Raw genomic sequence first — 72,089 nt, 5'->3', positions numbered from 1 at the left:
CACTTTGTGAAAAAAAAATCAATAAAAATTTCAAAATGTCTCTCTGGTAACTTTTTTCCCTCCCAGATATATAATACAATAAAGTATTAGCACTTACCTCAAGCAAATTGCAAGTCGTATTGTATGGGGGCTTAATTAAAAAGAATAATGAATAAATGCAATAATTTTAGTAGCTGTGTGTCCGGTTGCGAAGTCTCGTAACCGGTTGGCCCTGACTAGTTTTAGCACGCAATCTGACTGCATAAAATAAAAATAAAGAATGACAAGAAATGTCCATTAACACAATTGATTAATTAAGTCCCCTGCAACTATAAAAGCTACGAAACAACAAAGCACAAGTGTAACTGTTCTGTGTGTGGTAGCGTCACTCAACATACATGTATCTGGCTCGGTTCTTCCTCAATACGACGAGATATTTTAAACACCATTTACAATGAACTAATTGAAAAACCAGAAATACTATAATTGCACATAGAAACCAGAATTACAAGTGTAATACATGAACACGAGCCAGATGCTTTGTTGACTGAACCTGTGACCAATAGGCATTGTCATTAAAGAAATCTGTAATCCTTTTTTTTACCTCAATATATATTATGAAAAATACAATGTGATCATTGCAACATCTTCCATCTTTACATTACACCAACCGAACAGCATCTACTCTCTCGCCTAACAGAACAACAACTGCACTCGACATCCCCTGAACTACTACTGCCCTCGACATCCTCTAAATTACTACTGCACCAGTGGAGGTGGCGGAATAATAATCTTTGGCGCCATCTCTGGCACTGTGATTCAGTGTAGCCATCTTAATCTCCGCCGGAATGCTTTCCCTGAGTTGAGTGGAGCGTTTTTCTATTATCGGACCAACCAAGCTCAGGAGATGGTAGAATTCAGTTTTTGTCATTCTGTAATACCACTTAAACCGCTCTTCATCTTATATTAGTTGAGGCATTAAATTTTGGAACTCCCTGATTTCGTCTCGCCCCATATTGATAGGATGCACCCATTCTCTAGACAAGCAAGTGGATGCAATACACAGAGCAGTCATTTCTTCTTCTAGCATGTAAAAAATACACAGTACATTCATGGCTGTAGGTTCAAAACAAACTGTCGGAAAATACAATGCAGACGAAGTAGTTGTTTCATGCTGCTATGCGTAAGGCCAATGTGAACACAGTTTCATGTCTGGCGTGGTCCCACGCTGCCTGACGTGGGAACACGTCACGTCAGAGTAGTCTGTGTTCACCTTTACAACCCTTTAACTATGGTATAGTTTTTTTTCCTTGGCTCTTGTCTTGCCACTTACCCCCCCCCCCCCCCCGATCACGGTCCTTCAAACCGCTACCCTTCGTTCAAATTTCGACCCAATCTATCTCCAGATGTGCGCGTATTAATGGATAGCCATAAACAGACGTACGCAAACATCGCAGTACCCACATCCTGCGACACCTCACATAGTGAAAACTAACAAATATCAGAGATGGCAATACAACATTTGTGTTGGCCATTATCCCAGTGTGGCCGTGGAGGGGCTACACCCTATTCTTTACATAGTACAACGCACAGAACATTCACAGAATCATGTGAAACCAGCGGGAAAATCCTTCTTTGGGATTTGGTTCACCTCGCGCAGTTTTGGCTTGAACGTTAAATACGTCGTCAGAGCTCCCATCCTTCTTATAAATTCCGGCACTTCGTCGTTTTCATGTAGTTTCGTACTGATAATATCAAATCTCATCGCCCGCGGTGAATTTTTTTCCGGAGATGAATTGTCCGCGTTTTGCATTCCATTCAAGTCGCGGCTAGCGTCCACACGTCACCTTTTTTGCTCGGGAGCCGTCATGTTTGGGACAAACACTGAACACACTTTTATCGTCTACTAAACCTCCTAAATAATCCTTGAACACTTGACTTAGAGACGTTTTGCTGCGTTGTGATTAGTGGAACAACAATGTTACCACACTACGGCCGCACGTCCACTGCTTAACACCGCTTGCAAACAACTTACTGGCCAACACACATTTGTTGACTACAGTTGTTACTTCAGGGTACCATCGTTGCTACTGTGCTAACGTCATTTGTGCGCCAGGAAAAGAACAATCTTGGAACTTTTTCTATGGAGGCTGCCTTGCAGGGGTTAAATGTAAACTGGATCAACTGTAAAGTTATATGAGATAGTTTCCAGAATGAGATTTTCGCTCTGCAGCGGAGTGTGCACTGATATGAAACTTCCTGGCAGATTAAAACTGCGTGCCAGAGCGAGACTTGAACTCGGGACCTTTGCCCGCGAAAGGCCAACGCCCCGAGTTCCAGTCTCGGTCTGGCACACAGTTTTAATCTGCCGGGAACTTTTATAAGAGGTAATTTAAACTATGTTTAATTTAAAAGCGACTACTGTAACTTTTTTTGAGTCATCATTCTTCTGACTGGTTTGATGCGGCCCGGCACAAATTCCTCTCTTCTGCTACCTCTTCATCTCCGAATAGCACTTGCAGCCTACGTCCTCAATTATTTGCAATCTCTGCCCTCCTCTACAGTTTTCGCCCTCCAAAGCTCCCTCTAGTACCATGGAAGTTACTCATTCATGTCTTAACACATGTCAAAACATTCTGTTCCTCCGTATTGTCAGTGTTTTCCATATATTTCTTTCTTCGCCCATTCTGCGGAGGATCTGTTTATTCCTTATCTTATCAGTCCAGCTAAATGCCAACTTTCTGACGTAGCACCACATCTCAGATGCTTCTACTCTCTTCTGTTCCGATGTTCCCACAGTACGCATCCCACTGTCGTAGGAAGCTGTATTCCAAACGTACACGCTTCGTAATTTCCAACTCAAATTAAGGCCTATGTTTGATATTATTTTATTTCTCTTGGGTAGGAATGCTGTATTTCGCACTGCTAGTCCTGTCTGCTCTTTCCGTCAAGGGTTATTTAGCAACATATGTGGCACAATTCCTTAAATACATCGACTTCGTGATTATCAATCCTGATGATAAGTTTCACACGGTTCTGACTTCTGCTACTTCTCATTATCGCCCATCATTGTCAATTAAACCATCTCACGTAAGATTAAAAAAACAGCAAAGAGCAATAAGCGTTTGTAGTATAACATTAGGTTGCAAGAGATTAAAAAGTACAACTTAAAAAATATTTTTTTTTTAAATTACTCATCACAAAATAAGACCTTGCAAGACAAGGATCAGTGTCAGTATTAGAAACCTATTCCTACTATGGGTGTCAAGTATCACAGGCCACAAGTTTTACAAAGATACGAGTCTGAACCACCATGCGACGCTAGTGTGGGAAACGTTACCTTAAAATTTTATTCGCTTTACTCTTTTCTTCTTTTTCTGTCCATCACATTTATAAACAGATTCAGATCTTTAGATCACAAACACTCTACGACAAATAACAAGGATAAAAAAGAATAAAGAACATGATTCATACGATTGTAGTTGCATCCATATAATACGAGGGGCGTTCAGAAAGTAAGCTCCGATCGGTCGCGAAATGGAAACGACTATGAAAATCCGATACAGCTTTGCACAGATGTGTTGGGTAGTGTCTCTAGTATAACCCCAGTTAGCATCACGTCGCTCTTCTCATTTCTGAGCTCGCAGTAAAGTGCGTAAAGATGTCTAGAAAATAGTGTCTGCCGCCAAGTACGAGGGCCTGGTGAGAAATTTCGCCTGAAGCTATGCAGCTAACATTACATAATTGTCGTGCTGTTTCTTCTTCAAGACAATTCTCAGCCGCATTCTGCAGGGGCAATGAAGATGCTCCTGCATCGTTTTCAAATGGAAAAGTGAGATTACCCACAATACAGTCCGCAATTGTCTCCCCCTGAGTTTCATCTCTGGTCACATGAACCGCTGTCTTTGAAGACAACATTTTGACACAGACAACGAGGTGTAGGCCAGCGTGGAGAATTGGCGGAAAGCACTGGCGGCTGCCATCTATGATGAGGCTATTGAAAAGTTGGTACAACGCTATGACAAAAGTCTAAGTCAGAACGGCGACTACGTAGAGAAGTAGCTGAAAGGTGTAGCTAATTGTTACAAGTAAAACATTTCTGATGTTCACTGTGGTTTCAATTTGGCAATCAATCGGAGCTTACTTTCTGAACAGGCCTCGTATTAGTCCTCTCAGATGACGGCAACTAATCCACGTAGATTTCATCTAAATTTGACAGTAAGTGCTCACTGAACCTATTACATAATAATATCTATTCTACCATATAATCTAATAGATTTAGTAAACAGTTATTGTTACGTTTAGATTCTCTTCGTGTGGATTAATTGCGCCATCTGACAGAGCCAATTTTGCAAGTATACAACTACACCCGTATGAAATACTTTATTTATTATTTCTTTTTTTATTATTTGACTCCTAATGTATGTGGTTTAAATAATGGTCATCTGCCTTATTATAAGTTTGAAGAGGAGAGTAAGAAGAAAAAAAAAAATTTGATGGTAACATTTCCCACAGTAGCGACTCTTTGCGGCTAAAACTTGTAGCTTTATAATACTTGTGAGCCATAATGTTAGTTTATGATCCTAGTACGTATAGGTTGGTAATACCGGCAATGACCTTTGTTTGCAAGTTCTCTATTTGCGGCGAGCGAGGTTTTATAAATATTTGTTATCTTTCCATTTCTACGCTTTTGTATATTGATGCTGTTATTATAAGCGTCTGTCACTCTATGTCCCTTTAATCTTAATTGCCGGTACCTGATGATTCCAGTAGCCGAAACGGCGTAATAAAGACATTTAGTAAACGACCAAGACGGTTTTATTCGTAAAATTATACGTCCAGTACTATTTACAGAGACAATAACATTCATCAGTTCGAATACAGATTTTTAAATCAACGGGCGCGCAATTTGACACGTGCATTCAGTAGCACAGTTACGGATAAGTAGGTGCACCCCGGAGGCACCACAAATCGATAGAGAGCGCTGAATTTGACATAGGGCGATCCTGCAGCTAATACAGGTAGCTGTGTACATGCGTGACTGCGACACTTCAGACATTAGTCGAGTCCATGCAACGTCGTATTGTGGCACTTCTGCATGCTCGGGGGCCCCTACACGATGTTAGGTAGGTGTACCACTTTCTTTGGCTCATCAGTGTATGTGATACCGTAATAAGTACTTACATCAGCGTGTTTGTTGCGCTTTCACTGCGTCGAACAGTCTTTTCAAAAACACGTCACAAACTTTGATTTTTATGTTTTCTGCACAGTTGCACTGCACCACTGACTATGCGTATCCGTACACACTAATTGTTTTGCATCAACGCGTCGAAACAATCACCTGACCTGCCACCCGTGGGAACATAAGCATCTCTGGAATGAGATTTTCACCCTGCAGTGGAGTGTGCGCTGATATGAAACTTCCTGGCAGATTAAAACTGTGTGCCCGACCGAGACTCGAACTCAGGACCTTTGCCTTTCGCGGGCAAGTGCTCAACCGTCTGAGCTACCGAAGCACGACTCACGCCCGGTCCTCACAGCTTTACCTCTGCCATTATCTAATCTCCTACCTTCCAAACTTTACAGAAGCTCTCCTGCGAACGTTGCAGATCTAGCATTCCGCAGTATCCTTTCTTTCAGAGGTACTAGTTCTGCAAGGTTCGCAGGAGAGCTTCTGTAAAGTTTGGAAGGTAGGAGACGAGATACTGGCAGAAGAAAAGCTGTGACGACCGGGCGTGAGTTGTGCTTTGGAAACTCAGACGGTAGAGCACTTGCCTGCGAAAGGCAAAGGTCCCGAGTTCGAGTCTCGGTCGGGCAAATAGTTTTAATCTGCCAGGAAGTTTCATGAGCATGTCTGCTTCACTTTCCAACATGTACTTGAAAGTAATAAATACCTTAAAAACATACGACTTGTAATGACTAGAATTATTAGTCTGCGAATGACGTAGATATGTAATGTTGTTCAGTACATTGTCCCCAGTCACCAGTACATATGTCTGCATTTGTACCCATTAAGACGTCTTAATTGAGTATCAACCTGATATTCCCTCCTTATTTTTCTGCGTAACTGGTAGACTATAAATACCAAGGTCTGCCGAAGCACCTTTTCTGTTACGTACAGTTTCATTCACCTTGTAGTGCGACCGCCACGACGTCAAGGGAATTCGGGACACTATGTTAAAATTACCATCCCGAAGGCACGCATCTGACAGTGCAGGCTACATGTTGCATATTACATCAACGTGTGTAAGGCTCTCATCATGAATGGTCAGTGGAGCAATGCCGAAAACAATGCTGCATTCTTTCCCCGCCAGGCACCAAAACAATGTCACCTAGGTGTAAACTCATGTGTAGCCTTCGAACTTGCAGGAAGAACTAGAGCCAGGGACCATAATCTGTGGCCGCTCTTCTGCTGGATCGCTATAGCATCCTCTGGACAGCCGTCGTCGTTATCAGCAGCCACTTGCGCGCCGAGATTCGTGACGCCACCCCTCCATCCTCCCACACCACATCATCCACCCCATACCACACACCCAACCCCCCAGCTGGCAATGCGCTGATGGCCAGCATGCCATCTCCAACCGGACTTCAGGCGCCTTGGATGCAGCTCCCGGTACTTGAATAGCACCGAGTCACCATGCAGCCGCTCTGCCCACGTAATGCGCTGCAACGTAGCATCACTCCGCCATGGGCTGCGAGCTCGACACCTATCGACGACCACATGGAAGAAGAAAGCCGTGAGTCGACGACGGGTCGTGTCACGTGACGAGAGAGTGCATTTGTAACAGATGATGGAGAAGTGAGGAGTTTACATGGGACGCTGTCTGTCCTGCTGCTGCCTCTATCACATCTGATAGACTCCGGTAGTCCTTGTCAACCCACTGATTCCACAATGCTCAGACGGTAGAGCCGTCGTCGTCTTGACCACAGCCCTTCTACTCGTCTATGACGGTCGCCCAGCCTGGGGCACACGCGATCGCCCATTTTTCCGCATCGCCATAACTTCTCTCACTGAATCCGCATAAGCGTAAGCGAAAATTGTTTAGGAGTCTATGAGAAGCTGTAAGTCCGTATAAATAGTTGGGTAGGTCAACTAAAGTACGGAGGGAAGGAAGTACGTTCGAACACGATGCAAACATACCATCCGGTTGAAGACAGCTGTACTTACTTAAAGTAAGGCTCCCATGTCGAAGATATCAAATCGCTCAAATGGCTCTGACCACTATGGGACTTAACTTCTGAGGTCATCAGTCCCCTAGAACTGAGAACTACTTAAACCTAACTAACCTAAGGGCATCACACACATCCATGCCCGAGGCAGGATTCGAACCGGCGCCCGTAGAGGTCGAAGATATCAGTTGCACCTGTACTAATTTCATCATTATCTTTACCCTCAAGAGGTATATTCTCCACTGAACTTTTACCTCCCTCTGTTTCCCAAGAATATACGACATTAGCTATATCTGTGTAGAAATTTTAAGTTTGAATCATAGCCACCCTCCTCTATATCTTTGGTTTCAATTAATGGCAAAATAGCATAATAATTCAACCAGCCTATGTCATATTTACGAGGACGTGTTTAAAACTAGTGTCTTCGAATTTTTTTTATGTGAAACCTCTTCAAGCGTTTTGAATAAAACATACGTTATTAACATTCTACATCTTTGTCCTTCATGTCTAGATATTTGCAGCCCTCTGTTGCTGGAGGGTTCCGAACTGTAGCGCGTAACATGGCGTTGTTTAATGTAACCACGAGACTGCATGGTGTAGTCGAGTTTCCAATTCAAAGAGGTTGTCCATACATGCGACACCCTCTCCTTCGGCATTCCAATTCCAGACCTCACACGAGCGCTGCGACAAGTGCAACAATCCGACTCCTTGTGTTCACTGTCATCCATCATCCTCGCTGGCCGGGGTGGCCGAGCGGTTCTAGGCGCTACAAAAAAATGGCTCTGAGCACTATGGGACTCAACATCTTAGGTCATAAGTCTCCTAGAACTTAGAACTACTTAAACCTAACTAACCTAAGGACATCACACACACCCCTGCCCGAGGCAGGATTCGAACCTGCGACCGTAGCAGTCCCGCGGTTCCGGACTGCAGCGCCAGAACCGCTAGACCACCGCAGCCGGCTCTAGGCGCTACAGTCTGGAACCGCGCCACCGTTACGGTCGCAGGTTCGACTCCTCAATCAATCATCCAGACTGTTGTCCCTGCAACTACTGAAAAGGCAGCTGCCCCTCTTCAGGAACCACACGTTTGTCTGCCCTCTCAACAGATACCCCTCCGTTGTGGTTGCACCTACGGTACGGCTATCTGTATCGCTGCGGCACGCGCCAGCCGGAGTGGCCGATCGGTTCTAGGCGCTACAGTTTGGACCCGCGCTACCGCTACGGTCCCAGGTTCGAATCCTGCCTCGGGCATGGATGTGTGTGATGTCCTTAGGTTTAAGTAGTTCTAAGTTCTTGGGGACTGATGACCTCAGCAGTTAAGTCCCATAGTGGTCAGAGCCATCATCCTGCACACAGTCCCGACTTTGCCCTGTCCGATTGTCATTTGTTCCCAAAACATAAACAACACCTTCGAAGACTTCACTTTGATAGTGGTGAAGCAGTACCAGCAGAGGCGTCGTCGTGGCTCCCTCAGCAAGTCAAATATTCTGCAGCGACGGTGTAGATCAACTGGTCTCTCCTTGGAGGAAATGTGTTCGTCGCCAGCGTGACTACGTTGACAAATAAATATATAGACGTGAAGATTAAATCTGTAGAATGTTAATGTATCTTGTTTTATTTTAAAAGTTGTAACAGTTTTCACATAAAAATTTGGAGGCTTTACTTCTCAAACGCCCTTATAAAGGCTGTTGATCTGCCCACATTCTTTCAAAACACTTTTGGTTTTTACATTATAGCCTTGCAGGAAGTGCCACTGACATGTGTCGGCTCGTATAGATTGTGGTCCAAGGATCGAACCTCTGGTCGCGGGGAGGTGCTATTGCGTTGCGCCTTCCGGTTTGAAATGATTGCGAGGCGGACGAGGTGGAACAGACAGTCGCTGGGAAGGAGGAAGGAAGGAAGTCGGTTGGAGGTAACCTGTGTTGACACGCACCGGTGGTCAGTGCCGTCAGTGATTCGCTCTGAAGGAACCGTTGCTACAGGAACGATTTTAATTTTGATTAGCTGATACCGATGCGGTGAAACGGGACCTCTTTCCTGTCGTCGAGCCGTGTTGTGTGATTTAGTGTTTTCGAGTTGGCAGGCTCTGTTGTTACTGCCCTGACCTACGTGATTTCTCCCGAGTTGTGAATTTGTGCATTATGGGAAGCTTATATCCACCTTTAGTCGGGTCTATAGCGCTTGAAGAAACAGTTTGACCCTGCCCACCTGAGTATCCTGCGTTGCTTTCCTGAAAACTAACTTACTTGTCAACCCCGGATGTGACGATTCGGGTTCCCGGGTTCGATTCACGGCGGGGTCAGGGATTTTGTCTGCCTCGTGATGGCTGGTTGTTGTGTGCTGTCCTTAGGTTAGTTAGGTTTAAGTAGTTCTAAGTTCTAGGGGACTGATGACCATAGATGTTAAGTCCCATAGTGCTCAAAGCCATTTTTTGAACCATGTGACGATTGTGCCGAAAGTTTTTTGCTGTTTCGTATTAAGTAAGATGCCTCCGGTAGAGGAGTTATTTTCCCCATGACAAACCTTCTCCCTTAATAGCGTTCCCCCTTGCCAAATTATTCCTAAAGCTGTTAGCGTCTGCGCAAGCCGTGGGAATGTGACAGCAGGCACAGGCGCTGCTGATGCTGACATGCATAGTTATATTAGCTGTTTTAATTAAGTTTTATATTCTCTATTAGTGAACAGGGTGCACTGCCAGATGGCTGTGCAATTTTCTATGTTGGTACCGTTGGGTACTGAAAGGCGAGATTGCTTACCTGTTTCTTGGAACCTGATTGGGTCTGCGGGCCTTCTTGTACTCAGATCTGCCCGTTATGTTATTTACCCATGATCACCGGGTAGCGTCTTTGATCCATAATCAAAACGTTATCGGTCCTGTGTTCGAATCCCGCCGATATTTGAATTTTGGTTAATAATCAGCATTGGCGGCCGAAGACTTCCGGCATAAGGTGTCACCCTCGTTAAGCCAACGGCCTTGTCAAAAAGGGCGGAGGAGCGGATAGAGGTTCAGGGCACTCTCTTGTCCTAGGGGTGGGAAATTGCCCCTAAAGGCGGGAGAATAAGCAATGATCAACAACATGAGTACGAAGAAGGCAATGGAAACCACTACATTACAGACACGTAACGTTTATCCACAGAACATGAGGGTTGTAATTGACGATGTGTCATAATGATCTGTCCTTTGGCCAAATATTCCGGAATAGTCCCCCATTAGGGTCTCCTGGACGGGACTGCCAAGAGGGAGCTTGACATGAGTAAAATATTTCGCTATCGTTGTTGAATTGGTTAAGCCAATGTGATCCTTTCAATTTAGAGCATTCCACTCACTGCTTTAGGAACTACTGATTTCTAAAGTATTATCTAATTGTATCTTCCTTTAATTTACGTCTATGGTCACAATCTTTTCTGTATAACAGATTACCGGTTTCGGTCTAATACGATCTTTATAAGATCTGTTTCATAAAAACAAAGTCCTAATGTACTGCAGCCATAGTGGCATCGTCAAATATTAAATGCGGAATCAGCACCAGCATCGTCAAATACATATAATACATTGACGATGCTGGTGTTGATTCCGCATTTAACATTGGACGATGCCACTATGACTGCAGTACATTAGGACTTTGTTTTTATGAAACAGATCTGATGTTGGCCGTTAAAGACCTAAACCGGTAATCTGTTATACAGAAAAGATTGTGACCATAGACGTAAATTAAACTTATTACATATACGGGTCACTGTGTTTTTTCACGACGATGTCGCAGCTTGTGTAATTGTATCTTACTATTTTAGTTATATTTCACGCTGTCGCAATATATGTCAATCATTTGGCAAATAATGAATGATGTCTTATCAAGGGGCCCAGCCCTCCCATGAATTCCCATTAACCTGACAATTCCCTACCCGGCCTGGAATGAAGCCTAGGCCACTTCGGTGAGCAATCCACCGCGTTGACGGCACTCTTACCAGGGTGGAAGTTTCAGACTACTGTCTCCCGAACGCTAAGGTCCACTCTCTCCTGCTGCGTGCCGTTATTTACTTCCTGTTCTTCGTCGCCGTCTCCACCCGAAGGAACGACTGAAGAACAGACAACTTGTCCACAAACCGAAAAGAGGGTCTGCGTGTTTGGAGGCTGTACTCACGTCTTTGTTCATGGGTGCTGAACGTAAGAGTTCCACCTCTACGTTGACTTCTGGGAGGATTCGGTGACAGCAATGTAGGTGGATGCGCTAATCTGAGCATAACAAATAGATTATAAATATTGAGCAATTTATAAATTTGAATCGAGCAGGGAGATCATTATTCATCAGGACAATACAGCTAATGACTACACTGCATCGGAGGTTGGGAAAGAGATAAATGTGAAGTACATAGTATTGAAGCATTTAAAATACGTAAGAGATATTACACCTTACGATGTCTACTTATTCCCATTGTTAAACAAGTTTTTGTTTGGTAATAATTTTGGGTTCAATGATGATGCAAATGCTGATACTTGATACCACCCAGGGGATTCGCAAACATGCCGCACAGTTCGTTTCCATTTGCCATAGAAGTGCTAGATAAATATCACTAGGCTAGAAGGGAACTACGTGTGTCAGATAATTAATGCTATTAATTCCTTTGACGCAACTGACCATTTATTTCTCAATTGTACGGACAGAGCCGTTGTTTCGATCTTATAAAAGTAACATACTTGAAATTGTTGTTTTACCCATTTACAACAGGGTGAAAATAGTGTTGCACATCTAACCATGATTACGACATCCGTTTACTTAAGTAGAATGTGAGGATGTAGAACTTCTCATCAAGATTAACAGCACTCCTTCACTCTTAAGACATACTTACATTTTACGCCGGCGGTTCTGGCGCTGCAGTCCGGAACCACGGGACTGATACGGGCGCAGGTTCGAATCCTGCCTCGGGCATGGGTGTGTGTTATGTCCTTAGGTTAGTTAGGTTTAAGTAGTTCTAAGTTCTAGGGGACTTATGACCTAAGATGTTGAGTCCCATAGTGCTCAGAGCCATTTTTACATTTTACTTTTCACAAAAAATTCAGACTAAAATCAAGTCTCTAATGAAAAAAAGAGGAAAGTAAGTCTGGAATTTTACGCAAAATTTTCTGCAACGTTTGCAAGTCGCGCACGCACTTGTACATTGAGGCCACCGAGTGGCTCTCTCCAAACAGACACACACGTCGGGCAGTGGACGCGCGGCTCGCCAGCGACGGAAATTAAATGTTCTGCGGGCCTAGATAATGAGCCCTGCGGAACCACACTCCACTGTCCGAGTCGCGACACTCGTCAGAGGAGGGGCAGAGACCCTCAGAACTGACGCAACGCTCCCATCCTGACACGAGATACGGCACAGCGGTCCGCGCAAAAAGGCCCACGGCTCACGCGTTTCATTACACTAACTTCGCTGTTGTGTGGCAGCGCGAAAATTGCACTCGTGCTTTTGTGTTGATCTCCATGAATGTATTTGCGTTTAATCACACTTCACACAGCCCTAACGCTAAATTAAACACTGCACCGAAAGGAGGGGTGTGGCATAAAATGGCAGATACTTTTTTCATGCCTTACTTCTTTGACTTATCAAATAAGTACAGTCCACAGCGGGTAAACAGAGAACTGTAATAAACTGTGACAGCTAGAGTGGATGTAATATTCTATTGTTGTTACCATCACGTGACCATTTTATCAGGCCTGGTACAGTATTAAATAGGCATACCCTGCATCGGTAGATACGTTGACATGGTGAAGCAGCACAGTTTGAAGCAATGCTACCAACGGCACGCTAAGCGTGGAACAGGGGAAGATGGTTTCCACTTCATATCAACTATTGCCCCCCCCTCCCCACCACACTGCCCAGTCCATCTTAGGGCCATTGCATTTTTCTTGTTTACATTAATGATCTCTCATCAGTTACACTGCCAGAAGCAGAGTTCGTTTTGTTTGCAGATGACACAAGTACTGCAATAAGTAGTATGTTGAGTGTAGTTCTAGAAAGATCTACTAATGATATTTTCATGGATATTAATAAATGGTTTAAAGCCAACTCACTGACATTCAACTTCGAAAAGACTCATTACATGCAATTCTGAACCTGTAAGAGGTTTCCACCCAGCATATGCATAAAGTATGAAGAAGAGCAGATAGAGGAGGTTGACAGTCTTAAATTCCTGGGATTACAACTTGATAATAAATTCAGTTGGGAGGAGCACACCACAGAACTGCAGAAACGCCTTAACAATTCTGTACTTGCAATTCGAGTGTTAGCAGACATAGGCGACATAAAAATGAAAAATCTTGCATACTTTCATTCCATAATGTCATATGGTATAATATTTTGGGGTAACTCTTCAAGTCAAACAAAAGTTTTCAGAGTCAAAAAGCGTGTAATACGTATTATTTCTGGAGTAAATTCACGGACGTCCTATAGAAACCTCTTCAAAGAACTGGGTATACTAACTACTGCCTCTCAGTATATTTACTCCTTAATGAAATTTGTCCTAAATAATATATCTCTTTTTCCAACAAACAGCTCAGTTCATACATACAATACCAGGAACAAAAATGATCTGCACAAGGACTTAAAAGCACTTACTTCAATTCAAAAACGGGTCCACTACTCAGGAACACTCATCTTCAATAATTTGCCAGCAAACTTTAAAAAATTTAGCTACAAATAAAGATCAGTTTAAAAGGGGCCTGAAAGACTTACTAGTGGCCAACTCCTTCTACTCCATTGACGAATTTTTTAATAGAAACAAATGATGTATTGCATGTATTCATACTATTAGTATTATTATTTCAGCTTAAAAAAAATTGACATGTTCCACATCCACGAGGACCTCCTCAGCACGGATCTATGGAACGAAAAACTAATCCAATCTAATGTGATCTAATCTGAGCTCTTCGGTTCAAATGGTTCAAATGGCTCTGAGCACTATGGGACTTAACTTCTCTGGTCATCAGTCACCTAGAACTTAGAACTACTTAAACCTAACTAACCTAAGGACATCACATACATCCAAGCCCGAGGCAGGATTCGAACCTGCGACCGTAGCGGCCGCGCGGTTCCAGACTGTAGCGCCTTTAACCGCTTGGCCACCCCGGCCGGCAGCTCTTCGGTTATCGAATCTTAGTCCTGCTGCGCCAGGCAGACAGATGTATCATCTTGAAGAAAACGAAATAATGTAATGGATGTGACAATGTCACAAGTGTATTCAGAGGCAGTCATCATTAACAGTTAAATTATCAAGTGCGTCTTCCTGCGATGGTTAAGATGCTGGGTACTGTTAGCTACCAACAGTCCTCCGAAAATTCCTGAAGCCATCGTTGTGGATCATCGTAATGCCCTGCGGACGAGTCGCGCATTATCCGGAAGGGTGAGAAGTGATTAGATGTATAAGTCACCCGATATCAAAGCGACTGGGAACGTAAAACAATCCATTTCCATTGTCAAGGTTATGTTCCACAAAACCAACAACACGAACAGAATAGTAATTTATTGTGAGCAAAACACATGTTATTGCTTCTACATCTGCGTCTACCAAACGGATACAAAGTGTGGGATACAACAGTCGATGCGCTCTCACACGTTTGGTTGGAGACTGGGTGTTGTGTCGCCGTCTAGTATGCACGCTGCCGTTAGCACATTAACACAAATAGCTGAGTTTGGAGTGATGTAGTAACCTACACTGTGAGCATGGAGTTCGGAAAAGTGTAACATCATTTTCAGTGTAACCTAGTATGTGAGTATGGTGCTACTGAGGGAAGAATGTACTTGTTGACAATGTATGGTAGAGTGTGTTATTCCTGGAGTGGGGACCTGTCAGGTTAGACTTCAGGTAATAGCAGTACATAAGGTAAGAGCCATCAAAGGAACAGAACCAGCTCTGTCATGCATATACTTGTGTGATGGTGTTCGTCATAGTCCGGGTCAAACTTTGTTGAAGCAGTCATCATTATTTCTGTCCAACAAACACCCTCTTGATTAATAATAATTCTATAATTATACTAATTATCATTTCAGACAGTACGAAAATCTGCATTCGTTACTTTGTGCTAATCACTCAGTAAGGCAGATATTTGTAGATGGAGCAAAGTGTTAATTAACCCGCTACACAGTTATTTCAGGTACGTTTATTATACCACAATTGGTTATACATACACAGTCCGTCCAAATGTTCCGAGACTGGTTTTATTCTTGGCGTACCAGCGACATCAGCACGGTAACATCGGTGGCAGCTTCAACTAACAGTTGTGAACAATGCACATGCATTCGCCAATCAGTTGCGAGCAGGTAGTATTAAGTAGTGGAAGTGAGGCCCTCATGTGTCAACGTTATCGCGTCACAAATCCAATGGAAAAACATCTCTAGGTCAAGCGTTCGTGTCATTCTCCAGAATGTTTTGAACATTAATTTAATATCAGTTTTCTTTATTTTTTACTAGCTTAGCGGCCGCTGCTTCGCTCTTGTACGCTATATGGCCTGCAGAGATATGTTTTTTTTATTTAATGGAATTTTTATGTTGTCAATAAATTGAAACATCTAATCTTTTCACGCTAAGGCCATTAACCATCGCCTTTTCAGAATGAATTTAGGATGAAAAAGCCATTCTGCTGCCTGAAGTCAAAAGTTATTGTTAATATTCCTTTTGCGTTCTTGTGGAGATATATCCATAGCAACTTTCATCGCCTAAACTATATTTTCTTATATTTAACGGTGAAACGAAGAACCAGTTTTCGCAAATGTAGCTTTAAAATTATTTAATGTAACTTAATAATTTCTTAAAAATTTCCATTCACTATTGTACTCCTTTAGAGGTTCAAATTCCAGAAACACTGAAATGCGTATTCTTTTATTTCTACCCGAGCAGTCAAATACCAGTTGTAGATGTACCTGTAGTAGTTCTTATTTTTTAAAAAAATTCACTCACTACTTTATCTCCTTTGTGGGCGAATTTCCTAAAATTCTGATACAAGTGCTTCTCATTTCCTGGCTGAGTAACCGAGCGAGGTGGCGCAATGGTCAGCACACTGGACTTGCATTCGGGAGGACGACGGTTCAATCCCGCGTCCGGCAATCCTGATTTAGGTTTTCCGTGATTTCCCTAAATCGCTCCAGGCAAATGCCGGGATGGTTCCTTTGAAAGGGAACGTCCTACTTCCTTCCTCATCCTTACCTAATCGGATGAGACCGATGACCTTCTTGTCTGGTCTCCTCCATTAAACAACCCAACCCAACACCTGACTGAGAAACTAAGTAGCAGTTTTCGTAGTTCTAGCTCCAAAACTACCTTAATAGCGACAATTTTCAAAAAGCTTTTCATCATCTATTTCATCCCTCAGGAGTGGTATTTCGGACAATCCCCTCTTAAACGAAGCGTACAGTATAAGGTCCACGCTTCAAGTTTTTATCCGTAGCGGTTTGGACTGGGCAGTGTTGAGTCAACGAATACGTCTGACCCTATTTCACCCGCTTAGGGGCTGAATTGCTACAAACTCTGAAACACTTAGTTTTTCATCCCCAACCGAGGAGCCGAACACAAGTTTTCAAAGATTTAGCTTCAAAAATACTTTCGCTGTGAAATATTTTCATGAAAATTTGCATCCCCTATTTCACCTCCTGACGGGATGAATATCCAAAGACGGTGGCATACGTATGTTTTATTTCTAGCAGGGGAGCCAAATGCTAATTTTCATGGATTTAGTTTCAAAACTGCTTGCACAATGAAATAATTCGGTAAAAACTTTCGACCACCATTTTACCCCCATAGGAGCTGAATTTCCAAAAACTGTGAAACACCTATCTTTTTATCTGTAACTGAAAAGCCAAATTTAGATTTTCATACATTTAGCTTCAAAAATGCTTTCATAGTAGAATATTTTTGTAAGAAATCTCATCCCCTATTTCACTCCCTTAGGGGTTCAATTTCCAAAAACGCTGAAACATATACTTTTTCATTTGTAAGTTAAATACCAATGTTCATAGATGTGGCTTAAAACATACTTTAGTAGGTGATGACATATTTAAAAAAAAAGTTTCACCCACTATTTCATCGCAATGGGGTCAAATTACAAAAATTGCTGAAAAACGTACTTCTTCTGACCGAGAAACCAAATACAAATTTTCATATGTCTAGCTTCGAAATTGCCTTAACAGCGACATTAAAACAAAAACAAAAAATGCTTCATCCTCTATTTCACCTCCTTAGGGTTAGAAATTCGAAAAGACCCTTATTAAACAACACCTCCACCTTGTCCTTATTTCAGGCTACTATCCGCAGCTGTTTAGGCTGGGGGCATGATGAGTCAGTAAGTCAGTTAGTGAGGACATTGCCTTTTAAATGGAGATTACTCCAGTCTCCTATTTTTCGGACTAGCGGGATTCTGCGCTTTCTGTCATCGCGTAGATACCGTAGATGTTTGTTATAGGTACACTGTAAGCTTGCTAGAGCTACGGCTGAAGCAAATTTGGGAGCTGGTTACTTATTCTTTGCTATTTGACTGTAACTGTCCACTTTAAAATGTTGTACAATGGTGATTGTGGAAGAAAATGGTCAGTACACTGGACTCGCGTCCGGGAGGACGACGGTTCAATCCCGCGTCCGGCAATCCTGATTTAGGTTTTCCGTGATTTCCCTAAATCGCTCCAGGCAAATGCCGGGATGGTTCCTTTGAAAGGGAACGTCCTACTTCCTTCCTCATCCTTCCCTAATCGGATGAATTTGTGTACATCGCAGAGAAAACTTCGAGTGGACCTCACTTTCTCGCGGCAGTTCAAATTATTTACAATTTTAATTTCTGTTGCCGTACCTGTGGCCTTACTCTTTTCTCTGAGAGGGTATCCATTTATTTTAGCATTCTCTCTCTACAGTTATCGGTAATACTAAGAAAAATTTAGCATCGGATTTGGATGAAAACTATGTAGATATACGAACCTGACCAAATGAACACTACTGAAACGTGTTCATGTTTGCTATTTATGTATTTCTCATGTTCGACGTCAATGGAAAACTACAGAGCTATGAGACACCGACCAAATAACCTCCATGAAACTCAAGGTGTCGCAAGGAACCTTCCACTGGTGTAAGTTAATTTTATTGCACAGTCACAGCCGATAGAATGCCTGTACGACACATTTTCATTCAAATAGGCAACTACCAACTGGCACTCTCGTAGTGCTGTACTAAGCAGCTGTTTCGATACTTGAATTCTTTTATGTCGCATAATTCTGTCAGCAACGTTAGTACACTGGTTCACAAATTTAACATTAAGAAAACAGGGCAGTGCTGTGAGAAGATGCAGCATATGCACAGGAATGATATTACACGTCGTCTGAGAATCGAACTTGTGGAAAGACATTACTGGAATAGTTTTAAGTAACAGAAGATGTCACGAAGTTTGAAATGTTGCAGGTGTTTTGTTGGAAAGTCTGCCTTTTAAAATGACTTGGAGTGAACATTTGGATGGGTTGTGAGTATGTAGTGGAATTCCAGCAAGAAATCTTATAAAGTGATGTTATCTCAGCTGCAAGGAGTGTAACACGCTGAGTTTCTTCAGTCGGGAAAGTCTTAGAAAGACGCACCTGCTGCTCTATGAATGGATCCAGGAACACCCAGTTACGTACAGTCACGGACAGCTGCCTCGTATAGTGAGCTGGGGCAGACACAACTTACCGGGGCACGGCTCAGGATTATCTGTACGGATTGCAAAAAATAGTTAATTTAAGATTCCAAGGTACCAACAGTGAGATGGAAATTCCGATCAGATAACACACGAAACACCCCAGAGTTAAAGATCTGTCCGCTTTCGTAGCGTAGCGGTAGTGTTACCGCTTACCACGCAGGGGGCGCGGGTTCGATTTCCAGCAGGGGACTGGGTGTTGTTTGTCCTTCATCATCATTTCCATCGTCATTAACTCATATGTTGCCGATGTGGCGTCACCTAAAAAGGACTTGCAATACGGCGGCCGAACTCCCCCGAATGGGACCTCCCGGCCAACAATGCCACACGACCATTTCATTTATTTCTTTACCTTTAACCCACATACCTTATGTAAAAGGAAGGTCTGCCCTGAATTCTTGCGCAAGTATCTAACTAGTTCTGAAATTAAGAAATGGTACAGAGGAAAATATGACCAATAGTATCTCGCATAGCACCTCAGTAATATGATAATCTGTACTTCCCAGCTACTTGACTTATCAGTTACGAAAAGACTGACTCTGCGATGACACAAACCAATAATTTAAAATGACGTTACAAAGATTTAAATCCTTGCATCTTCTATAACATCGTATTAAAGTGGTTTCATCACGCTATACAGGGTGGTCCATTGATAATGACCAGGCCAAATATCTCACGAAATAACCATCAAACGCAAAAACTACAAAGAAGGAAACTTGTCTAGCTTAAAGAGGGAAACCAGATGGCGCTATGGTTGGCCCACTAGACGGCGCTGCCATAGGTCAAATGGATATCAACTGCGTTTCATTAAAAAAGATCCCCCATTTTCATTACATATTCGTGTAGTACGTAAATAAATATGAATGTTTTAGTTGTGCCACTTTTTCCGCTTGGTGATAAATGGTGCTGTAATAGTCACAAACATAATATGGCTCACATTTTTAGACGAGCAGTTGGTAACAGGTAGGTTTTTTTTAAATTAAAATACAGAAAGTAGGTACGTTTGAACATTTTATTTCGGTTGTTCCAATGTGATACATGTACCTTTGTGAACTTATCATTTCTGAAAACGCATGCTGTTACAGCGTGATTACCTATAAATACCACATTAATGCAATATATACTCAAAATGATGTACATCATCCTCAACGCATTTGGCAATACGTGTAACGACATTCCTCTCAATAGCGAGCAGTTCGCCCTCCGTAATGTTCGCACATGCATTGACAATGCGCTGACGCATGTTGTCAGGCGCTGTCGGTGGATCATGATAGCCAATATCCTTCAACTTTCCCCACAGAAAGAAATCCGGATACGTCAGATCCGGTGAGCGTGCGGGCCATGGTATGGTGGTTCGACGACCAATACACCTGTCATGTAATATGCTATTCAATACCGCTTCAACCGCACGCGAGCTATGTGCCGGACATCCATCATGTTGGAAGTACATCGCCATTCTGTCATGCAGTGAAACATCTTGTCGTAACATCGGTAGAACATTACGTAGGAAATCAGCATACATTGCAATCAATCAAATGGGGGCCAAGTATCCTTCCCCCCATAATGCCGCACCATACATTAACCCGCCAAGGTCGGTGATGTTCCACTTGTCGCAGCCATCGTGGAGTTTCCGTTGCCCAAGAGTGCATATTATGCCGGTTTACGTTACCGCTGTTGGTGAATGACGCTTCGTCGCTAAATAGAACGCGTGCAAAAATACTGTCATCGTCCCGTAATTTCTCTTGTGCCAAGTGGCAGAACTGGTCACGACGGTCAAAGTCGTCGCCGTGCAATTCGTGGTGCATGTAAATATGGTACGGGTGCAGGCGACGTTCTCGCACAATTTGTCTGCTACTCATGTGCGGATTAGCCGCGACAGCAGCTAAAACAGCTACCTGGGCATCATCACTTGTTGCAGGTCGTGGTTGACGTTTCACATGTGGCTGAACACTTCCTGTTTCCTTAAATAACGTAACTATCCGGCGAATGGTCCGGACACTTGGATGATGTCGTCTAGGGTACCGAGCAGCATACATAGCACACGCCCGTCGGCCGTTTTGATCACAATAGCTATACATCAACATGATATCGACCTTTTCCGCATTGGTAAACGGCCCATTTTAACACGGGTAATGTATCACGAAGCAAATACCGTCCGCACTGGCGGAATGTTAAGTGATACCACGTACTTATACGTTTGTGACTATTACAGTGCCATCTAGGCCTATCACAATACGAAAAAAGTGGTCGAAGTAAAGCATTCATATTTCTTTACGTACTACACGAATATGTAATAAAAATGAGGGTTCCTATTTTTTAAAAAAAACGCAGTTGATATCCGTTTGACCTATGGCAGCGCCATCTAGCGGGCCAACAATAGCGCCATCTGCTTTCCCCATTCAAGCTAGACGAGTTTCGAAAGAAAATGGCTCTGAGCACTATGGGACTCAACTGCTGTGGTCATCAGCCCCTAGAACTTAGAACTACTTCAACCTAACTAACCTAAGGACATCACACACATCCATGCCCGAGGCAGGATTCGAACCTGCGACCGTAGCAGCAGTGCGGCTCCGGACTGGAGCGCCTAGAACCGCACGACCACCGTGGCCGGCTAGACGAGTTTCGTTCTTTGTAGTTTTTTTCATTTGATGCTTATTTCGTGAGATATTTGGCCCGGTCACTATCAAGGACCACATTGTACACTCCTGGAAATGGAAAAAAGAACACATTGACACCGGTGTGTCAGACCCACCATACTTGCTCCGGACACTGCGAGAGGGCTGTACAAGCAATGATCACACGCACGGCACAGCGGACACACCAGGAACCGCGGTGTTAGCCAGTGGTCGGCGGAAGGTGCACGTGCCCGTCGACCTGGGACCGGACCGCAGCGACGCACGGATGCACGCCAAGACCGTAGGATCCTACGCAGTGCCGTAGGGGACCGCACCGCCACTTCCCAGCAAATTAGGGACACTGTTGCTCCTGGGGTATCGGCGAGGACCATTCGCAACCGTCTCCATGAAGCTGGGCTACGGTCCCGCACACCGTTAGGCCGTCTTCCGCTCACGCCCCAACATCGTGCAGCCCGCCTCCAGTGGTGTCGCGACAGGCGTGAATGGAGGGACGAATGGAGACGTGTCGTCTTCAGCGATGAGAGTCGCTTCTGCCTTGGTGCCAATGACGGTCGTATGCGTGTTTGGCGCCGTGCAGGTGAGCGCCACAATCAGGACTGCATACGACCGAGGCCCACAGGGCCAACACCCGGCATCATGGTGTGGGGAGCGATCTCCTACACTGGCCGTACACCACTGGTGATCGTCGAGGGGACACTGAATAGTGCACGGTACATCCAAACCGTCATCGATCCCATCGTTCTACCATTCCTAGACCGGCAAGGGAACTTGCTGTTCCAACAGGACAATGCACGTCCGCATGTATCCCGTGCCACCCAACGTGCTCTAGAAGGTGTAAGTCAACTACCCTGGCCAGCAAGATCTCCGGATCTGTCCCCCATTGAGCATGTTTGGGACTGGATGAAGCGTCGTCTCACGCGGTCTGCACGTCCAGCACGAACGCTGGTCCAACTGAGGCGCCAGGTGGAAATGGCAATGCAAGCCGTTCCACAGGACTACATACAGCATCTCTACGATCGTCTCCATGGGAGAATAGCAGCCTGCATTGCTGCGAAAGGTGGATATACACTGTACTAGTGCCGACATTGTGCATGCTCTGTTGCCTGTGTCTATGTGCCTGTGGTTCTGTCAGTGTGATCATGTGATGTATCTGACCCCAGGAATGTGTCAATGAAGTTTCCCCTTCCTGGGACAATGAATTCACGGTGTTCTTATTTCAATTTCCAGGAGTGTATATACAAAATTATGACCACCTTCCTAATAGCCGGTAGGTCTACTCTTGGCAGGGATAGGAGCAGTGACACGTCGTGGCCTGGAAGGAACGCGGCCTTAGGTTGTTGGAGGGAATTGGCAACACACCTGCACACAAAAGTCACATAATTCCCGTAAATTCCGCAGAGAGGGCGATGAGTTTAGACGCCATCTTCAGTCACATCCAAGATGTGTTCGATCGGATTCAGATCTGGTGAGTTGGGGGGGGGGGGGGAGTCCGTACATCAGTTGAAACTCGCCACTGTGTTCCTCGAATCACTCCATCATACTCCTGGCTTTATGAAATAGCACATTATCTTGTTGATAAATGCCACATCCTTGAGGAAACATGATCGCCGTGGAAGGGTGTACATGGTCTGCATTCAGTGTACGATAGCCCTTGGCAGTCATGGTGCTTTTTACGAGCTCCACTGAACCCGCAGATGCCAACGTGAATGTTCCCCAGCGCATCAGGAGACGCCGGCAGCTTGTCTCCGTCCCGCGCCACACGTGTCAAGGAGCTGTTGCCCTGGAAGACGGTGGATTCGCGCCCTCCCATCAGCTTGATGAAGGAGGTATCGAAATTTATTAGCCCATTCAATGCTCTGTCCCTGCGCCAACGTTCAGTGCCGGTGGTCAAGTATTCAGCCGTAGTTACTGATGTTGTGGTGTTAACATTCGCACATGCATGGATCGTTGGCTGCGGAGGCCCATCTTTAGGAGTGTTCGGTGAGCCGTGTGTTCTGACACACTTGTACTATGTTCACCATTAAATACCGATGCTACTTCCAATACAGTCCGCCACTAACGACGTCCGACATCGGTAACGAGGGGTGGTCGCCCGATCCGACGACATCTGGACGTGGTTGCACCTTGGTTTCGCCACGTGTCGAAGGCACTCACCACAGGACCCCAGGAACACCCAATAAGTCATGCAGTTACCGAAATGCTCATGACCAGCCTCCGGGCCATTACAGTCTGCCATCGGTAAAACTCAGATAGATCGTTCGGCTTCCCCATTCGGACAGCACGCTCACTGTTACTGCATGCACCGTGCGGGTGTCTGACCAGCATTCATTCAATGCCGGGTGAAGCTGTTATCGCCTGGCCGTCTTTAAATCGATGGTAGGTTGGTGCTCGGTACATGATGTTATTTGGGTAAATTGCCCAACGGGCTCTAAAATTGTCATTAGGGGCAGAGCGGATGGAGAAAAGACAGTGAAAGTGACAGCCAGAAATTGATTAGGTAGTTGTGGTATTGAGGAGACACACAGGAAAGAAGGGTTCAACGAAAGTTATGGTTTGGGTGATGGGAAGACATACTTCATGCTAGTAGATGGTTGAGTGAAGACATAGTGTAGGGATACACTGCTGACAAGTTGGACGCCTTAGTTTTTGTGTTCTAAACAGCTGTACAGCGTAAAGCTTCAAATATTACTGTAGAATTCTGTGTAGGACTTACATAGTTTTGCAAAGCATTTTATGATCGAACGTTACGAATGAAATGATAGGCGCAGAAAATAAACCTTGTTCTTTATTCTGTGAAATATTAGACAACTACAAACTTCTTTTATTTGAAACTGTAAACTACTGTGTCGCCTAGTGTAATCAACCATATCGACTGCACCCGTTAGATTCATTTTTAGCTGTCGTTAACAATGTCTGGATATAAACTGTATGAATTATAATTTACAGAATGAAACTATTTTACATCGCTTCGCAGCTGCCACTAAGTCGTTATTTCTGGGCCAGAGATATCATATCAAATCCGAACCTGAGGTCCGGTTCTCCATCCAGGGTGTCAGGTCACAAATGAATGTATATAACAGACAGTGTTTAACTATAGATATACTAACGTGTATTCTAAATCGAATACTAGCAAAATAGGTGGTGGTGGGGGGCTTGGGGGGGGGGGAGGAGGCTTATTTATCTCCGCCACTAAGAAATAGAAAAAAAATGGCGTTAATTGCTGTTAACTTTTATGAACAACATGCTTTTTGAACAGGTGTTGATATGAATAAGTAGCGTCCAGAATCTGAAACATCACTTAGGACTACCTTAACAATAACAACATATTTTTTGTAATGTGCACACCGTGGGGAAGGGTACTATACGGCAAAAACTTCTAATTTCGTTAATTGTCGCTGAATTTTATTCGTAATATACTATTTAAATATATGCAGATCTGTAAGAAGCGTCCTGAAACTGAGAATATGAATATGGTATCTGTTTCGAAAAGTCACATTTTTTGAGTTACGTTTCACTAATCAGTTCAAAAGAATTACGGAATTTAGCATAAGAAATCATTGAAAACAATAAATACTTATGCAAATTTTAAAATGTGAAGCACATGACTAGATTAAAATATTTTGAAAAGGTGGACACGAAGCAGTCCCCCCTCCCCCACCCCCCGCCCCGCCCTGCCCACCACTGGTATTGCGAGGGATAAGGTTGCAACCTACTTCGATGGTGTGAGGGAATAACAACAATTTTGATGACGGAGAAAGTCTTTCACTTTGCATCTAGGTTATTCCTGTGTGTCTCTTGAATAAATCGTTTGTCCATGTGTTGTGCTAAAGTCTCTTCTGTCCTGCTCAGAGAGTAGAAATATCTCTGCAGTGAGCATTCAGATACGTAGAATTAATCTTGTGTTGTCATCATACAATGCCATCCTGGTCACCTGATCGCGGGACGGCCTACCTTTCTCCATAACGCGTCCTACGAATTTTGAATATTACTCTATTGCTAGTACAGACATATCTCCTTCGTAAGTGCTGTAGATTTCGTGTAGGTGTTTTATAGACACCGTAGCAATTAGCATTTGGTACCTGCAATAAAGTGGACCTCTAGTTGGGAACGGCAAAACGAACGGACATCACGTCACGGTACCGCCATGTCAGCGTGTATTTACACTGAACATAATGTCACGTCAATACGCTCAGCTCAGTACCGAACGACAAAAGTGATGTTACGAGTCACTATCCATGATACGAAAAGTCAGAGTATAATATCGAAATGGAGGAACTGACAAAGACAAAGTTTATTAACGGCCAAAGCAAAATTCTAACATTTTATGTTATTTATCAATTTTGTTTGATAAAGTGCTGGGCAGTGAAACATTTCAAAACATGTATCTGTAAAGGAATAAATGAGGCCGATTTACCTCATCCTTTACGTTCTTTTGCTTAACTAATAACTTCAGTTAAGCAAAACTAATAACTTCATCTTCCCCCATGAACCATGGACCTTGCCGTTGGTGGGGAGGCTTGCGTGCCTCAGCGATACAGATGGCCGTACCGTAGGTGCAACCACAACGGAGGGGTATCTGTAGAGAGGCCAGACAAACATGTGGTTCCTGAAGAGGGGCAGCAGCCTTTTCAGTAGTTGCAGGGGCAACAGTCTGGATGATTGACTGATCTGGCCTTGTAACATTAACCAAAACGGCCTTGCTGTGCTGGTACTGCGAACGGCTGAAAGCAAGGGGAAAATACAGCCGTAATTTTTCACGAGGACATGCAGCTTTACTGTCTGATTAAATGATGATGGCGTCCTCTTGGGTAAAATATTCCGGAGGTAAAATAGTCCCCCATTCGGATCTCCGGGCGGGGACTACTCGAGAGAACGTCGTTATCAGGAGAAAGAAAACTGGCATTCTACGGATCGGAGCGTGGAATGTCAGATCCCTTAATCGGGCAGGTAGGTTAGAAAATTTAAAAAGGGAAATGGATAGGTTAAAGTTAGATATAGTGGGAATTAGTGAAGTTCGGTGGCAGGAGGAAGAAGACTTTTGGTCAGGTGATTACAGGGTTATAAATACAAAATCAAATAGGGGTAATGCAGGAGTAGGTTTAATAATGAATAAAAAAATAGGAATGCGGGTTGGCTACTACAAACAGCATAGTGAACGCATTATTGTGGCCAAGATAGACACAGAGCCCATGCCTACTACAGTAGTACAAGTTTATATGCCAACTAGCTCTGCAGATGATGAAGAAATTGATGAAATGTATGACGAGATAAAAGAAATTATTCAGGTAGTGAAGGGAGACGAAAATTTAATAGTCATGGATGACTGGAATTCGTCAGTAGGAAAAGGGAGAGAAGGAAACATAGTAGGTGAATATGGATTGGGGGGAAGAAATGAAAGAGGAAGCCGCCTTGTAGAATTTTGCACAGAGCATAACTTAATCATAGCTAACACTTGGTTCAAGAATCATAAAAGAAGGTTGTATACCAGGAAGAATCCTGGAGATACTAATAGGTGTCAGATAGATTATATAATGGTAAGACAGAGATTTAGGAACCAGGTTTTAAATTGTAAGACATTTCCAGGGGCAGATGTGGATTCTGACCACAATCTATTGGTTATGAACTGCAGATTGAAACTGAAGAAACCGCAAAAAGGTGGGAATTTAAGGAGATGGGACCTGCATAAACTGAAAGAACCAGAGGTTGTAGAGAGTTTCAGGGAGAGCATAAGGGAACAATTGACAGGAATGGGGGAAAGAAATACAGTAGAAGAAGAAGAATGGGTAGCTCTGAGGGATGAAGTAGTGAAGGCAGCAGAAAATCAAGTAGGTAAAAAGACGAGGGCTAATAGAAATCCTTGGGTAACAGAAGAAATATTGAATTTAATTGATGAAAGGAGAAAATATAATAATGCAGTAAATGAAGCAGGGAAAAGGGAATACAAACATCTCAAAAATGAGATCGACAGGAAGTGCAAAATGGCTAAGCAGGGATGGCTAGAGGACAAATGTAAGGATGTAGAGGCTTGTCTCACTAGGGGTAAGATAGATACTGCCTACAGGAAAATTAAAGAGACCTTTGGAGAGAAGAGAACCACTTGTATGAATATCAAGAGCTCACATGGCAACCCAGTTCTAAGCAAAGAAGGGAAGGCAGAAAGGTGGAAGGAGTATATAGAGGGTTTATACAAGGGCGATGTACTTGAGGACAATGTTATGGAAATGGAAGAGGATGTAGATGAAGATGAAATGGGAGATAAGATACTGCGTGAAGAGTTTGACAGAACACTGAAAGACCTGAGTCGAAACAAGGCCCCAGGAGTAGACAACATTCCATTAGAACTACTGATGGCCTTGGGAGAGCCAGTCCTGACAAAACTCTACCATCTGGTGAGGAAAATGTATGAGACACGCGAAATACCCACAGACTTCAAGAAGAATATAATAATTCCAATACCAAAGTAAGCAGGTGTTGACAGATGTGAAAATTACCAGACTATCAGTTTAATAAGTCACAGCTGCAAAATACTAACGCGAATTCTTTACAGACGAATGGAAAAACCGGTAGAAGCGGACCTCGGGGAAGATCAGTTTGGATTCCGTAGAAATGTTGGAACACGTGAGGCAATACTAACCTTACGACTTATCTTAGAAGAAAGATTAAGAAAAGGCAAACCTACGTTTCTAGCATTTGTAGACTTTGAGAAAGCTTTTGACAACGTTAACTGGAATACTCTCTTTCAAATTCTGAAGGTGGCAGGGGTAAAATACAGGGAGCGAAAGGCTATTTACAATTTGTACAGAAACCAGATGGCAGTTATAAGAACCGAGGGGCATGAAAGGGAAGCAGAGGTTGGGAAAGGAGTGAGACAGGGTTGTAGGCTCTCCCCGATGCTATCCAATCTTTATATTGAGCAAGCAGTAAAGGAAACAAAACAAAAGTTCGGAGCAGGTATTAAAATCCACGGAGAAGAAAAAAAACTTTGAGGTTCGCCGATGACATTGTAATTCTGTCCGAGACAGCAAAGGACTTGGAAGAGCAGTTGAACGGAATGGACAGTGTCTTGAAAGGAGGATATAAGGTGAACATCAACAAAAGCAAAACGAGGATAATGGAATGTAGTCAAATTAAATCGGGTGATGCTGAGGGGATTAGATTAGGAAATGAGACGCTTAAAGTAGTAAAGGAGTTTTGCTATTTAGGGAGTAAAATAACTGATGATGGCCGAAGTAGAGAGGATATAAAATGTAGACTGGCAATGGCAAGGAAATCGTTTCTGAAGAAGGGAAATTTTTTAACATCGAGTATAGATTTAAGTGTCAGGAAGTCGTTTCTCAAAGTATTTGTATGGAGTGTAGCCATGTATGGAAGTGAAACATGGACGATAACCAGTTTGGACAAGAAGAGAATAGAAGCTTTCGAAATGTGGTGCTACAGAAGAATGCTGAAGATAAGGTGGGTAGATCACGTAACTAATGAGGAGATATTGAATAGGATTGGGGAGAAGAGAAGTTTGTGGCACAACTTGACTAGAAGAAGGGATCGGTTGGTAGGACATGTTTTGAGGCATCAAGGGATCACAAATTTAGCATTGGAGGGCAGCGTGGAGGGTAAAAATCGTAGAGGGAGACCAAGAGATCAATACACTAAGCAGATTCAGAAGGATGTAGGTTGCAGTAGGTACTGGGAGATGAAGAAGCTTGCACAGGATAGAGTAGCATGGAGAGCTGCATCAAACCAGTCTCAGGACTGAAGACCACAACAACAACAACAACAATAACTTCATAAAAATTGTATTTTTCTCCTTCGATAAAGTAAATCTTATCGTTTTAAATGTCAAGTAATGGAAATTGTTTCGTAAGTCTATGTTCTCATTCATCTTCATTGTTTGTGCCACCTCTGTTCTCTTATTGTAAAACTTAAATAATTTTTCGCTTACAGATATCTCACCTCGCTTGTATAAGAACATTCAATGGAAAATATATCCAAGCCGTCGTGGAACATTTGCAATTTTCCACGAAAACAATGCATAATAATGAAGATTATGAAGAAGCATACTCTCAGACTACACTATTATGGTCAGAATTGGCCAGACAGCATTTGTTACACTGATGAAAGAGCTGACACGACTGTTCAGAAACAAAGGAATACGATAGCCGAAAAATATAGCTGACATATATCAAGGCAAGTAGTATTTTCACGTTAAGGATGTCGCGTGTTTGCATCGTATTATTTCTGTGGAGAACTAAGGGGGGAAAAATGGATGGAAATATTGGTAGCGTAGAACATCTCACGTCACATATATATGGGTTGTATCTCGTAACCTCAATCGAAGTATATTGGTTAACTGCAGTACGGGATACAAATTTAACGCACGTCGATTTCTTCGTTGTCGTTAGGATTAACATCCTGTTGTTCAGTTGAACTATTTAGGTCAACTGAAGCATGGGATACAAATTTTATATGTGTTGTTTCTTTCGCCTCCGCTACCACTAATAGCCTGTTCTTACGTATATAATAGTACTACCGATGGCAGAAGGAGCTACGTGCGTAATATTTGTATTCCATACATCCGTTGACTCACACATATGTACATGCAAACGAAAACGTGGAAATGGACGTACGTTACATTTGCAACTTGTACCTCAGTTGAACTACCCGAAGAGGCAACAAGATGACACATATACTATTTGTATACCGTGCTTCACCATGGGGTACAGTTTTTTTTTCCTTCGATGCTAATAGCATCGACTGAAAGTTATAGTTTTGACCACAGCAGTGACAATAGTATCCCAATCTTTAGTTGAGCTATATAGCCATACTCAATAATTGTATCCTGCTCTCCAGTTGACATATATAGGTAAATCTCATCAATGTTACATACGTCGTTCTTTTCGAATAGATAATGTCAGTGTAAAGGTCATCTGAAGGACGGGATAAAAATTTTAGTTGTGTGGGGCGTTTCGCCTTCAATATTGCTGGTACAAATTAGAAAAAATCGTACTGATACTAGTGCTGGGAAACAACAGAAGAACGACAGCTGTGAAATTTCTATTACGTACTGGAGTACACGAAAACATACGTAATGGTGTAAGGGAACAATGAAATACGCCAAAATAGTCAAATGCAGTAAAAGAAAAAAATGGAAAATGAACTTACCACACGGGAACTTCTTAGCTCGCCTAGAAAGACATCAACAAAACTCACTTACCCACATACACAACAAAGAAAACATTACCAAAAAGCACACACACACACACATTCATTCCCCCCCGCCCCCCCCCCCCAAATCCTAACGTGAAATTAGCTAACATATTTCGGACGTTTAACAAAACATTTAAACGGGCAATATGTTTGGGGAATACTACGCCTCCATGAATATTCGTCTAAGTGACTTTGAAGTGTGGAAATCCGGCGTTTCCCTTTACGTACAAGAGATTTCACAGCCGACAAATAACCCTCTATGCTATTTGTGCAATTCCCTGTGGATAATGATGTGAACTCAATATTGTGATTAACTACGAGACTGCTGATAACCCCTTTCCCCTAATTCCCTATGTGAAGAAAAACCATCTGAAATTACAGTGGGACCTTCTGTAACGTGATCCTCAATTAAGCTGACCAAAACTTCCTTCCTTCGATTGGGTACTAAACACTACATCCTCACACTCTTGACCTGAAACTACAGCCCCCCAAACCCATAATCCCACCGGGGGTTTCCCCCTGTCGTGCTTCCTTTTGCCAAAATGCCACTTGTCAATTTAGACCATAACACCCGCCCCAGCCCCCCCCCCCCCCAACGGCCCACTATGCTTCATGTATTCCCCACAAACTTCCCTACAAAAAGAGTACCAATCCACAACTGTACGCTTACTCACACGACATTTATGGACACACAGCCACACAGGATAACTCAAACACCGACAGCGCGTGATTTTCGTAATGTTTCTCAAAGCGAGCTTGGAGTTTTCGAACCATGTCTAATGGACCGCCACAACCGATCTTTGCTGCAGCGCCGTACGAATAAGTCGTGAGTACGGCGGCAAGATACACTTGTGAGGCGCCTGTGTTCGCCGCACTCACGACATCGAACATATTCGGCAACGAGACCACACATTTGTAAAAAACAAATCGTGGCCATCATGTCTACGCCCATAGCCTCTCTCAAATCATCCAGGTTCATCGGACCAAATAAATCCATACCTACAAACGAAAATGAGATACTAAAAATTGTCCTAAAATAAGACATTAATAGCCCAAATTACGTCAATATCACTAAGAAAGAAATTAAGTACCGAATGAATTGCAAACAACAAATTATTTAAATAAATGCACACGTAGAATATGTTGAAAAATATGTAGCGATTTCTTTTAAAATCACAATGACTTTAATGTGCAATGATAGCGCATATCCGAACACAGGACTGTTTTATTGCCTATGGCTGAAAGTGAAGACATTATTATCTATGATGTCATACATATCATTGATCAAAGCCGACGGGTTTCATCCCTCACTGGACCCGCTATAGCGACGATATCTGCTCAGCTTACGAGTTAGCAGAAGACATACCGTCAAAAGTTTCTTCCCCGATATACGTTGACGTGCCGTGACGAGACACGACAATCTGGTCACGACCTGTGAGAATGCTGCCGTTTGAAACGCATTGTGGAATATTTTGGCGTGACGTGACGTGACGTGAAGCCAATGTGAGTTGGCCTTAACCAAAGAGCTGTAGCCTGAGATTCGGCTTAACGTTGGTAACATGCGCAGATTACAATGCTCATTCCAGAGATACTGTTTCCCAAAAATTAGTTGTCAAAACGGTGGAGTAAATAAGAGCGTACACTCTTCGAACGAGTCGAACAGGGGCACGCCGAATGATGCAATGCAGATTCTTTCCAAATTCAGACTCAACAATTTTTTGGTTCTGGAAATAGTATATTTCTAGGACTTTTCTTCTAGTCTGGGCCAGAACAAACGTGAATCATTTCGCATTAGTATTACATTGTTTGGCATTCGGGGTTTTCTTACTGTACAGGATGAGCGTGTGGGCAGGCGGTGGGCGTTATGGAATAATAGTGTAATTTTTAGAGAAAGGCCACTTATTGGCTAAAGCATGATGAAATGGGCTACATAGGCCTAGGGAGGTGAGGGTGAGCCAGAGCTTATAATTTGGCGAACATTGTTCGCGAAGATACCGAAAGTTGTTGTCTGCCAGAACTAAGTCCACAGTGCCGCAGCACCGGGAGAAGCGGGAGATGTTCAGTGCTACAGGGCGCGCATCCGACTCGCGGGTGAGCAAGAATACAAGAGAGAGGGCCCGGCGACGAGCGGCCGGGTATATTCGACGCACCACGCGGCTTCCTCCGCCCTGATTGGTCAGGACCGAGCAAACCGTGCGGGCGGCATGGAACTTTCCAGAGCGTTGCCTGCTAAGCGACGCCTGGGGCGGCGTTACCTCGTAAGCACATGAGAGCGGCGCGTGAACAAGGTGCCCTTCATCGGTGCTGACTTCCTGTTGCTAAACCGCGAGACGAAAGAATTTACAGGCAGCTAACACTGCCGGCCGTGGCTTGGCCGCAATGGAAAAATGAAGTAACCGTTTGAAAGCTCATATAATGAAATAAAATCTCCTACTGTCCGGCTCATCCTTTACATTACGTCTAATCATCGGAAACATGGTTAGCGGGGGGGGGGAAGGTTGAATATTGTATTTTGTTTTCTGTCAGATTTACGAATGCATATGCTTTGTTAGACTTCTGGCTCTCTTTTAGACTATTCGAGGTGTCCCTGTGTGTTGTTCTGTTCTGTGCGATAAACAGAAAGTTTCTCTTTAAACCTTTTCTTTCTTGATTCTGTCTTTTCGCTTAGGGTTTTGTTGGGTTGTATGAGACAGTGTGTATAGAGCTGAATTTCTCACAGAATAATCATTTTTGTAACCTCTGATGGATTTTAAGATCAGTCTGTATGCCTACTGTGGAGTATTTCTTTCTTCAATTAACATAATTAATTGAGTGTATGTCACTTTTACTGTCGTGCTGGTATCTTTTCGCTCGAACCTTTGTGTGTAATCCCGTTTCTTAGAAGGAGAAATTTTTCATTTCTTACAGCAACTCCTTTTCCAGTCCATAGAGACTTTTCCAGTGCAAGATAAATTTTAATGTAGGTCTGGTAAAATTATAATGTTCATGTGAAAGTATGTCGCTGTCGCTTTCGATTAACAATACACGCATATCGTAGCTGTCATTTAACAATAACGAAACTTAGGGCTATCTCGTCCTTGTTTACTTTGTCCTCGTCAGTTCCATTAATACACGATTGCTGATTTGCAATTTAAAGCTGAAATTACGTATTCGACATGTGCCGGACACGTATTGTCATCACTGGGTCCATTCCCACGCAAGTAATTTTACGACTTTACAGCGGTCTAGTGTCGTGGTAACATCAGCTATAAGTCACGATAAAATCCTCGTGTATTACTAACGCTCCGTGACAGTAATTATTCCAGTGTGATCTTTATCCTGTAATTCAGTTGGTTTGCTAGTCAGCGAAAAGGATTGTTTTGCAATAACTTAGGACACCAAAAATTTACTTGTAACATATTACGAAGTATTGCTCAAAATAATATAGTCATGTAACTATAATACGTACTACACTTCTCATTTTTTTGGGCAAGTTAGAATACAGCAAATAAACAAGCGATTTCAAACTAACCAACGAAGCAGGGATAAATGGGCGTTATTCAAGGATTGTACACTATACGTATATACCACGTTGTTGTAATTAAAGTAAAGCCGCCCGCAGAGTTCCAGTGTTGATTGTAGTGACCGTATGACAGTGACACTTGGTAGATATTCTAATGCGTTAAGGAGAAACCGATTTACGGTGGAAACAAACTAGATCCATTTTTGACCACCATGGGACAAATCTGGCTCTGTGAATGTAAGAAAGAAGTATAGATATATTGACCAAGAACGGCAAAAGAAAAGCTGAAGCAAGTGAGAATGGCATTATGTTAATGTTGCTATAAATGGCCGCTTACACATTCTGTTCAATATGAGCGCTGGACACGTCGACGAGATGCTGCATCCTCAAAACGATGTTTTTTCCTTAGATTTCCGAGAGTAAATCTCACATAGATTCAGGTCAGGTGACATTGAAGGCCAGTCATCTGGAAGGAACCCCTGGAGATAGCACGTTCGTAGAAGGATGAATTACGTAGATCTTTCACTGAGCGAGTGACATAAGAAGTGCCCCGTCTTTCAGGAAAACAGTGTTTTCCACACAGTTGCGGTGTTCCAAGGCCGGCCGAAGTGGCCGTGCGGTTAAAGGCGCTGCAGTCTGGAACCGCAAGACCGCTACGGTCGCAGGTTCGAATCCTGCCTCGGGCATGGATGTTTGTGATGTCCTTAGGTTAGTTAGGTTTAACAAGTTCTAAGTTCTAGGGGACTAATGACCTCAGCAGTTGAGTCCCATAGTGCTCAGAGCCATTTGAACCATTTGGTGTTCCAAGGAAGGGCAACGTGCTGCACAGGAAGGTCTCGATGATATGTAGACGTCACGGTACCCATTCACTCTTTTGTAGTTCCATTCTCTACTGAGTTAGGTAGCGGAAAAGATACAGATGTGAATATCAAAATGAAGATACTCTAGTAATACGGTTAGTGCGCCTCAGCCCGATTCTTGTGTGAATCAATAAAAGCACAACTTAACATCTAGCGAAAGTGAAACCTCATAGAGTCACTTGTAGCAAGTTACTGGGTCCTCTCCACTGCTTGCGGATAAGATAAAAAAAAAACTAACGTACCCTCAAATTATGTGGTGACTTTAAGATACTGAATTTCTAGATTGTTCTATATTCATTGGTAGTGCAACACCGAAGACGGTAGGTTTTCTTCTGTTATCGATGGTAAATGTCCCACAAATGTAGATCTTTGAGATGTATGTCTCCAATCGCCAAGATTCTTAAAAGTTCTAAATATTCCTCCTGGTCATCAAAATTACAGGGGTTGGACCAAACTATGGAAACACCATGAGAAATGCTTGCTTCAACGTAAATGCATGTTCAGACTAAGCATGCAGGTTGCACTGTTGTACTTGACCACGAACTGCTCCTGTGCGGTGTCCCCATTACGTTGCTAGCGTCAGTCGAGCTCACAACAGTATTGTGGGTAGTTGCGCGTTCATTACGTCGGATCTCAGTGTACTCGAACATGGGACAATTGTTGGCCCTCCTGCGGTGGATGATTCCTTAAGCAACCTAATTGAAGAGTGTTGCGAATCAAGATCTACCCATCGAAGATTTGCAAAGCATGGAGAGAAAGTAGTTAAACATTATAAGCCAAGTCAAACCGGGTACGAAAATGTGTGTTGAGTGACTGTCACAGATGGTCACTGAAGGGGATTGTGACGAAAAATAAGGAGACAACAGCTGCAAAAGTTACTACAGAACTGAATGTCGCAAAAGCGAACCACGTCAACACCAAAAGAACACAAAGGGAGTTCCATGACCAGGAAATATCCTGGGAAACTGGAGTTCCACATCGTTCATCAGTGATTCAAATGCTCTTAATAGGAAATCGAAGGGCCGAAGCCATAAAAAATCTGGTAAAATGTAAGAAAGTTATTTTGTTAAATCAGTCATATTTCACACGTTTCCAGCTTCTGGTCAAGTTTATGACCCTACCGTGAATTATTGATGGGATCGATAAAGGTTTCAGCAGCCATATCGTGAAACTCCATGGGCTCCATGGGCGCTCTACAATGTCGCATTACCGCCAAGGACAATAGGAACATTTTGGCTGATAAGGTCCATCTCGTCGTATAGTGTTTGTTCTTCAATAATAATGCTGTTTTGCAAGACGATAGGGTTCCCGTTCACACACTTCGCATAGTCCCGGGCTCATGAGCATGCGGATGAATTGTCGCCCTGGCCACCACAGTCTTCGGCTCTAAGTATTACTGAGTCATTGTCGTTTACTTAGGAGAGAAGGGTGTGATATCGCTATTCACGTCCCTCGTCGCTAACAGAACGTGCCACTATTTCGCGGAAAGAATGGTGGGAGAATCCCTTGGAAACGTCCAGGACCGGTGTTACACATACTGAGACGACTGGAATGTTTTGGATGCCAAAGTGCTTCCTACAACATATCAGTCAAGTTAATGTGTTGTGCTTTTCGTTTTTCCATATTTTTGTCTAATCCTATATGCACGTCTACGTTTCGGTTTAAGCAGTGTTCTGATCCCTTTTTTTGACAAATAAGACACCGAAATGTCTCCGGTGAGAGAGGACTAATTGTGCGGTTACTACCTTCAGAACCTTAATCAAATCTGACATTACAAAGATTGGTATGAAAGCTTTCATGACCGGATGACATATCTTCTGGTAAACCTTCCGGGATGGAAGGTCGTGGTCCATGAAACTCTTCAGCTCCTAACGTTTCGTCCAGAGCTGCGCTGGACATCTTCAGAGGGGTGTTTCTCCTCCGGTGAGTCTTGCCGACTGACCGGTCGGACGTCTGAGAGCGACTTATATATCGTAGAAAGTGGGCGTGACCAGAGTTACACGTGATATCCAGAGATAATCTTTGTCAGAGATAAAACTTCACTATCGATCGTAATCTCGTCACGGATAAAACTGTCTAGCAATTCTGTTGTGCTACTGTCCAAATATCGCTAAGTTTCATGGTCTCTTCTTTCCGATTAAAATTATCCCTATGTTTATATATTTCCATTGCTTCTCTGCAAAGCCGTGGGTAATAGTTCGTCGTCGTAGATAAAATTTTTGTTTCTGAAAACTTCACTTAATGATTTCCTGGGTGAAAAGCTTGTTCTGCTACAGCCGATTTATCTGTTTTTCCTAATCGGCAAAGACTTCTGTGTTCTTTTAACTGTGTATTTACGCTTCTTTTTGTTGTTCCAACATAAACTTTACCACATGTACACGAAATTTTTTATACGCCACTGGCTGATAGGGGAGCACGTTTATTTTTTACAGACCGAAGAACATGACAAATTTTCTTCGTTGGCCTAAAAACAGGTCTAATATCATGTTTACTTAAAATCTTTCCAATCTGATCCGTTACTTTCTTTATAAAAGGGACAGAGACTGTATTCTTCCATCGTTTTTCGGACTTGTCCTTAGGCTTTTTGTTGTTTGGGTGCAGAATTCTGCTTACTTCATTCTTTGACTAGCCATTTTTCTCAAAAGCGTGCTTCAGATGTTTTAATTCGACGTCTAGATACCCCGGCGTGCAAATCCGTCTGGCTCTGTCAACGAGATTTGTAATCAAACCTCTCTTTTGTTGTGGATGGTGGTTAGAGTTTTTATGTAAGTATCTGTCTGTGTGCGTTATTTTTCTAAAAATCTGTTGTTTCAATCTTCCATCCATCTGTCTCATAACTAAAACATCCAAAAACGGTATTTTGTTATCATTTTTTCTCTCCATGGTAAACTGGATTCTTGGATTTATATTATTAAGGTAATCAAAAAATTCGCCTAAGGCTTCTCTACCATGTGGCCAGACCACAAATGTATCGTCTACATGCCGACTACAGCGAGATGGTTTCTTATCTGCTTTTTCCAAGGCTGACTGTTCGAATTTCTCCATGCAGAAATTAGCTGCTGCAGGACCCAATGGGTTACCAATTGCTACGCCATTAAGTTGTTCATAAAATTCATTATTCCACTGGAAATGACTGGAAGTAAGACAATGTCAGAAAAGAGCAGTCAGATCTTCTGGAAAAATATCCGTTATAAAATCCATAACTTCATTAACTGGAATCATAGTAAATAAAGGTACTACATCAAAACTTACTAAAATATCTTCAGGAGTCAGAATTAAACCTTCAATTTTCTCTATAAAATGACGTGAGTCCTTTATATATGAGTCAGTTTTTCCAGTATATGGTTGTAAACGAGTTGTTAGATATCATGCTAAATCGTACGTAGGAGAACTGCTAGCACTAACAATCTGTCTCAGAGGAAGGTCCTTCTTATGTACCTTGGGTAGGCCATAGAGTCTAGGACACATAGCTTCAGTCTTCAATGAAGCTCTTTTTTCTTCTTTTTGAATAGAAGTGGCCGATTTTATCAGATTTTTTGTTTTCCGTAGTATGCTGGCTGTAGGATCTTTCTTAAGTTTTTTGTATTGTCCTGACGTTAAAAGAGTCAAAATTTTGCTTTGATAATCTTCTGTATTTAAAACGACAGTGGCATTCCCTTTATCAGCATGAACAATCACTATGTCTTCATCTGCATTTAAATCTCTCAGAGCCTTTCTTTCGCCATTGGTTAAATTACTTTCCAGCGGTTTACTGCGGAATAATACTCTGGTGGTTTCGATCCGGATTGCGTTTGCAGTTCCTTAGGGGAGAGTATGTATACATGCTTCTACATTTGCAATAATATCCTCAACAGGAACTTTCGGAGGTGTTATAGCGTAGTTTCCTCCTTTTGCAAGAACTGAAATTTCGTCTTCAGATAAAACTCTGTCTGACTTGTTAATAACAGTTTCGGACATCACTAAATTATTTGTAGATTCTGCATAAGTTTGTAACTTTTCGAACTTCTTCTTATGCCTTCTGGTAGTCGTTTCCATCATGGTTTCCATAGATCGAAATGTAAGGCAATCTATTTTATTCCATAGGTCTATCTGTATCTACTAGCAAGGAATAAATGTAACTGCAGTAACTTACGGTCAACAGAATCCATCTCTCGTCTTGTATAATGTATCCTTTCTCGAAGTAGTGCTGCTTCTGTATAATCAATAATCCCATGAACACAGGCTGTCTGGAATATCCTCTTCAACTGTAGAAAATTTGGTATGGTAGACGAATCCCTACAAAGCAACAAGAAAGTACAAATTAAATGCGCTCTCTTCTGACGTAAAATTTCCAGGCGTCTGACTGATTTTGAGAATTGCTCCCCGTAGAGTCTTCTAATCATAGTATGAAAGCTTTCACGACCGGATGACATATCTTCTGGTAAACCTTCCGGGATGTAAGGTCGTGGTCCATGAAACTCTTCAGCTCCTAACGTTTCGTCCAGAGCTGCGCTGGACATCTTCAGAGGGGTGTTTCTCCTCCGGTGAGTCTTGCCGACTGACGGGTCGGACTATTTTTTTCCTTTATTGTTATTTTGAAACCTGTATTACAGGCAGGCCTGCAGCAGCATACTACGCCGCTCTTTGGCCACAGATAAACACAAATATACAAACGAAGACATTTAGAGAAAAAAACATGGTGGACATAGAAACGGAGACAAACACTGTTTAAAATACAAGATGCCGTTCACGGGCGTAGAGTCCAAGGTAAAATTGTTCAGACACTTGGACATAGACAGAGGCGAAAATTGTCACATGTGAACGTAGGTGCACAAAACGAATAACACTGAAGCACTTAAGCACAAAACGACGGCACACACAGAACACGAGGCATTGATCTCCGGCGCGCGAATGTTCACTAACCGTGCACGAGTCCGGGGACCTGCCAGGAGAGGAGGAGGGGGGGTGGGAGAGGGAGAGGGGAGAGCAGGTGCCATGGGCAGGGGAGATAGGGGGAAGGGAGGAAGGTGGAGGGGAAGCCTGGGGGAAGAGGGAAAGAGGGAGGGGATGGGGGAAAAGGAAAGAGAAGAGAGGGAGGGTGCCTATAGGAAAGGACACAGGAAGTGGGGGGGAGGATCAAAGTTGATAGGAGGGATAGATGGAGGGGAGGAGGACATAATCAGGGTGGAGGAGCTGGCGGAAGCCACCTTGGGAGAGGGTGAGGAGGGTGGAGAGATGGAGACCGGGTGGGACGTGGGAATACAGGTGCGGCAGCGGGCGGGGGTGGGAGAGGATGGGTGAGACAAGCAGATGAGGACGATCGAGTTTGCGGGAGGTGTACAGGATCTGCATCCTTTCAAGGAAGAGGAGGAGCTGGGGGAAGGGGATGAGATCATACAGGATCCGCATGGGGGAGGGGAGACGGATGCGATAGGCGAGGCGGAGAGCATGGCATTCAAGGATTTGGAGGGATTTATAAAAGGTTAGGGGGGGGGGGGACGGAGATCCAGGCCGGATGGGCGTAACAAAGGATAGGGCGGATGAGGCATTTATGGGTGTGGAGGATGGTGGAGGGGTCTAGACCCCACGTACGGCCGGAAAGGGGCTTAAGGAGATGGAGTTGGGAGCGTGCCTTGGCTTGGATTGTCTGGAGATGAGGAGTCCAGGAGAGGCGACGGTCGAGGGTGACGCCAAGGTACTTAAGGGTGGGAGTGAGGGCGATAGGACGGCCATAGATGGTGAGATAGAAATCAAGGAGGCGGAAGGAAGGGGTGGTTTTGCCTACAATGATCGCCTGGGTTTTGGAGGCATTGACCTTGAGCAACCACTGGTTGCAGCAAGCGGTGAACCGGTCAAGATGGTATTGGAGAAGGTTTTGGGAGCACGGCAGGGTGGGGGCAAGGGCAAGGAAGGCGGTGTCATCGGCAAACTGGTGGAGGTGGACGGGGGGTGACGGCGGCGGCATGTCCGCCGTATGCAAAAGGTACAGAAGGGGGGAGAGGACGGAGCCTTGGGGCACACCGGCGGAGGGGAAAAAGGTGTAGGTGTTGGTGTTACGGATGGTGACGCCGGAAGGACGGTGGGAGAGAAAGGTGCCGATCAGACGGACGTAGTTAATGGGAAGGGCGAAGGTTTGGAGCTTGAAGAGGAGACCGGAATGCCATACGCGGTCATAAGCTCGTTCGAGGTCCAGGGAGAGGAAGATTGCGGAGCGACGGTTATTAAACTGGTCAGAAAGGAGATGAGTGAGGTGAAGGAGAAGATCGTCGGAAGAGAAGGACGGCCGAAAGCCACACTGGGTAACAGGAAGGAGGCGGTGCTGGCGGAGATGCTGGTGGATGCGGCGGGTGAGGATAGATTCCAGGACCTTGCTGAACACCGAGGTAAGGCTGATGGGGCGGTAGGAGGAGACGGCGGACGGCGGTTTGGCAGGTTTAAGGAACATCAGGATACGGGAGGTTTTCCACAGGTCGGGGTAGTAACCGGTGGACCGGACTACATTGTAGAGACTGGCCAGGACAGAGAAGAAAGAGACAGGAGCTTCACAAAGGTGACGGTAGGTGACACGATCATGACCAGGAGCGGTGTTGCGTTTCGTGCAGTGTGTAGCAATGATATCCTGTGTAGTGAAAGGGGCATTGAGTTCCGAGTGTGCAATGTTGTCCAAGTACTGGAAACCAGGAGCGAGGGGAGGGACAGAGGTGTCAGTTCGATCACGGACATCCGGGAAGAGGGAGTAATCGAACAGGGGATCATCGGGGATGGAAAAGACATTGGAGAGGTAAGAGGCAAAGTGATTGGCCTTACTAAGGGAGTCAGGGAAGGGGTGATCATCATGGAGAAGAGGATAGTAGGGGGCGGGTTTAGTTCCGGTAAGGCGACGGAAGGCTGACCAGAACTTGGATGAGTTGATAGGTAGGGTAGCAGTAGCATTTAAATGGGTGCACGTCTGTTGCCAGTCCCAGCGTTTCTTAGCCGCGAGCAAATTACGAATGTGTCGCTGGAGTTGCCGGTGGCGGCGTAGTGTGTTCGGGTCACGTGTGTGGAGGAAGGCACGGTAGAGACGGCGGGATTCACAGAGGAGGAGGACGGCCTATTGGGGTAAGGTAGGATGGTGGGGGTGGACGGCGACAGTAGACGTGGGCCTCCACGGCCTCAGACAAGGTCTGCTGGAGAAAGGAGGTGGCATGGGTTACATCGTCAGGGTGGCGGTAGGTGAAAGGGTGGCGATCGACCTGGGTGGATTGGGTATCACGGTAGGCATTCCAGTAGGCACGGGAATAGTCATGGATGTACTTAGGGGGAGGGTAATTACGAGGGTCAGGGCGGGGGCGACGTCCGCCTGAAACGGTAAGGAGGACAGGGAGATGGTCGCTATCAATAGGCTCCAGGACATCCACCGTTATGCGGCCAAGGAGGTTGGGGGAGGAAAGGATAACATTGGGAGTGGAGTTGGATTTGGGACGGGTGTGCTGGGGGATGGGGATGAGGTCGCCTTGAAGGGAGGAGAGGAACCGATGCCACCGCCGTAACTGGGCGGCGGAACGACTATGGATGTTGAGGTCGGCGGCGATCACGTAAGAGGAGAAGGTACGGTCAGTGTGGGAGAGGAAGTCGTAGGGAATAGGGGCGTTATGGCGGACATAGATGGTGGCGCAGGTAATGGTAAGGCCAGGGAAGAAGAGAGTAAGGATCAGGTGTTCGGTGGGGTCGGGAAGGAGAGGTTGGAGCCGAACGGGGATCTGGAGGTGGTGACCAATGGCAACTCCGCCATGCGCAATAGTGAGGGGATTACCGGTGCAGTGGAGGAGGTAGGGCGAAGTGTGGATGGTGTGGTGGGGTTGGAGGAAGGTTCCATTGAGGATGAAGGCAATCACACGGTGGGTGGCAAGGGTGTGCAGGGACAGGTTCTTGTTGGTGGGAAGGGAGCAGATGCTGTTGAAAAGGATACGGTGCTGTCGCGCCATGACAGGGATTTAAAAGAGGGTGTCAAGACGGGAGGTGAAATGGGCCTGGTTGTTGGAGTAGGTGGCGTACATTTTGAGTTGGAAAACGGAACGGGCGGCGAGGGAGATCTGTTGGAGGGTGTGCAGGCGCTGAAAAGGATGAACATTCTGAAGGATGATGGTGAGGAATCTGATGATGTCCTCAGCGGTAGGGGGTGGGCGAAGGGAATTGCCGGGAGGGGTAGGGGCGTCCAGAGGGCCGACAGGAACGGTGAGTTCAGGAGTGGTAGGAGGGAGTCGGGCCTTACATTTCTGGGAGTAGGTAGGAGGAGGGAGGTTACAGGTATTACAGGAGGGGGGGGACTGGAGATTGGGGCACTGCCATAAAAAGTGGGCTTGCCTACAGTGCAGGCAAGTGGGGACTTCGCGGCACTCAGATGTCAGGTGTGCATTATACAGCAAGGACCTTTGGCAGCGGAGGGATTGAGGAGGGGAACGGGAGGGGTCAACTTTATTACGTTGGTTGAAAAGGAGGGCACCCTCCTTCAGGAGACGGTCTATGGAGGGGGCGTGCTCGGAAAAGACCCGCACAAGGGGGGGTGGGGCCGGCAGCGTTGTGTATGCGCCGAACCGCTCGCACCTCAAGATGGGGATGTGCCTGAAGCTCCACCAACACCTCCTCCTCCGTGATCGTCGGACTAAGCCGAGTGATCACGGCGGTGAGGGTCGGCGGGCGCCATGGGGGTTGGGGTTGGCGGGAGAGAGGCGCGGAAGGAGCAGGGGTGAGGGAGGCATTAGGGCCAAAGCGGGTGACAGGGATGCGGGAAAGGTCTGTGTGGAGGGTAGGGCTGGGGCAGGAGATGAGCACCGAATCACGGTGAGGAGTGAGGAGGGAGATGGGGGCACCAGGAAAATTCTGGCGGAGGAAGAGGGTGAGGTCCTGGGCTTCAAGTAGGAAGGGATCAAGATGGGAGAGGAGGTAGCGGTAGGAGGAGGGTGTAGAGGAGGAGGAGGAAGGGGCAGAGACCGGTGGGGAGACATCCATAGCAGCATGGGTGGGGGAAGGGGGACGAGGCAGAGCCTTTTTGGGAGTAGAGGAGGCAGGGGTGCCACTGGGGCGCTTGATAGCGACGGAGGAGGTGTGGGGGATGGGAGCGACTGGAAGGTGGCGGGGAGTGGCAGGTCCTGGTGCTGGAGGCGGCGCCGGAGGTGGTGAGGGCGATGGCGAAGGCGACGGTGCGGACGATGACGATGAAGGCGAAGGGGAGAGTGGAGCATGGGCCGTAGCCCTCCGGGCGACCACCCTAGCGGGGGCCGCAGAAACGGAAGGAGCAAAGGGAGGGAGTGGAGTGAAGGGATCAGAGGAGGCACGGGAGGGAGGAACCGGGGATGGGGCGACAAATGGTGAAGGAGATGGGAGAGTGAGGAGTGGGGGGATGGACTGAGGGGCGAGTGATGCGGCACACCACGTGATAGTGGTGGCGGCGGCGGAGGGGGACGTGTATATGATGGTAGTGGTGGTGGCAGTAGTGGCGGTGGCGGGGGTCGACATTACGAGAAGGGGAAAAGCACAGAACAGCACAAGAAGGCGACGAGAAATACATAGTAGAAGGGACGGAGAAACTATGTAGGAGACTGGGGCCGAAGCCCCACTCTGCTGCTGCTGGAGAGCGAGGCGAACTGGCTGGCCGGCCGGTGCTGCTGCTGCTGCACGCTGCACGCTGGCTGGGACCGCAGCAGGACGCTGGCTGCTGGCGGGAACCGCTGCTGGCTGCTGGCAGGAACGGCTGCTGGCTACTGGCTGGACTGCTGCACGTAGACGGGCTGGCTGGCACCTGTAACACCTATCGCTTCGATTGGTACCGTAATAGCACAATCGAAGGGCGGTATTCAAACGAATTACCGCCGGAGATGGACGGGTCGGACGTCTGAGAGCGACTTATATATCGTAGAAAGTGGGCGTCACCAGAGTTACACGTGATATGCAGAGATAATCTTTGTCAGAGATAAAACTTCACTATCGATCGTAATCTCGTCACGGATAAAGCTGTCTAGCAAATCTGTAGTGCTACTGTCCAAATGTCGCTAAGTTTCATGGTCTCTTCTTTCCGATTAAAATTATCCCTATGTTTATATATTTCAATTGCTTCTGTACAAAGCCGTGGGAAACAGTTCGTCGTCGTAGATAAAATTTTTGTTTCTGAAAAACTCACTGGATGATTTCCTGGCTGAAAAGCGTGTTCCGCTACAGCCGATTTATCTGTTATTCCTAACCGGCAAAGACTTCTGCGTTCTTTTAACCGTGTATTTACGCTTCTTTTTGTTGCTCCAACATAAACTTTACCACATGTACACGGAATTTTGAATACGCCACTGGCTGATAGAAGAGCGCGTTTATCTTTTACAGACCGAAGAACATGACAAATTTTCTTCGTTGGCCTAAAAACAGGTCTAATATCATGTTTACTTAAAATCTTTCCAATCTGATCCGTTACTTTCCTTATAAATAAAATACAGAAGATTATCGAAGCAAAATTTTGAATCTTTTAACGTCAGGACAATACAAAAAACTTAAGAAAGATCCTACAGCCAGCGTACTACGGAAAACAAATTATCTGATAAAATCGGCCACTTCTATTCAAAAATAAGAAAAAAGAGCTGTATTGAAGACTGAAGCTATGTGTCCTAGACTCTATGGCCTACCCAAGGTACATAAGAGGGACCTTACTCTGAGACAGATTGTTACTGCTAGCAGTTCTCCTACGTACGATTTAGCAAGACATCTAACAACTCGTTTACAACCATGTATTGGAAAAACTGACTCATATATAAAGGACTCACGTCATTTTATAGAGAAAAATGAAAGTTTAATTCTGACTCCTGAAGATATTTTAGTAAGTTTTGATGTAGTACCTTTATTTACTATGATTCCAGTTAACGAAGTTATGGATATTATAACGGATATTTTTCCAGAAGATCTGACTGCTCTTTTCAGACATTGTCTTACTTCCAGTCATTTCCAGTGGAATAATGAATTTTATGAACAACTTAATGGCATAGCGATGGGTAACCCATTGGGTCCTGCAGTACCTAATTTCTACATGGAGAAATTCGAACAGTCAGCCTTGAAAAAAGCAGATAAGAAACCATCTCGCTGGTATCGGTATGTAGACGATACATTTGTGGTCTGGCCACATGGTAGAGAAGCCTTAGGCCAATTTTTAGATTACCTTAATAATATAAATCCAAGAATCCAGTTTAGCATGGAGAGAGAAAATGTAAACAAAATACCGTTTTTGGATGTTTTAGTTATGAGACAAATGGATGGAAGATTGAAACAACAGATTTTTAGAAAAATAACGCACACAGACAGATACTTACATAAAAACTCTAACCACCATCCACTCGAGGAGCAGTCTCAGGTCGCACCTGATGAAGGTTACGAGCTACGTGACCGAAATATCGTGCAAGTACGACGCTGATATCCGGCAGAACACCCGACAACCCAAGATGTCATAGACTATCTGATCAAAACTATCTGAATCCCTGTTAGTGGGGTATGACCACCCTTCGCCTTGATGTAGGCTTGGCATCTACTGGGGACAGTTTCAGTGAGGTGTCGGAATACCTGTGGAGGAATAACAGCCTATGTGTTCTTTCTTTGGAGAACCGGAGAAGGTAGTGATTTTAGACTGTGGGGTCTGGAGGGAAGCCGACGTTCTGACGCTTCCCAAAGGAGTTCCACTGGACAGGGCCTCTGAGCAGGCTAGTTGCTTCCTTTACGACGGTGCACTGTCATGCCGGTACATTCATCGTTTTCGCACTATTTCTGTAATGAACGCAATACACAATGCAATGAAATGCGTTCATAACCAACAGCATTAAGCATTTTCTTAAGTGTAATATGGTACCACATTTGTTGTTGTGGTCTTCAGTCCAGAGACTGATTTGATGCACTCTCCGTGCTACTCCATCCTGCGCAAGCTTCTTCATCTCCGAGTATCCACTGCAACCTACATCCTTCTGAATCTGCTTATTGTATTCATCTCTTGGTCTCCCACTACAATTTTTATCCTCCACGCTTCCTTGCAGTATAAAATTGTGATCCACTGATGCCTCAGAATGTGTCCTACCAACAGATACCTTGTTCTAGTTAAGTTGTGTCACAAACGTCTCTTCTCCTCAATTCTGTTCAGTACCTCCTCATTAGTTACGTGATCTACCTCTCTAATCTTCAGCCTTCTTCTGTAGCACCACGTTTCGAAAACTGCTATTCTTGTCTTGTCTAAACTATTTATCGTTCACTTCCATACATGGCTACACTCCATAGGCATACCTTTAGGAAAGACATCCTGACAGTAAAATCTATACTCGATGTTAACAAATTTCACTTCTTCAGAAACGCTTTCCTTGCAATAGCCAGTCCACATTTTATACCCTCTCTACTTTGACCATCATCATTTATTTTGCTCCCCAAAGAGCAAGACTCATTTTCTACTTTAAGTGTCTCATTTCCTAATCTGATTCCCTCCGCATCCCCAGATTTAATTCGGCTACATGCCATTATCCTCGTTTTGTTTTTGTTGATGCTCATCTTATACTCTCCTTTCAAGATTCTGTAGATTCCGTTCAATTGCTCTTCCAGGTACATTGCTGTATTTAACAGAACTACAATGTAGTCGACAAACCTCAATGTTTTTATTTCTTTTTCATGGATTTTAAATCCTACTCGAAATTTTTCTTTTTCTTTCTTTGCTGCTTGCTCAATATACAGATAGAATAACATTGGGGATAGGCTACAAACGTGTCACTCATTTCTCAACCACTGCTTCCATTCCATGCTCCTCGACTCTGATAATTGTCGTCTGGTTTCTGTAAGAATTGCAAATAGCCTTTCCCTCCCTGCATTTGAACCCTGCCAGCTTTAGAATTGGAAAGAGACTATTCCAGTCAACATAATCAAATGCTTTCTCTAAGTCTACAAGTGCTAGAAACGTAGGTTTGCCTTTCCTTAATCTATCTTCTAAGATACGTCATAGGGTCATTATTGCCACGCGTGTTCCCACATTTCTACGGAATCCAAACTGATCTTCCCAGAGGTGGGCTTCTACCAATTTTTCCATTCGTCTGTAAAGAATTCGACTTAGTGTTTTGCAGCCGCGACTTACAAAACTCATAGTTCGGTAATTTTCAAACATGTCAGTACCTCCTTTCTTTGGGACTGAAATTACTATATTCTTCTTAAAGTCTGAGGGTATTTCACCTATTTCATCCATATTGCTCACCAGATGGTAGAGTTTTGATGTGGCTGGCTCTTCCAAGGCTATCAGTAGTTTTAACAGAATGTCGTCTTTTCCCGAGGCCTTGTTTCGACTTAGGTCTTTCAGCGCTCTGTCAAATTCTTCAGGCAGTATCATGTTTTCCGTTTCACCTTCATCTAAGTCCTCTTCCGTTTCCACCATTTTGCCCTCAACTACATCTCCCATGTATAGACCCTCTGTATACTCCTTCCATTCTTCCGCTTTACATTCTTCGCTTAGGACTGGTTTTTCATCTGAGCTGTTGCCATTCATTCTCATTTCTCCAAAGATCTCATTAATTTTCCTGTCGGCAGTATCTACACTATGTGATCCAAAGTATACGGATACCCCCAGAAACATACGTTCTTCGTATTACATGCATTGTGCTGCCACCTACTGCCAGGTACTCCATTTCAGCGACCTTGATAGACATTCGACATCGCGAGAGAGCGGAATGGGCACTCCGCGCAACTCACGGTCAATGAACGTGGTCAGGTGATAGGTTGTCACTTGTGTCATTGCACTGTACGCGAGATTTCCACACTCCTAAACATCCCTAGGTCCACTGACTCCGGTGTCTAGTGAAGTGGAAACGTGAAGGGATGCGTACAGCATATAAGCGTAAAGGCCGATCTCGGCTGTTGACTGAGAGAGCCCGCCGACAGTTGAGAAGGGTCGTAATTTGTAATAGGCAGACATCTATCAACACCATCACACAGGAATTCCAAACTGCATCAGGATACACTGCAAATACTGTGGCAGTTAGGCGGGAAGCAAGAAGACCTTGATATCACTTACACTTGGTGTAAGGAGTGTAAAATTTGGACGATTGAGCAGTGGATAAACGTTGTACGCAGTATCGAATCACGGTAAACAATGTGGCGATCCGATGGCATTTTGTGGGTAAGGCGAATGCCCGGTTAACGTTATCTGGCAGCGTGTGTAGTGCCAACAGCAAAATTCGGAGGCGGTGGAGTTATAGTGTGGTCGTGTTTTTCATGGAGAGGGTTTGCACCACTTGTTGTTTTGCCTGGCACTATCACAGCACAGGCCATCATTGATGTTTTAAACACCTTTTCATTTCCCACTGTTGAAGAGCAATTCGCGGATGGTGATTGCATCTTTCAACAAGACCGAGCTCCTGTTCGTAATGCACGGTCTGTGGCGAAGTGGTTACACGACAATAACATCCCTGTAATGGACTGTCCTGCACAGAGTCCTGACCTGAATTTTATAGGAAACCATTGGAATGTTTTGGAACGCGGACTTCGTGCCAGACCTCTCCGACCGACATTGATACCACTCCTCAGTGCAGAACTCCGTGAACAATGGCCTGCAATTCCCCAAGAAATCATGCAGCGCCTCACCGGACGTACGCTTGCCAGAGTGGAAGCTGTCATCAAGACTAAGGGTGGGCCAACACCATAATGAATTGCAGCGTTACGGATGGAGGACACCACGAACTTGTAAGTCATTTTCAGCCAGGTGTCCGGATGCTCTTGATCACATAGTGTATCTGACCCTTACTGATATATGCTTTTACATAATTACATTTGTCCTGTAGCCATTCCCGCTTAGCCATTTTGCACTTCCAGAAAATCTCATTTTTTAGAAGTTTGTATTTCGTTTCGCCTGCTTAATTTATTGCATTTTTACATTTTCTCCTTTCATCAGGTAAATTCAATATCTCTTGTGTTACCCAAGGGTTTCTATGAGCCCTCATCTTTTACCTGCTAGATCCTCTCTGCCTTCCCTATTTCATCTTTCAAAGCTACCGATTCTTCTATTACCACATTTCTTTCCCCTGTACTTGTCAGTCGTTCCCTAATGCTCTCTATGGAACTATCTATAACCTCTGGTTCTTTCAATTTATCCAGGTCTCATCTCCTTAAATTCAAACCTTTCTGCAGCTTGATCAGTTTTAATCTACTGTTGATAACCAGTTAATTCTGGTCAGAGCCCACATCTGTCCCTGAAAAGTCTTACAATTTAGAACTCAGTTTCTAAATCTCTGCCTTCCCATTATATAATCTATCTGAGACCTACCAATGTCTCCAGGACACTTCCATGTATACAGTCTTCTTTCATCATTTTTAAACCCAGTGTTAGCTATGATTAAATGGTGCTCTGTGAAAAATTCTGCCAGGCGACTTCCTCTTTCATTCGTTATCAACAGTCCATATTCACCTACTACCTTTCCTTCGCTTCCTTTTCGTATTATCGAGTTCCCCATCAATATTAAATTTTCGTTTCGCTTAACTATCTGAATAATTCCTTTTATCGCATCACACATTTCTTCAATCTCTTCATCATCTGCGCAGCTAGTTGACATATAAACTTGTGTTACTTTGGTGGCTTTATTTTTTATTCATTATTAAACCTACTCCTGCATTTGATTTTGTATTTATAACCCTGTATTCACCTGACCAGATGTCTTGTTCCTCCTGCCACCGATCTTCACTAATTCCTACTGTATCTAACAATAACCTATCAATTTCTATTTTTAAATTTTGTAACCTACCTGCCCGATTAAGGGATCTGACACTCCACGCTCCGATCCGTAGAACGCCAGTTTTCTTTCTCCTGATAACGACGTTCTCCTGAGTAGTCCCCGCCTGGAGATCCGAATGGGGGACTATTTTACCTCCGGAATATTTTACCTAAGAGGACACCATCATCATTTAACCAAAGCTGCATGCCCCCGGGAAGAATTACGGCTGTAGTTTCCTCATGTTTTCAGCCGTTCGCAGAACCAGCACAGCAAAGCCGTTTTGTTTATTGTTACAAGGCCGACCAGTCAATCATTCAGACTGTTGTCCCTGCCGCTACTGAAAAGGCTTCGGGGACCACACGTTGTGGTTGCACCTACAGTACGGCTATCTTTATCGCTAAGGCATGCAAGCCTCCCCACCAACGACAAGGTCCATGGTTCATGGTTCAGGGACCACAAACTGACTACGAAAAACGCCCCCACACGGTGACATATCCAACCACCGTATTTTATTCTTGGAACTACTCATGACGGCAGGTAAATGTCTCCAGGCTTTCGTCAAACTCAAACCCTCCCATCTGACTACCACAGGGAGTACCGTTGTTCATCACTCCACATCACTCGTTTCCTGTCAACCATTTCCAGTCATTCACTGCCCATTAGTGCCGCTCTTTACAACAGCTCAGGCGTCTCTCAGACTAGAGGAATGTGTGCCTGCTCCAACATTGTAATCCATACTTTTGAACTCCTTGCGCACAATCATTTTGGTTGCAGGATTGCTGTTAGCCCTTTGGAACTCACAGGTGATCCTTTCTTCTTGAGATCATGCGATTTTTTACAACCATTTTCTGCCTTGCCTGAAGGTGGCTTTCCGTCAGTACATGATATCTGCTTGGTATTTTATTTGGCTGTTGCTCTTCGCTAGCGTTTCCACTACACAGTGACGTCACCAACCCCTGATTTGGGCAGCTTTAAAAGTGTTGAAATGTCACTGATGGATTTGTTACTCAGATAACATCCAGTGACTAGTCCACATTTGAATACACTGATCCCTCCTGACCGACCCATTTTGATGTTACTGCTTCTTTGCTAACAACACAATAGTAACCCGCTTCTTCTTATACTGGCCGATTCGCCTCTCGCAACACCAAGATGTCTGTTGCAGAACAGAACACTACATGGGTGTGTCAGAATAGTTTTGATCAGGTACCGTACTATTCACATCAATTTCTAAAATCAAAAAAAGAAAAATATAGATTTCATACAGCAGCGGGTGTTTCTTCCTGCCTCCATTATGGCTTTATGGTGACGAACATGATGCACTGTGGTACGCCCTGCTAAAACCACAGGACAGGATGGGAGTTTAAATTGTGGAAAGGGGCCAAAATAAGGGGCTGTCAGTTACACTCGAATATACTACAGTATTTATTTGACCAAATATTACTAGAGCCAAGAAGATTTTTTAAAAAAAACACAGTATTAATTTAAAGGCTGAATGCGCCAAACAGCCCCATGCCACTTTAATCTAAAATCGGCTGAAGGCCGATAACTTAAGACTCAAACCAAAATCAGAATTTTTAAAAGCAAAAGGCTCTATTTTAAAACAGTTCTTTAATTATGTTGAAGGCTCAAACAATCTGACACCTTAAGAGCAAAACTAATTTAGTTTAAAAATCTGCTGAAGACCCATCACTCAAGACTCAAACCAAAATAAATTTTTTAAAGGCCAAAGGCCTGATCTTAAAACAGATCTTTTATCAAGCTGAAGGCCCAAACAATCTGACACCCTAAGAGCAAAACAACTTTAATTTCAAAGTCGGCTGAAGGCCCATCACTCAAGACTTAAACCAAAATAAATTTTTGAAAGGCCAAAGGTCTGATCTTAAAACAGATCTTTTATTAAGCTGAAGGCCCAAACAATCTGACACCCTAACAGCAAAACTACTTTAATTTTAGTCGGCTGAAGGCCCATCACAAGACTCAAACCAAAATAAATTTTTAAAAGGCCAAGGCCTTACCTTAAAACAGTTCTATATATTAGGCTGAAGGCCCAAACAATCTTACGCCTTAAGGGCAAAACAACTTTAATTTAAAAATCGGTTAGAAACCATGCAAATAAAAACAACAATAACAAATAAGAAAAGGCAGGGCAACCAACGGTGCTCAGAAGTTTCCAAGGGTCAGCCTGGAACTGAAACACTAGCACTCGCTTAGGAGAAGCAGACAGTCAGCTGAACCATTCTAGATCCGACGACAACCCAACCGACAGACAGTCAACGGACCCACCGACAAGATATCTTCTACTCCATCCGACCAGCACACAACAGGGAGCTCAATGGAACAACGTAGAAAATGTTGGCGCCCACAACCAATTATACATTGAGCTGTCAAATTACACACTGTGTCAGACAGAGACAACCCGATGAGGAGTATACACTGCCTGAACTTATGTCAATGGCCAAGGCAGGTAACCGGAACGTTAACGGTCATAAGGCAGAAGATTACGCTGGTGCACTTCAATTCAAAATAACCAAGTACAGTTAAACTCCACCGGAGGGTGGCTAAAATTTGCCAACTTGAAAACACGCGTTGTTGCTCGCAGGAATGTCCCAACAGCCGACAACGAAATCCAAACGACACAATGTGAACAGTCATGACTTGCTTGTAGATTAACTCAAAAGTCAACTTTCGTGTCCAGGATCGGTGAGCCACGGACCGCGTAGCAATGGGAACGGCACCACACATTCCGACAGCGCGTGGACGCCGCCAGCGGCCTCGGCCAAACTATGCACCGTGGAGATTTCTTCGCTGCTCCACGCCAACCGACCAACTGCCAGGCCCAGAAACGGTGAAAGAACCAAGTCTACGTCGCACGATGAGACGACGAAAACGACCAACCAACGGTCGTCGCGCTCCAATTTCCCTCCGTCGGACAGTTCATGCGTGTCGCCAGCAGTCGGTGAGCACTGGCTGTCGCCGCCTCACTTGCGCTCCGTCCCAGACTTCACTACTGGTGCGTCCCGAACTGACTGCTAGACACACGACGACCCGGAAATACTATCGATCGCTCCAGAGATGGTACGACAGTGCACTTATCGATACGCGCTGCTGCTGCCGCTTAGGGGCAAGTAAGGCAGGAAGTTAGCGACGCCAGGAAATGGAATAAGAAAAGGAGGCGGCAGTACCGTAATAGAAGATGACCAACAATAAATGCACGGCTCACACTGCTGGGGAAACGTTAGGTATGAAAGAACCATTCCACAGCACTTGGCAAGAAATTTTGATTGCTAAGTTTGGAAAGAAAACGTCAAAGTCGACAGCTTTGCTGAAATCAGCGAAGAACATGATAGGTGCAGCTTGTGGATCAATGGCAGGCTTAAGGTAATCAGTTGCCTTTATTAAAGGACATGTTTACGAAATCCTGTTTGATATTCGTCTAGAATGTTGTTTACATTTAGGTACTTTCTTAGCTGACAGTTGACTATACAGGGTGATTCAAAAAGAATACCACAACTTTAAAAATGTGTATTTAATGAAAGAAACATAATATAACCTTCTGTTATACATCATTACAAAGAGTATTTAAAAAGGTTTTTTTTTCACTCAAAAACAAGTTCAGAGATGTTCAATATGGCCCCCTCCAGACACACGAGCAATATCAACCCGATACTCCAACTCGTTCCACACTCTCTGTAGCATATCAGGCGTAACAGTTTGGATAGCTGCTGTTATTTCTCGTTTCAAATCATCAATGGTGGCTGGGAGAGGTGGCCGAAACACCATATCCTTAACATACCCCCATAAGAAAAAATCGCAGGGGGTAAGATCAGGGCTTCTTGGAGGCCAGTGATGAAGTGCTCTGTCACGGGCTGCCTGGCGGCCGATCCATCGCCTCGGGTACTTGACGTTCAGGTAGTTACGGACAGATAAGTGCCAATGTGGTGGCGCTCCATCCTGCCGAAATATGAATTGTTGTGCTTCTTGATCGAGCTGAGGGAACAGCCAATTCTCTAACATCTCCAGATACTGTAGTCCAGTTACAGTAGCACCTTCGAAGAAAAAGGGACCAAAAACTTTATTGGCTGAAATGGCACAGAAAACGTTCACCTTAGGCGAGTCACGTTCATACTGAGTTGTTTCCCGCGGATTCTCAGTGCCCCATATACAGACATTGTGACGGTTGACTTTCCCGTTAGTGTGGAAAGTTGCTTCATCACTAAACACAATCTTTGAAACGAAAGATTCATCTGTTTCCATTTGAGCAAGGATAAAATCACATAAATCGATTCGTTCAATCTTATCAGCTGCAGACAGTGCTTGAACCAATTTCAGACGATAAGGTTTCATAACTAACCTTTTTCGTAGGACTCTCCATACAGTTGATTGTGGAATTTGCAGCTCTCTGCTAGCTCTGCGAGTCGATTTTCCTGGGCTGCGAACAAATGCTTGCTGGATGCGTGCTACATCACTCGTTCTCGGCCATCCAGAACTTTTCCCTTTGCACAAACACCCATTCTCTGTAAACTGTTTATACCAACGTTTAATACACCACCTATCAGGAGGTTTAACACCATACTTCGTTCGAAATGCACGCTGAACAACTGTCGTCGATTCACTTCTGCCGTACTCAATAACACAAAAAGCTTTCTGTTGAGCGGTCGCCATCTTAGCATCAACTGACGCTGACGCCTAGTCAACAGCGCCTCAAGCGAACAAATGTACAACTAAATGAAACTTTGTAGCTTCCTTAATTCGCCGACAGATAGTGCTTAGCTCTGCCTTTTGTCGTTGCAGAGTTTTAAATCCTAAAGTTGTGGTATTCTTTTTGAATCACCCTGTGTATTCTAAGGCCTTGAAGAAGAATGCAAATAGGTCACTGATCAGAAGGTACTGTGGCAAAGTCCTTTTCAGGTATTTAAGTAGTGTCTTAAGCTATACCTATTTCCAGGCCTCAGGGGAAACGTAGTTTCGGAGTGGCAGTAGTGGGTCAATAACGAGCTTCATTATTTGGACTGTGATGCCGTTGTATCCAGAACGTGCTGATCTGATACGTACGATGGCTTTCCTGACGGTGTTGCAAGTATCATGCTACAGGTGGAATTTTTCATTGCTACTGTTGTTTATCCTCTTGAAATAATCAATGAGCCTCTGTTTTGTTTACGGTTCAGTGTGACTGCACGTAATGTGAAGTACCGGTTCAGAACTTCGGCTGAGACAGCAGCGAAATCCCGATGATTGAGATATCACCTTGCCTGTGCCGTGCATTACACCTGTGCTGGTCAGCCTTGCCCATCTTGCCATATATCAACATCGTTGTCGCGTTAGTCCAAATGACCACACGTCGTGTTAACCTAATACTGGTAGTTACTGTAATATGCTGTGGCACCTGCTCTCAGATTTTGCCCTTAAAATGGTAGCAGCGTTAATGACTTTGGAATGATTCAAAAATGGTTCTAACCACAATGGGACTTAACATCTGCGGACTACTTAAACCTAACTAACCTAAGGAAATCACACACATCCATGCCCGAGGCAGGATTCGAACCTGCGACCGTAGCAGCAGAGCGGTTCCGCACTGAAGCGCCTAGAACCGTTCGGCCACAGCGGCCGGCAACTTTGGAATTAGCAATCAAAACTCATATCTCATCACCGTATTCCTTCCCAGTCGTGTTTGTTGGACCCCAAAAAGAGAACAATGTGGGCATGAGCTCTGAAATATTAAATATTCTAATTCATTATTTGCAATGATCATGACGTCCTCTTCATCTATGCACATATGCCTGTATGCACAGTGTATGTTTAATTGAGACCTAATGTCGTTATCCGTTGGGCAGCTGATTTAAATCCATTTTATTTATTTATTTATTTGGGTTGTTTATTCCATCTGAATTATTTCAATTACATTGACTGGCATACAAAGGTACCGACATGAAGCGCATGAGCGAGACGTAGCAACAGGACTGAATAAATATCAAAAATAAAATTAAGAACTGGTTTACCGAGAAAAAATCGAGTTCACATTACACAAGATTTGCGCTTCCGGAGTGTGTACGCTGCTCGTTATTTTTTCACCTCAGGTCAGTCAATGAGATCATTCACACAGATGCGCAAGAATATATCACAGCTATGATAGGAACTATGGACATACTACACAAGGTGCCCCGAAACCAAGAACTCGAGTAATTTTTTTTAGTTTCACGCCAGAATAGGCCGAACCCTCGTCAACAAAGCCGCTTTGCCAATCAGATCACATTTGATGAAGACGCGACTGGTGAGATTGGGGGTCTCTCTCTTGAGTTCCGAGCTGCCGCCTAGAGCAGATGCTAAATGGTTTAGTCCTTCCGTCTATGAAACTTCCCTTTTCTTTCAAGGCGATTCTGAGGTTACTGGAGTTCTTTTCTCTCGCCATCATGACAATTCGCGCCATGTAATCTCTCACCTCCCTCCCTCGCTCCCTCCCTCCCTCCCTCCATGACCAAATAAACCGATACTGTTTCTTTTTCTAAATCTCAGCACCGTGTATTAGCCCTTTCACACACACTACCTTTAACTATGTACATTAACTTTTACTGTGTCTCAACTACAACCTAAACATTTTTCCCAAGCGTAAACCTGAGGTGCAATTTGTGAATATTCAACTTTTTTCATCATGTGCAGTTACTGCCAGCTGTTGGGCATCACTATAAAAATACCGTCAAGTCAATGTAGCTGTGTGCAGCGGCTCATGACCACCAGAATGCACCGATGTTGTTGGTTCGCCACATTTCACTGTATATTTGAATACTGTCTTTGCTATTTTGCACGGTAATTGGTTCAAATGGCTCTGAGCACTATGGGACTCAACTGCTGAGGTCATTAGTCCCCTAGAACTTAGAACTAGTTAAACCTAACTAACCTAAGGACATCACACACATCCATGCCCGAGGCAGGATTCGAACCTGCGACCGTAGCGGTCTCGCGGTTCCAGACTGCAGCGCCAGAACCGCGCGGCCACTTCGGCCGGCTGCACGGTAATTACTGAATAACTATTTTACTATTTATTATAATAGAGAATATTTCGTAATTTACTATTTTAGTCCATAAAATGAAGCCAAATATAGAAATCATGTTTCGAAGAGTGGTACATATGTTTGTTTAAATCTGGCATCTAAAACCATTAAAAATCGCCTAAGAGTATTACCGCATAAACATAACTTTTCCTTCCTGCAGAAAAAAAGTCAGGTCTAAGAGGGTTCATTACAAGCCCACACCGCTTTCCAAATATCTCTGAGCACTATGGGACTCAACTGCTGTGGTCATAAGTCCCCTAGAACTTAGAACTACTTAAACGTAACTAACCTAAGGACAGCACACAACACCCAGCCATCACGAGGCAGAGAAAATCCCTGACCCCGTCGGGAATCGAACCCGGGAACCCGGGCGTGGGAAGCGAGAACGCTACCGCACGACCACGAGATGCGGGAACACCGCTTTCCAGTTATGATTAAACCTCCGATGGGCTGTACAAACATGCGTTAGTCTCTGTTACGCGGGGCTGACCGGCTGCGAGCTGTGACGCAACAGACGAAGTGTACACATTCCGCTTTATCGTGCCAATGCTTACCTGTTCGCCAGGTAAGGAAATGACACATTGAATAAACAGTAGGACAGGCTGCTTTGCTCCCATGTCGGCCGAGCTATGGCCAACCCATACAAGCAACTCGAGTGTTGCTTGTCTGCCAGTCTTCCCGCTGTGCTCCGCTACGTAGCAGTTTATTCTGTACTCGTTCGTGCAGTGATACGTGAAGGGTGCGAAATTTGATGAACATACCCGATTACAGCATGACGATGGTTAAAGAAATATACACTAATTTTGCGTCATTGTAGGCAAGAAAACAGTGGATTTTATTTATCCGTGTTTGACTCTTCCGCTAATTTTGGGCTAATTTATTTATTTCTGTATGAACCCTTTTCTGTGCACCTTCACCATCTTTCGACTAGTAATGGCTATTCTCAAATAGAACTGTCATCAGGCAATCTCTAACACACTACTGGCCATTAAAATTGCTACACCACGAAGATGAAGTGCTACAGACGCGAAATTTAACCGACAGGAAGAAGATACTTTGGTATGCAAACGATTAGCTTTTCAGAACATTCACACAAGGTTGGCGCCGGTGGCGACACCTACAACGTTCTGACATTAGGAAAGTTTCCAACCTATTTCTCATACACAAACAGCAGTTGACCGGTATTGCCTGGTGAAACGTTGTTGTGATGTCACGTGTAAGGAGGAGAAATGCGTACCTTCACGTTTCCAACTTTGATAAAGGTCGGATTGTAGTCTATCGCGATTGCGGTTTATCGCATCGCGACATTGCTACTCGCGATGGTCGAGATCCAATGACTGTTGGCAGAATATGGAATCGGTGGGTTCAGGAAGGTAATACGGAACGCCGTGCTGGATCCAAACGGCCTCGCAACACTAGCAGTCGAGATGACAGGCATCTTATCCACATGGCTGTAACGGATCGTGCAGCCACGTCTCGATCCCTGAGTCAACAGATGGGGACGTTTGAAACACAACAACTATCTTTACGAACAGTTCGACGACATCTGCAGCAGCATGGACTATCAGCTCGGAGACCATGGCTCCGGTTACCCTTGACGCTGCATCACACACAGGAGCGCCTGCGATGGTGTACTCAACGATTAACCTGCGTGCACGAATGGCAAAACGTCATTTTTTCGGATGAGTCCAGGTTCTGTTTACAGCATCATGACGGTCGCATCCGTGTTTGGCGACATCGCGGTGAACGCACATTGGAAGCGTGTATTCGTCATTGCCATACTGGTGTATCACCCGGCGTGATGGTATGGAGTACCATTGCTTACACGTCTCGGTTACTTCTTGTTCGCATTGACGGCACTTTGAACGGTGGACGTTACATTTCAGATGTATTACGACCCGTGGCTTGACCCTTCATTTGATCTCTGGGAGACCCTACATTTTAGCAGGATAATGTACGACCGCATATTGTGGGTACTGTACGGACCTTTCTGGATACAGAAAATGTTTGACTGCTGCCTTGGCCAGCACATTCTCCAGATCTCTCACCATTTGAAAACGTCTGGTCAATAGTGGCCGAGCAACTGGCTCGTCACAATAAGCCAGTCACTACTCTTGATGAACGGTGGTATCGTGTTGTAGCTGCATGGGCAGCCTGTACCTGTAAACGCCATCCAAGATCTGTTTGACTCAATGTCCAGGCGTATCAAGGCCAGAGGTAGTTGTTCTCGGTAGTGATTTCTCATGATCTATGCACCCAAATTACGTGAAAATGTAATCACATGTCAGTTCTAGTATAATATATTTGTCCAATGCATACCCTTTTATCATCTGCTTTTCTTCTTAGTGTAGCAGTTTTAATGGCCAGTAGTGTACATTTTTTCCGTAGTTATTTTAGACATATTTGAAAGTCGAGTCCTTCGCACCTACTATCCTGAAGATGACCTCAACTAAAATAAGGTTTTCGTAGACTAGTTTCTATAACCTTAGTGTCTTCCAGTCAAATATGACCATAGTTACATAGATTTTAATTACTTTTTCCAGGAAGTGCATTGCGTGTTCGAAGAATTCATTCTAAGTGGCCAAACTAGTTCGTTCAAAATTTTCCAAATGCCTTTTAGCGAACACAAAGTTCGTTTTACATATATGTTAATCGAAAGGGTATATGCCTGAAAGAAGAAGCTCTATTCTCGTACTAAGCTTTTTGCATATTACTTTGCTTACCACCAGAATGTGGTCTTTAATATCCACTAAGCCATACTGTTTTTCATGTTTCATTCAATGGTTGCCTTAATATAAAGCCTATATACTGCTAGATGTCCTGCCTGCGACATAGTTTTCCAAACACTTTTTGAAAATAATTATGAAGTGAGGACACTGCTTAAAAAATTTACAAACGTAACATAGTCAAGGCTCCTGAAAGAGTGTTTAGTAACTTTTTATGTAATTTGCACTGCGAGAGTCCTACCGATTTATATGAAGCTGCCTGATAACTACACGGTAGCCTTTCCCCTGATGTGGCCGGCCGCGGTGGCCGTGCGGTTCTAGGCACTTCAGTCCGGAACCGCGTGACTGCTACGGTCGCAGGTTCGAATCCGGTCTCGGGCATGGATGTGTGTGATGTCCTTAGGTTAGTTAGGTTTAAGTAGTTCTAAGTTCTAGGGGACTGATGACCACAGATGTTGAGTCCCATAGTGATCAGAGCCATTTTTTTCCCCTGATGTACTTGTGCTTTGTTACGCGAATGTTATAAATTGCCCAGTTTTTCTCCCTTAAGTTTCGCTTGTTCGTTTTGCTGCAGTGAAACTACCTACACAAACATATACAAGGCTGCTCACGTCGAACTGATAACGCAACTTGTTGTGAGGAGCAGCAAGCAGAACGGGTTCTGTGAAGCCTGCTAGGCTAGTGGAAACCCAGGTTGTCCCGCTTTGACAACTCTGATACAATACAGATACACCATGTGATCAAAAGTATCCGGACACCGCAAAAAAAATACGTTTTTCATATTAAGGGCACTGTCAAGCCACCTACTGACAGGTACTTCTTGTCAGCGACCTCAATAGTCACACATCGTGAGAGACCAGAATGGAGCGTTCCGCGGAACTCAAGGACTTCGAACGTGGTCAGGTGATTGAGTGTCACTTGTGTCATACGTCTGTAAGGGGGATTTATACATTCTTAAACATCACTAGGTCCACTGTTTCCGATGTGATAGTGAAGTGGAAACGTGAAGGTACACGTACAGCACAAAAGCGTACAGGCCGACCTCGTCTGTTGACTGACAGAGAGCACGGACAGCTGAAGAGGGTCGTAATGTGTAATAGGCAGACATCTATCCAGACCATCACACAGGAATTCCAAACTGCTTCAGGATCCGCTGAAATTACTATGACGAGAGGTGAGAAAACTTGAATTTCATTGTCGAGCGGCTGCTCATATGCCACAAATCACGCCGGTAAATGCTAAACGACGCCTCACTTGGTGTAAGGAGCGTAAACATTTGACGATTGAACAGTAGAATGACGTTGTGTGCAGTGTTGAATCACGGTATATAGTCTGGCGATCCGATGGCAGGGTGTGGGTATGGCGAATGCCGGTGAAAGTCATCTGCCAGGGTGTGTAGTGCCAACTGCAAACCTCGGAGGCGGTGGTGTTATAGTGTGGTCGTGGGATTGCACCCCTTGTTGTTTTGCGTGGCTTTATCACAGCACAAGCCTACATTGATGTTTTAAGCACCTTCTTGCTTCCCACTGTTGAAGAGCAATTCGAGGATGGCGACTGCATCTTTCAACACGATCGAGCACCTGTTCATAATGCACGGCCTGTGGCGGAGTGGTTACACGATAATAACATCCCTGTAACGGACTGGCCTGCACAGAGTCCTAACCTGAATCGTATAGTACACCTTTGGGATGTTTTGGATCGCCGACTCCGTGCCACGCCTCGCCGACTGACATCGATACCTCTCCCCAGTGCAGCACTCCCTGAAGAATGGCCTGCCATTCGCCAACAAACCTTCCAGCACCTGACTGAACGTATGCCAGCGAGAGTGGAACCTGTCATCGGGGCTAAGGTTGGGCAAACACCACATTGAATTCCAGAATTACCGATGGAAGGCGCCACGAACTTCTAACTCACTTTCAGCTAGGTGTCCAGATACCTTTGATCGCATAGTGTACCTGTATACTCTTGTGTCTCCGGTGCGACAGGCTGAGCTGTTTGTGGATAAGTTGGAGAGACCCAATTGTTCAAGAACAGTCTTAATCGCATTTATTATTATTATACCGCCAACCGGTTTCAACCAGCCGTAGGGGTCATCTTTTGGGCGTTTACACCATTGGTGGACTGCTCTTGGTGTCAGTCCTGCCGTTATTTAGACAGGAGTGACACCACCGGCTGTCGACTAATGGTGTAAACGCCCAAAAGATGACCCCTACGTCTGGTTGAAACCGGTTGGCGGTATAATAATAATAAATGCGATTAAGACTGTCTTTGAATAATTGATTAATCATACTCATCTCCACAACCATGTTGTCCAAAAAGTTGGAGCTACGTTCTGGCTTGCGGGAAAGAGAATTTGTACACCTCTACCACTGTTACCGCATTCTTTCCGGGCTGTCTACTGCTGTCTACCCAGAGTAGCCGCCACTGCCGCCGCCGCTACTGCTACTGCGCGGGCCCAACCGAGCTCGCCCTTCCCCCTGTTGCCTTCTGACAAGTCCACGCCTCGGGTACGATGACCCAGCGCCACCCCGACGCCGGGCGTCGCCGTCGTGTCGATGCCCGATGTTGCCGCGCCGTTCGTCGATCAATGAATATAAGCCTTGAGCTTCGCTTTTAGGGAGAAGACGCCACCGGGGTCAGGTGCAGCCTGGGAAGTCCCCGAGAGCTGTCGCCGAAAACATTTCTTTGTTTCGATGCCTACGACCAGGTCACATGGACGGATGGAGATGGATCTTAGCAAGTTAGTAAGGATCTGCAAAGCCGCCTTAACCCTAGGATGCATATTCAGGGTCTCCGAGGCCCTTGTATGTCTTCATTTTTTAAATAAATCTGTAATTTTTTGTTTGATTTCAAAATGCTTTCTAGTACTCTTTCACTAACACTGTGACATTCCTCCTATCAAGTCAGAACGAGATACCTTTTTAAGTTTTTTGTATAATTCAATACGTTTACCCATACACCGTGAATGCATAAGCAGGGCTTCAGAAGCCCTCACACATTTATAGATGTTCTTTAGCCTCTATTGTCTTCCACATTTGTTTGGGACCAATTATTAATTCAACAATAACTGTAGTGGTATTTCCAGCAACAGGAGTGCCAACAGCAGCAGTAGCTGTAGTAGTAACAATATAACTAAAAAATAATACACACTACTTTCACATATTGGCGATGTCGGTGTATTATTGATCTTTTTGCTATCAAATGTTTTATTATTGCATAGTATTGTTATCCAGTGCTGCTCTTGCCAGCCCCATTGTTACTGTAGTTTGTTTGTTGCCGTAAAGGCCCATATTGTTACGAGCGTGACTCCTTTAGTGCTGCACAAGCTGCTGTTCGAGAGACACGCCTTTTGGTATGGCTTCGACACGCAAAGCAAGAGAGTCAGTACGTGCAAATGCAGCTAATTTTGAAAGTGTTGTGGCTCAGTGGTTTGAAGAAGATGATTCTTGCGAGGAAGGAAATATTTTTGAAGATGCAAGTAGTGAAGAATCAGCGAATGAACCTGCAGATGTGAATAATGAGGCAGCTGACAGTCCTTCCGATAATATTACTTCATGAGAGTCTGGAAATGAAGAACCACCACAAAAAGGTATAGGAGACCATACATACATTAGTCGGAATGGAACGATTTGGAAATTAGATCCTCCTGCAAATTTTCGTACGCCTGTCCATAATATCGTAAAGAAGGCACCTGGTCCAGCGTGTGGTTTGAAAACCTGTAAACCTAAGGATTTATGGGACTATTTCATCTTCAAGGAAATACTAGAGGAAATCAACTGCACAAATATTGTAGGCAGAAGAGTCGCTGCTTTACGTGGTAAAATGTGGAAAACGTTTTGCTTGCTGAAATTGAGGGTTTTCTTGGTCTTTTACTGCTTTCTTGTGTTGAGAAGAGTTGGGATGTCCCTATTAGAGAATTATTCTTGGATGAAAGGGCAAATCCTACATATAAGGCCACCATGTCAGTAAATAGATTCGAGGATATAAGGAGAATGATTAGATTTGATGACAGGTGAAGCTCGATCTGCAGATGACAAACTTGCAGCTGTTTGCTATGTATGGGAACTATTTCTTGACAAGTGTAGAAATAGAATGATTCCCAATGATTCGCTCACAGTTGACGAACAGCTAGTCCCATTACGTGGAAGATGCAGCTTCACCCAGTATATGCGCTCTAAACCAGCCAAGTATGGCATAAAAATATATTGGTTATGTGATGCTACATCAGCATATGCTTTAGACAGAATGGTTTACACGGGAAGGCAGCCTCATGAACCTATTCAGAAAAATATTTGATTGAATGTGGTGAAAGATCTTGCTATAAGCATTGAAGGATCATCAAAAAATATTACTGTTGACAACTTCTTTACTACTGTGCAGCTGGCAGAAGAGATGCTTCAGAAGCAAATTACAGTGGTGGGAACAATCAAACAAAATAAACCAGAAATTCCTAACGAGATGAAACCATCTGCCTCAAGAGCGATTCATTCCTCTTTGTTTGCATTTAGAGGTGACATTACAATGGTGAGTTATGCTCCCAAAAAGAAAAAGTCTGTAGTTTTCATTAGCACAATGCATCACGACAGAAACAGTGATGAAACTCATGCAAAAAAGAAACCAGATGTAATAAAGTTCTATAACGCTACGAAGGGTGGAGTAGATCAAATGGACCAGAAAATTCTTTATTAGACTAGCAAGAGACCAACAATAAGATGGCCGTTTGCATTATGGATGAATATTATGGACATCGCAGAAATGAACAGTGACAATTTATTTTCCGCCCAACATCCGACATACCACAGTGGAAGAAGTGATAAAAGACATTTGTTCCTAAGAGATTTAGCAGAGGAAATGGTAAGACCACTAATGGAACTTCGTATTTAGACCCCTAATCTTCCAAAGAAAATGGCTGATACCATGCAAAGATGTGGTGATCAAAAAAATTTCATATTGCCGAACCAACTACCTGTTTCAGTAAAAAGAAGAAGATGCAATTATTGTCCATATAATAAACACAGGAAAAGTGCTATGACATGCATTAAGTGTAAAACTAAGATTTGTAATGAACATAGTGGCGTTCTTTGTGCTTCTTGTTTGTCACATGTTGAAAACTAAGGACAATGCAATTTTATGTGAACAATGAATAATAACTTTTTGTCAAAATATTGCCCATATAAATAATATTGTGATAAATGTTATAAAATGTAAACTGCAACTTATAAGTGAATTAACTAAATTATTTGTATGTGTTGTATGTAAATGGATGTAACTAATAAAAATTCACTCTTAGAGTTTTTTTAAAAAAAATTAATAAAATGTTAATCAGGCCCAACAGATCCTGTTACTGTATCTCAGGAATCTTTTAATATGACAATAAATTTGACAGAAATAAATTTAACTACAAAGAATGATCACATGAAAAGAGGAAAATTTTAAATTAGGGCAGGGCCTTGGAAGCCTTGGTGTTTTCGGCACCATGCATCCTAGGGTTAGAGAGGCATTAGTATATTCTGCCCCGCAAAGCAACAACTGTGGCCACCTCCCCATTTCCGTGGTTCCCACAGCAGGTTCTGTCCTGACCTCTAATTGTTGCAGTGGGTTCGCTGGTTCCCACCTTCCTGGACAAACCAGAAGAAAACGTCCACACTGTCATGCAAAGTATAATAGATGCAGAGAAAATGTCAACACGGAGTGATGAAGTGTTGGTGGATATTGCCAACCTTAAGTTGCACGTATGACTCTACAACGCAGTCCTTGCTATGAATTTTTTCGCTTACTTAACACATGAAACTGTTTGTATACGATGTATTGTCTAGTGTAAATATGTATTGTAAATACTATGTTTAAATTATGTAATATTTAACACTGGCAAGTCAGGGCATATTTAGTAAACGATGAAGTCAGATTGTTTTGTCGTGCCGCTGGGCGCGGGAGCGCGCCAGCGGGTAGTAGTAGTAGCAGTGACGCCATGCTCGGAGTAAAGGCCTGGCCAGACAGAATGCGGCCTGGCCGTCCGGCCTGTGGCCTTGAACCGCAGCGGGCAGGCCGCACTGTTGAATCGCTCGTTATTGTATGGCGGCGGTCACACAGAGTGCGGCTTTGACGCACCGGCACGCGGCCTGCCGCACCGGCCGCCGCCGGGTTCTCACAGAATACAGATTCGCCGCAAGCCGGAGCGGCTGCTTGCCTCCGTTGGCGCACTCAACCGCTCTGTGGTCACACTGGAAGCAGCGGCGTGAGGCGGTTTTTGTCTTGCAGCTCGTAGTGCATGCATCATGGACACAGAAAGACTTATAGAAGAGGTGACACAATACAACTTTTTGTATGATACACGCGATCCTGATTTGGAGGTAGAATACATTTGTCCTCGATATACTCTTGATAGAAAGCTGAATAGTGTTGTCACTGTGGTGTCCATAACTTCCAATATCAACTACTGTAAACTCGGTAGTATGAATCAACGATCGCCAGGAGAACTAGCGAAAATAACTGTTGTAACAGAAGAACTGGGATCCACTATCCTTCGGGCATTTTAACCTGACAGCCTTTCCGTCTATGCTTCCAAGGCAGTTTGTTTGTTTTGGGGAAGGAGACCAGACAGCGAGGTCATCGGTCTCATCGGATTAGGGAAGGATGGGGAAGGAAGACGGCCGTGCCCTTTCAAAGGAACCATCCTGGCATTTGCCTGGAGCGATTTAGGGAAATCACGGAAAACCCAAATCAGGATGGCCGGACGCGGGATTGAACCGTCGTCCTCCCGAATGCGAGTCCAGTGTGTAACCACTACGCCACCTCGCTCGGTGCCAAGGCAGTTCGGAAACCCCCAGTTCTATAAATCCTTCTTCACATTTATTCCACATCTCTGTTGTAGGAGTAGGAAAATACTTGGGTTGTAGAACGGTCCTTATTGTCTGGCACACTTGTTTCACAATATCTGAGAGAGTTGAACGTCCTAACCGAAAAGAAAAAGCTATGGTCTGGTGACTGTCGCCTGTAGTCAAGTATCTGGAAAAGATTAAAATAAATTATACCGATACAACGAGTAGATAAGTTAACGACCAAAGATATGTTTGTTTAAATTCAATGACAATGTTATGAATACAATGAAACAAAACAATCTATTAAGTAGAAAGTTCTCTCTAGCGGGACATACGGAACTAGATGTAACTATCGTTTGCTGTATTCGTAAACACAGCAGATAAATTTATCACTCCACTCGTAACTACGTTGTGGGATAGCACTTTCTTCCGCCGAACCTTTCATATGATACAGCAAAACTGAAATGGAATAATATATATTTCTATCTCAAGCACAAAGAGGCCACAAACGGTAAAACTTACCTCAAACAAACGGCTTGTCTGTGCCTTGTATCAATTGGCTTTCTCCAGTTCGTTGTGCACTTCTCGGTGCTACCTTTTTATCAGGCGATGCATTTCCTCGAAACATTCTCGCGACATACAAAAATATTTGAAGAACCTATCTTCGTCAGACTCTCGATCAATACACAGACGACGGTATTCTCCTAAGCTTTGCCCGCATCTCGTGGTCGTGCGGTAGCGTTCTCGCTTCCCACGCCCGGGTTCCTGGGTTCGATTCCCGGCGGGGTCAGGGATTTTCTCTGCCTCGTGATGGCTGGGTGTTGTGTGCTGTCCTTAGGTTAGTTAGGTTTAAGTAGTTCTAAGTTCTAGGGGACTTATGATCACAGCAGTTGAGTCCCATAGTGCTCAGAGCCATTTGAACCATTTTTCTCCTAAGCTTTCTCTCTTGTTATCAATGTCGTGCACCCAACATCTCCTCTTCTTGGTGCCATTTCGTATCGCTAGTGCAAGCTACTCATTTCTGCAATAAAAAAATAAAAATAAAAAAAACTCGCACAAAGATAACGTGTCCCGCGTGAAGCTTCCAAATCGTCTAACGCAAGACAATCGCGCTACGCATGCAAGCTTAATAATGGGTTTCGGCCCCTTCCACGGTGTAACACAGCTGACGCATCAAGAGTGGCTGCGGCCGGCCGGCCGGCCGTTGCCTGTGTGGCGTCCGTGGCCGCTGACAGTCCGGCCCACTGCTGCGCCGTCCGTCGCAGCGACAGGCCGGATTCTGTCTGGCCAAGCCTTAAAGGCCTGGCCAGACAGAATGCGGCCTAGCCGTCCGGCCTGTGGCCTTGAACCGCAGCCGGCAGGCCGCACTGTTGAATCGGTCGTTACTGTATGGCGGCGGTCACACAGAATGCGGCTTTGACGCACCGGCATACGGCCTGCCGCACCGGCCGCCGCCGGGTTGTCACCGATTACAGATTCGCCGCAAGCCGGAGCGGCTGCTTGCCGCTGTTGGCGCACTCAACTGCTCTGTGGTCACACAGGAAGCAGCGGCGTGAGGCGGTTTTTGTCTTGCAGCTCGTAGTGCACGCATCATGGACACAGAAATACTTATAGAGGAGGTGAGACAATACAACTTTTTGTATGATACACGCGATCCTGATTTGTAGGTACAATACTTTTGCCCTCGACATACTCTTGATACACAGCTGAATTCTCAGAAATAGTGTTGTCACAGTGACATCCATAATTTCCAATGTCAACTACTGTAAACACGTAGTATGGATCAACGATTGCCAGGAGAACCAGCGAAAAGAATTGTTTGTAACAGAAGAACTGAGATCCACTATCCTTCGGGCATTTTAACCTGATATGCTTTCCGTCTATGCTTCCAAGGCAGTTCGGAAACCCCAAAGTTCTAGAGATTCTTCTTCAGATTTCTTCCACATCTCTGGCACACTTGTTTTACAATTTCTGAGACTGTTGAACGTCGTAACCGAAAAGATAAAGTTCTGGTTTGGTGACTGTCGCCAGTAGTCAAGTATCTGGAAAAGATTAAAATAAATTATGCCGATAGAACGAAGAGATAAGTTAACGAACAAAGATTTGTTTGTTTAAATTCAATGGCAATGTTATGAATACAATGAAACAAACAATCTATTAAGTAGAAAGTTCCCTCTAGCGGGACATACGGAACTAGATGTTACTATCGTTTGCTGTATTCGTAAACAGTGCAGATAAATTTATCACTCCACTCGTAACTACGTTGTGGGATAGCACTTTCTTCCGCCGAATCTTTCATATGATACAGCAAAACTGAAATGGAATAAATTATGACTTCTGTTTGAAGCACAAAGAGGCCACAAATGGTAAAACTTATCTCAAACAAATGGCTAGTGTGTGCCTTGTATCAATTGGATTTCTCCAGTTGGTTGTGCACTTCTTGGTGCTACCTTTTTATCAGGCGATGCAGTTCCTCGAAGCATTCTCGCGACATACGAAAAAATTTGAACAACTTATCTTCGCCAGACTCTAGATCAATACACCGACGATGGTATTCTCCTAAGCTTTCTCTCTTGCTGTTAATGTCGTGCACCCAACATCTCTTCTTGGTGCCATTTCGTATCGCTTGTGCGAGCTACTCATGTCTTCGCACAAAGATAACGTGTCCCGCGTGAAGCTTCCAAATCGTCTAACGCCAAGACAATCGCGCTACGCATGCAACTTAATAATGGGGTTCGGCCCTTTCCACAGTGTTAACAGCTGACGCATCAAGAGTCGCTGCAGCCGGCCGTTGCCGTTGCCTGTGTGTCTTCCCGGGCCGCTGACTGGCCCGGCCTTCCGCTGCGCCGTCCGTCTCAGCGGCAGCCCGCATTCTGTCTGGCCAGGCCTTAAGAGTAGACATGGGTCGAACTCGTTCATCCCCGTGAACTACTTCGTTCGTTTCACTCTTTGCCGTGAAGCGTTCAAATGAAGTATTTCTTTCATGAAGTACGGAAGCCTGGCGAAGTTGCCCAGTTCGCCGCTCAGCCGCGGCTACGCTCGCTTCGCCTCGCTCGTACAATAAAGCTTCGTAATACTTCATAATTTTACCAACAGATGGCCGAACTATGCACTAACGTGCACGCAACGTTTTACGCTCTTACAGTGTCTGAGAGTTAATAGAGCATGGACGAAGGGGACAAAGGAAAGATAAACAGAGAAACCTGTCACATATAAAGAAGGTATTACATTTAATCTTGCTCGACATTTTCTCATGAAGCGCCCAAAAAAGTCTTTATCTGCCAAGTGAAACCTCATTTGTTGTATTCATGGACTGAAAACTAGGGCTACCAACGAAATGCAGTTCAAATTTTATGTTCCTTTTAAAATTTAATGCAAAATACAATGAGTATGTTTACCAGTATTACAAAGTCTATATACCTACTTTAAGTAATTATTCAGAAGTTTTCCTGTAGATTTGATTTTTGTTGAGAATAATAACCCTCCAAATTCAAAATGTAAACTGTCACCTGTAGTCATTGGTACGATTTCAGGTAAAATCCCTCTTTATTTTCTTTGGAAAGCAGTTTTTGTGTCTTTTCACTCTCATACAATTGCTAGCAACTCGCGATCGCGTAAAAGTAGTGAAATTTGGGGTTCCTTCGCCGATTTAGGTGATGGGAAAGCAAAGTGTAATTGTTGTTCTAAGTGTATTTCATATAAAGAAGGAAATACATTGAATCTGGCGCGTCATGTTCGAGTGCTGCATCCAACAGCGTCATTGTCAGTCAGGCGCTTAGCTCCCCCTGCTCCTGCATCTTCCGATGTATCTTGGACAAAAAACCCGGACAATCCGGAACCAACATCAGCAAATGCCAGAAGCGAACAGCAGTTGGTGCCAGAAAATAACAGTATCACTTCGTTATCAGACAGCAGACATCAATATCACGGAACGTTACCTATGTATTTTCCGAAACCTCTTTCTAACAAAAGAAATCAGGAGATAGATTTCGCACTTCTGCAGACTGTTGTAAAGGATTATTTGCCCTTCAACATAGTGGAAAGCAAACATTTCCAAAGTTTTGTAGGCAAACTGAGTGGTGCTTACAGAATGCCATCTCGGAAGACCATTTCCAACACACTGCTACAACAACAGTGCGCCATGGTGAAAGAAATTGTGAGAGTCAAAATTAATTCTGCGGAAGCGGTTGTGCTGACAATGGATGGGTGGACCTCAACTACAAATGAGAGTTATTTGTCGGTGACAGCACACTACATTAAAGATCTGGAGCTGTCGCCTTCCCTCCTAGAGTGCTTTAAATATGACGAAAGCCACACGTCAGAAAAACTCTCGGAAGAACTGCTACGTGTCACAAGGGAATGGGGCATTCAAGAAAAAGTTGTGTGTGTTGTCAGCGACAATGCTGCTAATATTGTGGCAGCTATAAGAGTCACAGCCTGGAAACACATCCCCTGCTTTGCGCACACACTCAAATTAATTGTTCAGAATGGGCTTCCGCACATTCAACCCATTCTGAATAACGTACAAAAAATTGTTGAATTTTTTAAAAGAAGTTAGCAGGCCTGCACGAAACTGAAAAAGATGCAGGAACAGTTAAAAGAGCCAGTTCTGACATTTAAACAGGACACTGTTACAAGATGGAATCCAACCTATGATATGCTGCGAAGAATAATCGAGGTTAAGAATTCCCTAATGACAGTTATCACTCTGAATTATCCGGATCTTCCAAATCT

This window comes from Schistocerca nitens, chromosome 6 (assembly GCF_023898315.1).
Source record: "Schistocerca nitens isolate TAMUIC-IGC-003100 chromosome 6, iqSchNite1.1, whole genome shotgun sequence".
Classification (NCBI taxonomy): Eukaryota; Metazoa; Arthropoda; class Insecta; order Orthoptera; family Acrididae; genus Schistocerca; species Schistocerca nitens.
This window is presented reverse-complemented; position numbering follows the sequence as displayed.